The sequence below is a fragment of the Sesamum indicum genome, linkage group LG10 (genome assembly GCF_000512975.1).
Source record: "Sesamum indicum cultivar Zhongzhi No. 13 linkage group LG10, S_indicum_v1.0, whole genome shotgun sequence".
Classification (NCBI taxonomy): Eukaryota; Viridiplantae; Streptophyta; class Magnoliopsida; order Lamiales; family Pedaliaceae; genus Sesamum; species Sesamum indicum.
In genome coordinates this window covers 5,919,748-5,991,628 of record NC_026154.1, presented here as the reverse complement: position 1 = coordinate 5,991,628, position 71,881 = coordinate 5,919,748, and the positions used below count along the sequence as shown (strand labels likewise).

The following is a 71,881-nucleotide window of genomic DNA, read 5'->3' as shown; positions in this document are numbered from 1 at the left end:
TAAAATGTTTTATAACTTATAAGCTCTAAAAATTTGTTTGACAATTTTTTTTTTTAAAAAGCTTATAAGATCTCAAAATAAAATATTTTGGATCAGACGGGATGCTAGTGTAGGGCAAGTTGGAGTAAAAGCATGACTAAGAGGGTGTTTGGCTACGCCTGTGTCCAAGATTAATCCAGTTTTTTCTCCACCAGATTTGCTACGACGACTACTGCAACTATGATCTCTTTATTCTCAGCGAGATGGATTTGTGGGGTGGCTTGAAATGCTGGTTTATCGTTTTTTTTTTTCTTTGGTAGCACTGATATGCCTTATGTCCTAGCTTTCCACAGTAGTAGTAACCTTGTTTAGCCGTTGGGTTTGCCATTGATTTATTTGAATAACTTCTGTTGACCGCCTTTCTAGAACGTCTTCGCTTTATTTTGAAACCTATCTTTAGAATTAGTAGACTTCACCAAATTAGCTTTAACAGAAAGTGAAGAGATAGAGTGAGCTTATCCTTTCTCAGTTTGCTTCCTCGATTCTCATGTGGCAGGCATTTGAAGTGTCAGATCCCTCTTCTTTTGTTTCAGATGGTTTCTGTGTTCGCTATAGGAAGGGCGAAATTTCTCTAATGGTACATTTTCTTGCGAGACCTCATAGATTTGCATACCTTTGCCTAACACGTCAGTCACTTGATTCTCGTACTTGTGAACTTGGTCCATTATTAATTTGACATTGGCCATTTGGAACTAGATCATTTGCCAACCACATATTCTTTTGTGCCTGCATCACAGGCTCGATACCTGGTTTCCAATGTATCCCAGATTGATTTAGCATTATTTTTTATCATTGACAAATAAGTAAAACAAAGAGTTCGTCATGTGGTTGAGGGTATCGCCCCGGACAGTCTTGTTATCCTTTTTGGATTTTGCCTTGGCTTCTACATTAGCCTTTTCTTCCATGTTTGTTGATGTAGATACTTCTGGGGCTTGAGATGGAGTTTAAGGTGAATCTGTGACAAGAACATAGTCCATCTCACATTGTTCGCAAAAGATGAGGAGCTTTTGAGACCATGGATTGAATTTGGTCCTGTCAAGTAGTTCCAATTCTGAAAGATTTGCTAGAGCTTTGGACATAAAAACAACCATAAGAAAGTAGCACGGGTTATCGTTTTGAGAGGGGCTTTTGCTTTCAAATTGTAAGAAAATATGAAAGGACAAAGTTGTGTCGTGGAAAAACTTCTATTTTAAAAGCAAAATTTTGGTACGACATGATGCAATCGTTTCAACCAATTGCTCCTCAAGATTAACATAATATTTTCCAATACGTGCACTCGTGGCAGAGAGTTGGAACAAGCAGGCTGTAACACTCATAATAGTAGCAAGGGGAAGAGAAGAAGAGTTGAGAGCTTCAAAATCTCGGTGTTTCTGAAATAAAAATCAAGGTAGGGAAGACCCTCAATTGTTGAGAGATCACGCAGGATCAAATCAGATAAAAACAGTTACGTGAAACGGATTTTTTCAACAAAAAAGAGACTCAGTCAGCTCAAAAAAGAAAAATGCAGGATTTTTCTAGGATTCCCTCTAAAAAACATTTAAGACTCTGTCAGCTCCAACATTTCATGTCCTTTGCAAAATTACGGGTAATCCTTCGATGTATCCAGTAAAGTTCTATCATTTCTTAATCAATTAGTAACGACTCCTTCAATTGAACCAAGTCAATAACATTATTTAATTTTCAACAAGGGTCAATTTTGCACTTAGTGAAAATTTGAACAGATAATTTTTTTTTTTTTATCAATAGGAAACACATCAAATATTTTTAATAAGTGAATTTAATAAAATATTAATATGATATTGTTACTGGAAACACGTAAAATTACTTCATTCATTTTAAGCTCATCTCCAACTTTTCATCTCTTGCTTTTTCAAAATTTTCAAAACGTTTTGCGTTTCTTTTTCTCATAGAAAGTTTAAAAAAGTAAAATTTCTCAAAATAGAAATGATTAAACATATCTTTTGTGATTTTTTTATTTTATTTTGATTTTGCTAACATTGAGTTTTTTTATTTCTCTTGCAAATTCATTTTCCGTATATCGGATATTTGTGCAGAACCGCACCTTTAATTTTATTTTTGAAAGTGACAAATTGATAATTTTTTTGACAAAATCGTCGATGCCAATTCAAATTAAAAATAATTTAAAAAAAATCGAAACTGCACCATAACCACTCCTAATTGACTTTATTGCACATAAATTGCAATAGAGTTTATAAGTGTCGAGGAAAACTCCCACATTTTAAAAACATATATATAGTACATTAATGTAGACAGAGAAACAGGGGCTAATAATTGTAGGGGGAAAGTATTATTTTAGTTTGCTAAGTATGTCTAATTTTAATTTTAGTCCGCTAAGTATGCCTAATTTTAATTTTAATTCGATAACTATGTCCATATTTGTTTAGATCCAGTAACTTATGAAATTGCTTACTTTTAGTCTTCTGGCAGATTTTCGGACAATTTTACCCCTATAAGTGCATATGGACTAAAACTGCCTTTCAAAAGTTGCATAGGGGTAAAATTATTCGAAAATCTGCCAGAGGGCTAAAAGTAAGCAATTTCGTAAGTTACTGAACCTAAACAAAAATGGACATAGTTATCGGATTAAAATTAAAATTAAGCATACCTAACGAACTAAAATAATACTTTTCCCTTAATTGTATTTGAAATAATTCGGTTCTACAGTTACATAATTAATTATGAAATTTTTTATTAATATGGAATGACTGATATTAGAAGAAATGATTTTAACGATGATTTTCACGATTTCACAATTGATTAGTTATAAACATGCAGTCGTCGCTAAATTTCAAAACTAATCTCGTTCTTAAGGTAATGAAGGACTGAAAAATTACTTTATAAGCATAATGAGATTCAAAGCTACAAATTATAGCCTTTTATCAATACGTAGCTTTGATGGAATTTAACTCAAAAAGTGCTTATTGAGAAAGGGGTCCAACTGCACAAAACAAGGTATTCATATTCGAACCGTAGGTTTAACTCGCTCAATCACATGATTAAACAGACATTTTATATCACTCTATTTATATTTAATTTGTAAAGCAATTGTGTAATAAAAAAATTTATCGAATTTAATTTTTTCATTTTAATGAATTGATTAAATGTTGATAGGACTAAGCCAACTTCCTGGCTTCGTCACCTAATAGAAAGTCCACTTGGTCATTTTGCGACTCTTTATACATCCTAAAACAAAGAAGATGATCACCAGGCCCCTATGAAAATATTAACAATCGAAAGAATTCCTCTAAAAGAAACGAAAAATCACTACGAGTTGATTTACAAATACTAAATTTAATTCAGTTCTTGACATTTGATTTTAACTTCAAAATATTTGGTATTTTTTCAAATCACTTCAGATTAGTCCCTCTATCGAGTGACTTTTCCGTATTACACTTTCAAATTTATTTTTTTGTTAATGGAAAATCATTTTAATTCTTCACTCCACATTTTAAATAGCAATTTGGTCGCCCGCACATAAATTTAAAAAAATATAACCATTTTAATCAGATAATTTTATCGTTGCGCAATTATTCAAATAATAACTGTATGAGAATGATAAGGGTAATATGGAAAAATCACCCAATTGCACGGACTAATTTAAAATGAGTTAAAAACACAGAGAGTATGTTTAAGTTTTGAAATCAGATGTGGGAACTCAACTTTACCCGTTTGAAAAATAATGCACCAAGAGACAAGGGAGAGAAAACTCAGATGAAAACTCTCAACGAATAGCATCAGCTAATAATACATATCAACGAAGCACAACAGGAGTTGCAGCCATATCAGTCAGCTATTACAAGCACGGGAGCAATCTCATTTACCTGCTATATAAGTTCACTAGCCAGTTGAGTGGTGATTTGCTTACAAGTACGAACGTGTTCATTACATACTATGATCTTCAACCAAGATCGGGAACTGTGAAGTATTCCTCATCATCATCATCATCATCGGGAACTTCAATTCTAGGCTTCTTGTGGGCTGTGTAAAACTTTGCAGGTCTGTAAGATGTCATGTTACTAGGTGGAGACACCGGTAGCTGAGGTACTTCGGCTGCAGCTAAAGCCTCCTGGGGTACTTGTTCTCCGAAGAGATTAATGTCTGTCAGCCACTCGAGCTCATTAAACTCTAGCTGCTCTTTCTGCGCAGATTGAAATGTATAATCAGTACGAAGTGAAATAAATGATGAGGCTAATGCCATGATATGTTATCTAACATGTCTAGTGACCAAAAAGAGAATAGCATCATATGAACAGAATGTGGTAAACTCATATTGCCCTGTCAGATTTGGGACGGCAGATGTTGATTGAGAATTAGGCTCAAAACATATCAAACTTCTCGACACTTGATTTGAGATTGATTGTCAAAGCTCATATAATCTTAGTTTGTTAAACATAACAAACCAAACTTGAGAATAATTTTTCGTCTGGAAACTCTTGAACAAGGCTTGAGTTTGGCCCGACTGGTGAAACAATGATCAATATGTGTGGAATAATCGAACTACCTGAACTTGACTTTTGTTAGAATAGGTTATAGCTCTTTTGAGCTCAATTTGATAATAATCAACCCAAGCTCACAAATTATTGAAACTAAATAAAAGTTCATACAAGTCTTGATGGTAATATGTTCAGCTAGAATCGACAGGCCACACAGATACAAACAAACGCCACAGCCTATCGAACTGGTTTCTACTCCATTTGCAGTAGTCCTTACCATTCAACTGAGATTTTAAATCATTCAATAACATACCTGTTTATGGAAGGAAAACTGTGCCACTTATATTATAATCGAACAGTTTTCTTTGCATAAATGATGTTATTAGTCATTGAAATTTCATTCTGCACAGTATACTACTGCTGTTGCTAGTTATCTTACTATTCCTCTCTTGAAGGTCTTTATCAAAGATCTTCCCAAAATCCCAATTTAACCTGTCTGACAATTTTTAAAGTCAAGAGACAATTATAATTGCACATAACATTCTTACCTTGTCGGAGGATTCATACTCAGAAAATTGTAGCAAATCATCAACAGCCCAAGATGGTGATGTGATACCAGAAACATGCTGTGAGGGTGTCTTCAAACCAATCTGTTGTGAACTCAGTTTTGGGGGCTTTGGCTCTGGATGGCTTTTAACACTGTCCTTATTGCAACTTGTACTTAGAGCTACTCTTATTCCGGTAGCTAAAAAACGCTGGTGGTTTGCAGCACGGCTGTTGGCTGAATGAATAGGCTCATCACAGTCCTTGCAAAAGAGTGCTCTGTCTTCAACACAGAAAATGAACGCTGTCCGTTCCTACACACGAGCACCAGACAGAAAGCTAATCACCAGTAAGAAAACAAATGGCTTCTTCAGATTGTTACAAAGGTGATGGTCTTCTTTCGCTTGTATTTTAATAGATTGACAAAATTTAAGTAAAAAGGGAAAAAAGTAATTAGAAGTGATTTAATTGCAGATGTATACCAATTTACAAGAGACGTGTTATTTTCTTATGTTATTTTTTTCTGTCTACATAGCATTCAAGTTTGTGAAGGAGGCCATATCTAATAATAGATTATCGTTAATACATTCTTACTGTAATAGAAGTGTTAATGCAATTACAAGTTGATACCCAAAATGATTGGGACTCAAACACAATGAATCCAATCCAGGTCGAATCAGTACACCATCTGTATCTTTTTTCAGCAGATTAAGGTTACTCATTTGATTAAAGCACAGGCCAAAAGACTTGATGATAGCCAAGCAGTGAGGATCATCTTGTATTCCAAATGAAACCCAAGCAGTGAGGATTATCTTGAATTCCGGATGAAAAGGCAGCGGTTCTAACGACAAAACAATATCTTATTGATCTCCATTAGGTAACAGACAACAGCATTCATGAAAGAATCAAGTGCTACACCTAAGAATTGAAAACTGAAATTTTCCAGGGAATTCAAAAACGAAAAGTTTAGATCTAATTCAAGATGAATTTCATCTCAAGCTGGACTTTCTACATAGGCCATCTTCAAAGATTTCTTCTTTACTTTCATATTATAATATATTAGACATGCAAAACCACAAAACAAGCTATATAATCAAGTAGCAGAGATAAGATCCAACTCTAATAAGTAAACCCTGCTCGCAAATTTTTAAACAGATGAAACAGAATTATTTCATTGGTTTGCAGCATGTATATGCGACTTCCTGCGATTAAAAAGCAGAGAACACTGCCTTAAACAAAGCATAAAAAGAAGGGGTGAAAATCCACATACTTGGCAAATATCACAGGGAGGAAGCTTATTGGAGAGGCACTGAAGAAGCAGCCTCTGGTGTTTGCTGGCAAGCTTGTTCGCAGCATGAACTTCCACGTCGCATTCCGCGCACAATGCAGCCTCATCTGCGCAGCAAATCACCGTTGCTGGAGCCTTCTCGCACACATCGCACTGTATCTTCATCTTCTGTCGCGAGAATCAAATCTTGAACCACCACCCCTTTTCTACAAACACCAGCTACCAACAAAATCCCATACGCCAAACCACCCAACTTCAATCTTTTTCAAGATTCCAACAAAAGCCCACAAAACCAGACTTCCAATCCAATAAAGGGAACTTGTCAAATGGGCTTTGTTCAACAAATATGATTGGAGATGGGACTGACGAACACACGTACCTGAACTATGTTTCTTGAATGAAAAGATTAGGAAGCTAAGTGTGAACCCGTGTAAGCACAAGACCAACAACAACAACAACAAGGGTCTTTGGTGGAAGACAAAAGCGAGTGATTGGAGGAGGTTTTAGCGAGATAAGATCTGGATTTTGCGTATCAAATGCAAGAACATGGTTGATGCAGCGGGGCAATATGTGGGGGAAAATCAAAATTTTCGTTGTGTGGCTGTGGGCTGAGGAGCTGTTATTAGTGGCCATCAATTATTTTCGAGCTATTTTAAGAGGTAAGGGTGGCATTTGCTGACTTGTGCTCTCAGTTAATGGTTTGCACCTAACTACATGCAATTATTTATTGAAGGTGTCGACTTGGTTCATTCTTGATTCTACGATTGCAAGTAGAGATTCTATTGAATCTGGAGTGTTGGATTGTGGGAGGGGTTGAGGGGCGTGTTTGGCATCATCATAGATCTTTTCATGTGTTGTCACATTTGCCCCTGTCAATAGTTTATGGTATCTTATTTTGTTATCATCCCTGTGTACGTACATCACAAGTTTTGGATTGATACATTTGTCCATACAAAGGAAAAAATAGTTATGATGTGCATCGACAATAATATTTTATAAATTTTTTTTTTAATTTTTTTTACAATATTAGCAATTATTTTTTCACTAACGTGAGAGCGCCTCAAAAAGTGAAGTCGAAGAATATTGCCAACGGCATTTCAATTGAAGAAGATGTCCGTCACAATATTTAAAGCGGAATTCCGATGGCTGGAACATAAACCCTCGAAAACTCTACAATACTTGCCATTTTGTGATTTTTTTTTCGAGGGATATTGTAGTAATTTTTTGTCTATTATTTTTAAATAACGTGGTTTTCGAACAATAATGGCCTCAAAAACCACATCAGAGAATTTAGGGGACTTTCATTGGTATGTCGTCTCAAAAAGTACGAAAGGTAATATTCGCTTTTGGACGACGTGTGTTGAAATATCTATCCCTAAGATAGTTTTAAATTTTTGACTGCCCGGCATTGCGAAAATCCCTCCCAAATAATTAATCTGGTATCTTAAATTGGGACAACTTTTTCCGATAGTCGCTAAATTTATATATATTTTTTAAAAATATTTTTATTTTTTAATATTCTATTAAATTTAAAATTGGAGTTATCTTGAAAAAAAAAGTTTATTAATTAATTAAAAATATATAAACAAAAGTACATTTTACAAATCCAAATTATCTACAAAAAAATACAAAAGAAATCCTAAACTAACTCGACATCATGCTTGTCGACGGGAACAGGCTCGATAGTATCCTCAGCCAGCTGTGTCTCCAGTCTCTTAATTAGGGTGTCATTGGCCAAGGCTGGAGGCATCGACTACATGTTTGGGAAAAAGGAAGGAAAATCCATCCGCATACACATAAAGCTCAAGCATTACTTGATTTGCTCGAGCTCTGTTGAGATGTTAGGTCCATAGGCGGGTTGGCAATGGACATTTACAGGGAGGGTCATGCATTTGTGGTCCATGGGCAGGCGACGTCTCAGGTGTATGCCTTAGAGTCCATTCTAAAAACTTAGCTGCTCTTCCTCTTCCTATAGCCTTGGTTCACAGCTGGTCCTCTTGCAGCTATTGGGCACTAGTAGTCAATGAGGCAGTATCCTCTAATGACGGTTGTGTGGCATGCTCCTCCAGTAGTTTCTCATAGGCCTCTTAAAAATAAATTAGGTAAGTGATAGTATTTAATTAAAATATAAAAATGTAAGAAAAGTAAACACTTATCGCCACTTCCTCAATATTAGAGCCACTTTAGGTGCCGCCCGCCTTCTTCTTGTACCAGTTAGCGAACACCCCTATTCCCTGAAGCGACCAATTGAGCTGAGCCTCCAACAAAGATATAAAATATGAAAAAATATTAGAAATTATAAACAATTATTATTAAAAAGAAATAAACTTGTAATATGGACTTCGATTGCTCACAGGCTTTTCACCGTATTCTCTGGCAGCACATTCTGGACCTGGTGAATTTTCCACCATTCTTCTTGTTCCTCCTTGGTTAGAGGTTCGAGGTCTTGCTTTGTAGCCTTCTTTAATGGCTTCTTTGGAACAGTCATGTAGTCGTTCCAAAATGCACGACTTTTATTATGTATTTGTAACGGATTGGATATGATAACGTCATGCAACAAACTATAACAATTTAAGTTTTTTGTGACGGCCAAAGCCATTTAAGAAACCGTTACAATTTTATTGTATCCGTAAAGCCGTTACAAAATTACAGTTGTTACAACTTGTAATGGTTTTTGCAACTATTTTTAAATTTATGGATGACCAACTTTTCGCATTATGCTAGCTGTTACAAAACACATTATATATATTTGGCCGTTACTATTTTTCTATAATTTTTTTAATGGTGTGTAATATTTGTAACGGATTGGGAAAAATATGAGAAGCGTTACAATCACTATGGAAAAAATCGTGATAAACTGTATAATAAAAAGGTGTTACAAAAACCGCGTGACTAGAAACAACATTTTCTACTAGATAGTATTACAAAATCCGTTTCAAACATGAAAATGGCTAGTTTTCAACAGCTATATTAATTGTTCCAAGAGCGGGTGTGAAATAGCTTATATATAATTGTGTTGCTAGTTGTTTTCATTTTATTTCATTTGTTGTAGAATTTTTTATACCACACACACTCTCAATATTCTGAGTTTTGTGCATATACACTAGATCAGGTAGATTATGACTTAATTTTTGGTCCATCAACTGCAATCATCTCTTAAGTTGGTTGACCAGGTAACAACGACTAATTTGATCTTTCTGTGTTAATGAAATAAATTATAGTTTATTTATTTTAGTTTCATGATTTATCTTAATGTATTCTTAATTAGTGTAATGTAATATTTATAAATTTATAGATTGTCAATTTATATAATTATATATATACGTATGAATATGCAATGATATATATATCATCATGTTACGAGAACTGAGGAGATGGAATATAGAACCTCCTGGAGAGGGCAGGTCTTATACTGGAGTTTGTGGATGAGGTTAAGACTTTCATAGAATGAGTTAAGTGTCAGCATGGACATATGGATGGAGAAAAAATTAGGTGTCCTTGCCAGAAGTGCAAAAACACAAAGTTCAGAACGCCTGACGATGTCAGTATCACTTGTATATGCAAGGGTGTATGGTAAAATATTATAATTGGACTTCTCATGATAAGGAAAGGGTGCAGGAGTACTTTGATGTTGTGACTGCCCCTCCAGTGCTGGAGGAGCAACCCCAACTGCTCATGAGAAGGGTAATTATTCATACTAGGGTCATGAATAATAGATGGATTGGGCGCAGAGGATGATTTTTTATGCAGCTGGGCCGAGTTATTTTTTTTTCTTCTCATGATGGTGTGCCTGATGATAGTACGAGGTCCTACCTTATTGATGTCGGTCCTAGTTCATATTATAATAGCGATGGCCCCTATGATTATGTGTCAGGATTGGTAGACCATTTTTACAATATAGTGCATGTTGCTGACCAACCATTATGGAACGATTGCACCTAATCTCAATTGGCATCTATTGCTGAGTTGGTGATATTAAGGCGGACGACCATATTTTTGAGTGATCATATAATAGAATATCCGAGTGGGCTAATAAAATATTGCCCCCCCCCCCATTAAAACCTGCCGAGAGATACTACAGTACGAAGAAGTTGATAAAGGATTTGGGTTTACCCGTTGAGAAGATTGATGCGTGTAAAAATGACTGCACATTGTATTGGAATGACGATATCGATTTGTAATACTACAAGTTTTATGGAGACGCTAGGTACAAGTCGACCTGAGAACGAGACCCCGCTACAAGAAGTCCCCGTATGCTGTCTTTAGCTACCCGCATATAGGATGGCGTTTGGGTGGAGTACCGTCGATGTAATGGGATGCTCAGTTTGTATGAATGAAATATGGGCATTTCATCTGCAACACGGTAGGAATGCGTGCTACTTTGATTGCCACAAACAGTTTCTCTTTGAGCACCATCCCTACCGAAGGAACAAGAAATCCTTTACGAAGAATAGTGTGGATTATAAGGTTGCACGTTCGAGGCTGACAGGAGGCCAAATCTACGATTGGATTGCAGACATCAGTCCTATAGTTGAAATGCCGTTGACACTCCCTTCCGGCTATGGTAGCGACCACAAAGGACGAAGAAAAACATGTTTTGGTATCTTCCTTACTAGGCAATACATCTGATCCGACACAACCTTAATATCATGAACATCAAGAAAAATATATTTGACAATTCAACAGTTGACGGACATAAAGGAAAAGATGAAGGATAATTAGAATGCACGGAAGGATTTGAAGATCATCTCTAATCGCCCAGAGCTTGAGTTGGATGAACATAGACCGAACTTTATGTTTAAGCTGTCCATATCCCGACGAAGGACCAGAAGAGGAGGATATGTGAATGGATTCATGATCTTAAGTTTCCCGATGGCTACGCGTCTCACATTGCCCGTTCTGTCCACATGACGGAGTTGAGGATGCACGGCATGAAGAGCCACGAATATCACGTATTCATGCAGAAATTGATCTCGGTTGCCTTTCGTGAGATGCTTCCCGAGCATGTATGAGTGGTTTAACGGAGGTGAGTCTTTTATTCCAACGCATATGCTCGACCACGATTGATGTCGCCAAGCTACATGAGTTGGAAAACGGTGTTGCCGTTATCATTTGCAACGTTGAGCATATATTTTCTCTAACTTTTTTCGATTAAATGGAACACCTAATTGTTCACCTGCGATATGAATCTCGCATAAGAGGCCAGTGCAATACAAGTAGATGTAGCCCTTTGAAAGGTTCCTAAGTGACTTGAAGAAAAAGGTGAAGAACAAAGCACATGTCGAGTCATATATTGTCGAAGAAATCAGTTTATTTTCGTCACAGTACTTTGAGTCGGATGTTCTATCCAAATGAAGCATGCCCCACAGAAACGATGATCTCACGAGCAAAGAAGATGGAGTCCAACGGTCTCTTTTCAACTACTTTGGCCGAGCTAGTGGTGCCTCAAAGAAGAGATATGTCAGTGGATCAAAATACCACATAATCGAGGCGTACATATTTACCAACTGTGAAGTGGTCATACCATATTATGAGTAAGTTGTTATATCCCAACTTTGCAATTTTAATATACATTTTAAGTTAATATACATACATATATATATATATATTTATAATTTCACTGAAAACACAGATCATTGTTGAATGAATTGTACCAGCACTACCATTCAGATGACCTAATTATTAATCGACTTGTATCGACTGATTTCAAGAATTGGTTCAAACGACGTGTAAGTTTATGCATTTTTTTATTGATTTGAAACTATATGTTGTGCTACATATAAAATTGTAACATATATGTACGTGTAGGTCTATCCCAAGTTGAATTACACGGACAACGAGCTCCTAAAGTGTCATTATTGGGGTCCTAGTGCAGAGGTGACGTGCTACATATAAAATTGTAACATATATGTACGTGTAGGTCTATCCCAAGTTGAATTACACGGACAACGAGCTCCTAAAGTGTCATTATTGGGGTCTTAGTGTAGAGGTGACGACGTTCCCTTGCTACTTTGTGAATGGTTATAATTTTCATATGGAATGTCACAACATCAGTAAGTCAACCATGAATTATGGAATGTATTTGAAAAGTTCATCGTATACAGACAAAGACATATAATAATTAAGGATAATTTTAGATATTTTTTTTTGTTTTTTATATTTTGAATTTTAAAATAACTAAAAAATTATATTAATTATATAAAAATAATTCGTTGAAATATTTTTAAATATAATTAAAGAAAGGTTTTAAACTTCAGTTTTAATAATTATAAAAGTTATTTAAATTTAAATATATTTTATTTAAATATTTTTAACTAAATAATAATTAAATTATTAATATTGTATAATATTTATAATTAGTTATGATATTTTGAATTTAAAAATAAATTTATTATAGTAATTTTTTATTATTATTTTGATCTAATATTTCAATTTAAAATATAAAACTTCAAAATATTATGCAGTTTTTTTATATTTTTAAGTAAATATATTTAAAAAATATTTTATTTTTTATATAGATAAAAATACAAAAAAAAAATACTCAAAATAAGTAAAAAATATATATGTAAAAATATATAAGCACTATGAGGGTATTTTTGTCAAAAAGATCCAAAAATAAGATAAAAATTAAGAACACCCCCAAACGCAAAAGGGAGTTTTACAAAACACAGGGGGTTTTTAGCCTATTTCGAAAATAGTTTATCTATTTTGAAAACACAGAGGGTTTTTAACTATTTCAACAAAATACAAGGGATAAAATGCGTTTTAGCCCAACTTTTGATTTAATTTGAAACTAAAATATGTATTGATAATTAATATATTAAAAGAACTTATAATATGTGAGGTAAGGTAATGACAAATTTTAATATAAAGGAATAAATTATAAACCTCAATAAAATAAAAGCATTACTAAAAATTTATGCATGCAGGTATTTTGTGGTACTGTATCTAGTAGTTCTTTAATTAAAGTGTGCAATCTACATGCATGGTTTCTTTTGGGAATCAATGGATGCATTTCACATCAGGAAGAAAGCATCTGAAAACAAGCACACCGCCACTCCAAGGGCACCCCACCATGAACCTGTAAAGCCTTACACCAACCCTAGCTCGAACTGCGGGGCTGACGTTGCCCCACAACCCTCTCAACGAGCTCTTCATCTTCTGCCTCAAACTCATGTGGCCATCATTCAGGTGGTAGCTGTTGAGAACTGCTCTCCTTGCTTGCAGGTATTTGTCGTTCCGACGGTCGATGCTCATCAGGCCATTGCTCAGTAGCATAATCTCATTATTCCTTTTATTGGAAAAGGGTTTTGGGCCAACTCTGTTCTTCCTCATCATCTTCATCATCAATATTTTGATGTTGGGAAGTTTTGTGTAGAGGGGCATAATTACAGACTTTAAGATTCTTGGCTTTGCATTTGCCTTTGCCATTGATGCAGAAAATGAATTTTGTGTATATGTAGCTCGTAGCTGGTAAACATATATATATATATATATATATATATTGTGTGTGTGAGAGAGAGTGAGTGAGTGAGAGAGAGAGAGAGAGAGATTAATTTGATATGGGCTTCAAGAATGTGATTAAGGGGGGGTGGTTGAAAAATGCTAGAAATGTTTTTGTGTACATTAATTAAGACAAAGGTTGGTATCTTTGGTTGCAACAATTTAGAGTTTATACACTCAATCACTTCAACAGGTCCTTAATTAATTACTATGCTCATCCAAGATTTGTGGGCTTAATTAATCTTATATTAGTGTGGCAAACCAAAAGTTATTTTTCGTTGATGGTACTATGGCCCTCAACATCAAGAACAAGGTATTTTTCCTTGATGGTACTATCAAAAGGCCATCGGAAAATTCCATCATCGAACTCCAACAATGGAAACGTTGCAATGATCTCGTAAGGGCATGGATTTTTTATTCAATATCGCAGGATATCAGAGCAAGTATAATCTATAATGATAATGCTCATGAAATTTGGTCAGGCTTAAAGGAACAATTTTCTTGTACTAACTGTGTTCATCTTTTCCATATTGAAGAAGCTATACATAATTGTGATCCGGGTCGAAATCTACACGACCTCCTTGGACTGATCTCCCAAGCTGTTCGAGGTCGCTCATCTCCCATACTAGTGATTGGGCCCTGAGAAAAGAAGCAGATCGTTAGGCTTGCTGGGATGGCCCCCAACTAAGACCCTTTAATACTTAAAGAATCCATTAACTTGTTCAACATTGACACAAATAGTTGTTCAAACTAAATCAAGATCCTAAATACTTCTTGTGTTCTTTCACTCTCAGATGAGTTACTATTTATACTCTCAAACGACTTACTCGTTTACTCGTCCTAGTAACTCATCCTAGAGTGGGGGAGGGGGGGCTATATGATGCATATGTACATGGGTAAAATAATTTTTTACATGCAAGCCACACAATAAACACACACATCCTAGCACATTCTAAAAGTCCCAATACAACTATGAGTAACCCATATATTATTTTTTAAAGGAGGTTACTATTCATTTGATTTGACTACTCATTACATTCCCTCCTCCAAAAATTCTTTCTCTAAACTTAATTTTACTTGATGAATTGTCGTGTCGAGGGTAAAATTTCCATTTCATCTTTTCATCAAAATCACAACCACATCAAAATTTAAGCATTGATTGAAATAAATATGGCTTATTAATTCTTACATATTTTGATACATCTTGAAATATTATATTTTTATATCAAAATTAGATTATTGCATTTAGAATATGTAAAACTTCTTTATCCCTTAAATATAAAAAGTTAACAAAATTTACATAACCTCTTTTTGTTTTTTATAAAATAAATACAACCTTATATTATTATAAATGACTATATTTTTATATCAAATTTAGATTATTACATTTACAATATGTAAAACTTCTTTTATCCCTTAAATATAAAAAGTTAACAAAATTTACATAACCTCTTTTTGTTTTTTTATAAAATAATACAACCTTATATTATTATAAATGACTTTTTAAAGAAAACAAATTAGCATAATGTCTTACTTCATTTCAAAAAATTAAGGATTTACAAAATTTGGAACTATTCTTAATTATGTATTTATGATTATTTTTATAAGATAGAAGTTAAGATGCACTTCATAACTTGTTTTAAGGGAAACAATATTTATTGTCCCGTAATTTTAGATTTTTGTACTTTTGGTCCCATTAGTTACAAAATTCTTATTTTTAGTCCATACTTTTAAAATATATTACATTTTTAGTCTCATAACACCTTTCTGTCAGATATTTTACAGGAAAAAACACATAATCATTAAGTGCATGGAACCAAAAGTGAAACTCTTCTAGCCAATGTGACAAAAAGTATAAAGGGCATAATGGCCAAGTGCTTATGACATTAAGTTTCCACTAAAATACCTAATGAAAAGGTATTGATACTTTTTAGAAATTATTGAACAAAAAATGATAATCCCGTAACTAATAGAACTAAAAGTAAAAAATTCTTAGATTATCGGATAAAAATTTTATTTCCCCTAACTTTTATATATTAGTTAGTGGTATTCTAGTTTTAATCAAAATTTTGAATTTCTTTTTATCAAAAACTATAATGGGAAGTTTTAGCCATGAATTGAAGTTTTAGTTGAGGTTGAGAAAATGATCCAACTACTAAATCAAAAAAAAAAAAAAAAGAGTTGATCCAACTATTTGATATTCGACTTGAGATTGATACAAACTCGTTTGAATTCTATTTGTTAACATAAAAACACAAACTTCGAAGTTAATTTTTTGTTTGATGAATTCTCAAGTTCAGTTTGAGCTCAATTCAATTGCAAAAAGATAATAATAATTACAATAAATACACTAAAAACATCAATTACTCAATTGGATTCGCCTTCGATTTGACTAAAGCAAATTTGATCTCGATTTGATTACTAATCCATTCAAACTCAACTGCAAATTTTTAATTTCTATAATAGTTCAAAAAAATTTGAATAATAATGTGTTCGATTTATTTACAACTCCAATCTTCGCGGATATGGTTGCCAAAAACCAAATCCTGAGGGGAGGTGAATGTAAATAATCCAAAACATCAGTGATGCGAAAAGGTGTAATTAATATATTTGTTAATAATTTTATGATTTTTAGTTGGACGACCCCGCTCCCTCCCTCAAAAAAAATAAAAACAAAAATAATATTATAATTTAAATAAATTATAATGAATTCTTTTGAAATTTATCACAATTATAAATATATTTTTATTTTTTATATTATAAATATTATAATAAAATAAAAAATCATCTAATAAATACTTCTCATAATAAATCATCATGATAGACTATTTAATATACAAACCTTAATTTCAATATTTATAATTTTTAAAAAATAATAATAAATACATGTAATTATGACAAACTGGAGCCCGTTGCAATTCACTCTTCGGACACATTACGCAGTCTCTCTAACCCACTGGATTCTTCCATCACCGACTCTTAACAAACGAGGCAAAAGCTTTTGCTTCTGAATCTGTAAGTAACCTCCCTCCGAATCCAAGTCTTTGATACTAATCTGAATCTTTAGCATTTCATCGATTGCAGAATTATGGGTTTATGCTTTGATTTCTGAAGAAGCAAATCTTAGTTGGTTATTGAATGGTATTATTACGAAGTTGAACTCATGATGTGTGATTGAATCTGCTGATATATGTGATTTCTTGTGTTGGGTTGCTGGATTCCTCCCAATCACTTTAGCAAGCACTTGGGCCTCCACGTTTGTGTTTTGAGTATAAATGCATTTGATGCCGTAGGGCTTTTTATTCAGTGTTCAGCTCAATTGGACTGGATGGGGAAACCTTTGTTTTATGAGATTTGGGAAAAGCCAGCTACAAGTTGTATAATAGGGATTTGCAGTGCAATTTGGTTCTACATTCAGAAGAATAATATTGGGTATTCGCATGTGGGTTTGAGCTATGAGACTGCAGTAGAAGGTCATCACTGGAGGATAATTACATCTGCGTTTTCGCATATTAGCATCCTTCATCTTGTTTTCAATATGAGTGCACTTTGGAGCTTGGGAATTATTGAGCAGTTACGACATATAGGTCTTGGAGTGGAGTATTATCTCCATTACACGATATTATTGGTTGTTTTGTCGGGGTTGCTAGTCCTAGGAATGTACCACCTCTTGATCCAGAAATTCAAAATCGACTATTTTCGGAGAGTGACTGCTGTTGGGTACTCTTGTGTTGTTTTTGGGTGGATGACCATTTTGTCTACTAAGCAGCCGTCATCCAAGTTGGAGCTTTTCGGATTTCTGTCACTTCCTATCAGTTTTGCACCATTTGAATCACTAATCTTTACCTCTATCATCGTCCCTCAAGCTAGTTTCATTGGTCATTTGTCCGGAATTATTGTTGGATATGCTATTGCTTGGGGAGTGATACATGGGATGAACAATTATTGGGCGGTATCTATGTTGGCATGGATTGTTCTCATATTCATATTTAGCTTGAAGAAGTCTGGTACATATGATTTTGGATTTCTTGAGATTGAATCTGTGGCAGATTCTTCTTTGCCATCTGTGGGGTTTCCGTCTTCTAGAAATGGTAGAACCTTGCAGACGAATACATCACCTGATATGGGTGCCAATCTTGTGTAGTTTCTTTTCTATGTTTTGCCATGTAGTGCATTTGTGCTGAAATTGCTGATCACTGTGCAGCTATGATAAGTGTAGTGTTTTCTATGCTTCCTAGGATATCACAAGAGGGAAATAATTCTACGTTAGATCTAGCTGTTTAGGTTTTCGGCAATCAGCAAACGATTCTTTGGGAAAATTTGTTGCTATATTTAATTATCATTCAGTGATGACCAATGAAGAAGAGGATAATATGGCTTAACTTTTATATTGATCTTTTTCTTTTTTTGGTGTGAACCGTTATTGTTGTATGCAGTATACTGTTCTTGAATGAAGCCAAGTTCAAGAAAATAAATTAAATGAGAGGAACCAGAAAAAGGTGGAACTCGTTTGCAATTTAGATTTTGTCCTGAATTGAAGTGTACTGGTGATAGTTCTGCTTTCCTTGAACTACTGGGCCTTGAGTTTTTTCTTTTTCCACCACCACCTTCTGAAACGATAGTATACATTTAGATATTTGAACACTTTATGCATGCTTGCAAGATGTCCGCAAAGATCCACATTAAAGAAGGCGCAAAGGTAAACAGACTTCTAGCAATATGCATACAGGTGTAGACTTGTATTGTATGTCTTGATGTACAAATGGAATGACAATAGTTACTCAAAGCATCTCTACATTTTTCACAATTATGGCGGAGAGAAATCTGAATTGTGATAACATAATTTTCTTAAATTATAAAATTTTGATTGAAATTTGCCCAGTTAATTTTTATCAAATATGATTAGTCCAATTAAACTGTGACTTCTGTCCTGATTATATCTTTCCCAGAATGTTGTTTTGTGGTAAATACATTGCTCCTATATATGCAAAGACTTGACTGATCTTCCTGGAGGAAAATAATGAGTTAGTTATTAAAAGTAGACGTAATCCTTGGGTCGACGTTGTTTAATGTGATTCAGGCCTTCTATTCAGGTAATCTGCTTTCAGCATAAAATGTAGCAGGGCACAGACTCTGGATTTGTCAATTTCAGAGCAAGTCTTTTCACGAGCATTTCCATATTACCTACATGTACATGCTTTATGCTGCTCATATTATGTGTAGAGTTGTGTTAAATCATAGTTTTTCAACCAGTACCAGCTTTTGAAGGTTGCTCGTCTAGTAGCTTACTGGGAATTCCTTTAACCAATCATGTTCTAGTTATCAGTATGCTATTAGATGCTTCCATTCAGGATCAGGCGTATTTATTATCTGAAAGTTACAACTGAAGTATTTGAATAACACAAGATCTGTGAGGAGCACATTCTTGTTTTCCTTCAAACTGGTATGAGCACTTGCACTTCCTATCTTTCACTTCTTAAGATTATAACAAAGTTTAATTTCTGTTATCCCAGTTCTTCTCATTGTCTATATGCATTTCTTAATCATCTCATCCATATTCTATGAGATATCAAGTGTGGATTGATGCCAAGGATGAGTTTCTTGTGCTATAGTTTTGGTAGCTTAAATAAATGCCTGCATGCCCAATTCTGTGGGGCTTGGTTATTAATTCACTTAGTACTTGAAGAATACAGAGATTTTTCTTCCATATTCTCTTTGCTCCTGTAGTACGAAGTTTGGTACTCATTTATTTGACATAGACTTGTATTTTTTTACCTTATGAAATCATCATGATACGGGATACTTCAACAAGTTGTAGACAATATTATCTCAGTTGGGTAAATAACATTGAGCTGTCACGAGGGTTGATACAATTATAAATAGTTCATTGTTGTTTGAGAAAGGGTAAAATATACTTTGTTCTTCTGAATCATCTTGATGTAATGTTTACCCCTCCTAAATTAACTAATGTAACATTTACCTCCTTCCTTCGAAAAATGCCCCTTATACCTTGAACAATTATGTTGTTCTCAGTATATTTTAGTATTTTGTGTATTCTCATCACCAAATTATTTTTTAAATTTATTTTTTTAATAAATGAAGAATTTAATTAAAAGTGGAGTATAAACTTATGTATATAGTAGATACGCAACAAATATAATATAACAAACAACTCATATATGCTTTTTAGAAGAAATTGGCGTTGCTTAACCAAAAGTTAAATATTTTTAGAAAAAAACAAATAAATATATTTTTATCATATTTTTTAAAGAAAACATATTCCAAACTTGATATGTAATTACTAATTTTGATCTAAGAAACAAATAGTTAATAATTTTATTTTATTACCAAATTAATAAAAAAAATTTGTGAAAATTTTGTGTATTTATTGTACTACTTCATTAATTAACTTTGTGTCTATAAAATGTAATAAAATTTGAACTATTTACTCAGTAATTATATTTTATTTTATTATAGATAAAAAAATATTTTTTCAATTAAGAAAATTTTAATTAATCTTAAAATGCAAATTGTTAAAAAAAAAGAAATTCTTTGAATTAAATATGTATATATATATATAATATAATATAAGGGTAACATTGATAAAAAAATTAATTGTAGGGGGTAAGTGATATATTTTTTAGTTTAGGGGAGTAAATGTTACTTTAAAAATAGTTTTGGGGGCAAGTGTATTATATCCTTTGAGAAATTACTAATACTCCTGATCTTGGATATAATTATGTAACCTTTGGATGGTAAGGTGAAAAAGTCAATTTTATTTGAAAAAAATAATGAAATATATATAAAAAAAAGTTATTCTTGGCTAGACGTTAGTATAAATATATATAAGTAAAATTATAATTTAGGGTTCAAAAGGGCAATTCAATATAAAATTTGGATAGAAATCTTAACAAAAGCTAAGGGAATGGCTTAGTTATTGGACGAATATTATTATCAGGGGTATAAATAATTTTTCAAATAGCGAAAAAATATTTCTAATAATATCAAACTTAGGAAAGCTAGACGTAATTTTCTCTATCTGTGTGAGTTCATATGAAAATTTTCATCTCAGTTATGTTGTGATAATTGGATGATAAAATAATAAGTTAATTTTTTGACACTCGAATTATGACTTTACATTTTGATATCTAAATTTTTTTTTGTGTCAACTTACCATCTCAAGTTATAAAATTTTGCACTTTGTCATTTATAATTTTTTTTCAATCAAGTTTTTCGTTGAAAAAAACATCAGATGCAGTGTAAATTTAATATTTAAGAGTTATGTGATGCGGTACTTTTCACATATGCACAACTGTTTTTTCGGCAAAAAATTCAATAAAAAATAGTCATATATGGCAAAATACAAATTTTGCGAAGTTGAGATGATAAAATTTGCTTAAATTAAGTTGATTACCAAAGCCAATCTTAAAACGTAAACATGCTCTTATAGTCTGATTGTTGTAAAACCAATACAAAAAATGTTATTGCTAACCCTTTCTCAAATACAATCTTAGCCCGTTTTTGTACTTTTGATTTTTGTTTTTTGTTTTTTGTTTTTCTTTCCCTTTTTTTTTTTTTTTCCCTTTTGGTGTGTGTGTGAAGCAATAGATTTAACATTAATTGCGTCGGGTATGAGTCGGTATCAAACGTTAAGCGTGTGGAGAGTATTCAATATTTATTACAGGGCTCGTTTGATGCACTGTCTAAGTTGGTGTAGAAATTGACACACCACAATTTTTTTATATTCTTAAGTTTATTATTACAAGATTTGCTAATAATGCTGCAGTTTAATTTTTTGTGGTGTTAGGAAAATTTGAATGTCTATTTAAATATCTTTTATTTTTTATGTCTAATTTGTTATCAAATTCTAATATGTACAAACATGTGTATTTTGATGTTGAAATTTAAATTATTCACCAATACTTATAATTAAGACATTTTAATTTAAAGTATTTTTCCATCACACCCACAATTTTAAAAATCCGAAACATGAATTTGGTTATAAGAAATAGCCAAAAATGAAAACCACACCAGAGCGTATAAGATGTTCGAGCGATTTGTATTATAAACAATTTATATTGTAATAATGCCTAAAAAAATCATATAAATAGATAATTTTGCTTTGGAGGGGGGGGGGGGATCATTGGCATTATGAATAAATTTTGTTCAAATTTGTTTATGTAACTAGGTTATTTTATGATCACACTAAACTATTATCTAAATTTTAACCATTAATATACAAACTAAATCCAGCCATTATCTTTACAAGCAGAAAAAGATAAAGCCATAATAGATAAAATCTTTAAACATAGAAAATCAACACATATCATAGTTAGGGTTCCCCAACTCGATGAGATGGCTAGGTTGCAAGGACATCGCCAGAAATCTTTGAATGTTCACTATCTTCTCTTGATTTATTGTTTTTTTTTTTTTTTCAAATTGAACCAGCATACTCGAGCGATTGGGAGAAATTGACTTATGAAATTATTAGGGTTCATAGGGGCGAAAATGCGCAGTCGCTTGATTTGAGGCTAGATTTCACTAACTACTCAAGTGAGGTGCACGAATATAACTTTTTCCTCTAATGGTAACAACCACTTAACAGATTATCCATTCTTCCTTTTTAAACTTGACGGTGAATGGGGTTTGGGACTAAATTGAAAATTTTTCTTAAAGAATGAGACCAAAGCGGAAATCAAGCAAATCGTGAGAGTAAAAGGAAAAAGTCCCTTTTTACGGGACCAAAAAGATAATTTAGCCTAAAAATTATCTTACTAATATGTTCAAAATTGAATTATTTTTTTCTTTTTGGGTAAACAATTCTTTAGAAAGTGCACTAGAATTTTACTTAACAAAAATATGCTCCTTTTTACTATATTTTAAATGGTTGACTTAATTTTGTTTTAAGTACAATTTTAATATTATAATAATATTTTCACTTAGATCTCCTCTAGAAATGCAAAACTATACTTTTTCCAAAGAAGTTTTAAATTACACGTACACCCCTTTCAAAAATTCACTGCCTACACTTTACCCCTTTTGATAGAATTTAGACGAAAAATGCTAATATTAGGAAGCAAAAAATGCATTAGTTTCAAATTTTACCCTTCATTTAATGTTTCTATGTAATAATTTTTTACTTATGAAGGAAGAAGTGTTATAATACTAACCTCATTCCATATATATCATACATTTATTCCTTTATAAGTATAAGAAAAAAATTATTTTTTTAGTTTATTAAGTATGTTTAATATTAATTTTAGTCCGTTAGCTACGCCCACTGTTTTTTAAATCTAGTAACTTACAACATTCATTAAATTAAGTCCGATTTAAAATTTTCTACTAATTTTTCTATCCATGTTAAGTCAGAAGATGCCCATATGACAAGTAATTATTTAATTTTTCGGCCAATTGTACAAGTGTAACGCCAGTAATAGATTAAAATTAATATTGGGAGTATATACTTAACATACTAAAAAATTATTATTTTTAAGTAAATACAATACATTGGAATGTTAAATGATAAACAGATTAAAAGTTTATAATTTTTCGTCCAAATCCTAACAAAAAGCGTTTTGACAACGGCGAATCAATGCTGGAACTGAGGTGGAGGTGCAATTTTGAGCACGTTGAAAACGTCAATGAAAATACAATTCAATCAAAATAATCATCTTGACGAGGGGAGTCGAACGGTGCAGATATCGGCCGGTGAGCTCTCGAAAAGGTGCAAGTGGCGGCCTTTCCGCTGGGCAAGGACTTCGTCGTGCGGCGCAAGGAAAAGTGAGTATGAGGGGAGGTGGGCTTTAGGTCCTATTTTGGTGTAGGCTCTTTCAAGACAAATGACTAACAAAACAAAGTAAAAAATCTGTAAAACAAAACGTAACTGTGCAAAAACAACCTAAAAAACACAAACATGGCCAAACCGAACCCAACCAAACATACACCCTAATCGGGCTAAAAACGAAACCAAACACAGTGAATGAAAGTATCTCGGGGCTATTTTCTTATAATCTTTTTTGCAACTTTTTTTTTTATAATTTATACTAATTTATATTAATCTATACTAATATAAAAAAAGATCATCCATACTTACAGACGGTGGTTATTTTTTTGTGAACTTTGAAAAGTATTTCAACTGATAAAATAATTAATTTATTCAACTTTTTCAAATTTTACATTAACTGAGAAATTATTTTTTACTTTCTTTTTTTGTTGTCAATATAATATATTGGTTTATATATTTTATCTTATAATAAATTTTAAAGCCTGAAAAATTATTTATTCTATGCACGCAGAAACAAAGTACCATAACTGCTAGTGTAGAAAAACAAAAGAAAGCTTCACACACATTCACAAATGGCAGTTAATGATACCGCTGCACCAATTTTGTATTACATTAAAAATATTTTTCAACTAATAGATAACTATAAGTACTTATTCAACTTTCCAAATTTTATAATAAAATTAGTTTTCTTTTTCTTTTTAAAATTTTAATATTATTTATTATATGCATGCAAAAATGACGTTTCAAAATAATTAGTATTTATATAAATAAGCATGATTGATAAGCTCTACGAGGTCAAGCTCCATATATAATGAAATTGGTGTTTCTCTTGTACTGATTCGTGGTTGAGTTCCGTGTGCCCGTAATATTCTTGGTATTTTAATGTGAGAAAGCCATGAATTGCAGAAAAGAGAAATACATGCTGAAAATCAAGAATGAATGCCTGTCTTCATTCATCTGACAAACTGAAATGGTTATAGTTGTTGAGCTATATATACAAACTGAAACAACAAAGAGGAAGAAGATAATTGTTCCTAACTAACAAGTCCACGTGTGTGCCAGTTGGATGCTGACTGATAAAGAAAGAAAGTGCCTATCTACTTATAAAAACGTAAAACAGAGAACCATGATTTTATAAATAGGCAAAGGACAGCTTCGTCTCCAGGTGAGTTGCTGTTGTTGAAGATGAAGTCTGAAGCTGCAGAATGGAGGTTGATATTGCTACAACCCCCCCTCAAGGTGGAGCCGAGGATGAGAGCCCCAGCTTGGACAGGAGGTGAGAGAAAACGGCAGTGGGCAAGGATTTAGTGAAGACATCAGCAACTTGGTCAGAACCTAGAATGTGCGAAGGGGAAATAAACCCAAGTTTGTACTGGCAGTTGATGTCGAGGTGTTTAGTGCCCTCATGGAAGACGGGGTTGGCAGTGATATGCAAGGCAGCTTTATTGTCACACCAAAAAGGAATGGGCGAGTTAACAGGAATTACCAAGTCACGCATCACAAAGAAAGCTAAAGCAACTCGCAAACAGTGGAGGCCATCGCCCTGTATTCCGCCTCAGCTGAAGAACGAGAAACGGTTGCCTGCTTTTTTGTTTTTCAAGAGATCAAAGAGGAGCCCAAGAAGATACAATAACTAGTGATAGACCGACGAGAATCAAAGCATGATGCCCAAGAAGCATCCAAGAAAGCACTAAGCTGAACAGGACTGGAGGAAGAGAAGAATAAGCCAGTGGACGAAGTACCTTTCAAGTAGCGAAGGTTATGGAGGGCTGCGTCCCAATGAGAAGTGCGAGGAGCCTGGAGAAATTGACTCAATTGCTGCACAACAAAGGAGATGTCGGGGCGTGTAAAGCCCAAGTACAAAAGGCGGCTAACGAGGCGCCGGTAGCGACCAGGATCAGATAATAAAGCACCATCATCGGGCACCAATTTTAGACCAGAAGGGAGGGAGTAGGAGCAGGGGTTGCATTGAGCATGGAACAGTCTGCCAAGATGTCCAAGAGATATTTGTGTTGAGAGACATGAAGGCCATGAGACGAACGTGCAATCTCAAGGCCGAGCAAGTATTTCGCAGCCCCAAGGTCCTTTATAGTGAATAGGCGATGTAGATGATCTTTGACAAATTGAAGAGCATGCTCAGATGAACCAGTTAAGATGATATATTTGCGGTCCATTGCATTCACCATAGCGTTGTTCAAGGTCTTACCACTGATTTCTCGAAGATTTTGCGTACATAAATGCTTCTACTACATCTTTGGATATCGGATTTAAAATCCAGGTGGTAACCATAGTATCCACTCTAATCCATTATTCAAAATGGGGATCATTTGCGTTTGGTTTCACAGATGTTCCATCGATGAAACCGAGTGTCATCTTTGCACGCAATGCACGTTTAACTCCGAAGCTCCAATTGAGGTAATTATTTCCATTGAGGGGCGTGCTTACCAGCGCCATTCTTGGGTGATCAGACCAATGGAGCTGCAGCCTCTCAGGTAGTGTCGAGGTAGTAGACATTTCTGCCATTTTCGCCCAAATTTGCAGAGAAATTGTATCAAGTATCTGTATTGAATTTAGATATCCAGAGACCTTCAACCGAAGGCTCTGATACCATGTGAGAAAGCATGAATTGCAGAAAAGAGAAAATACATGCTGAAAATCAAGAATGAATGCCTGTCTTCATTCATCTGAAAAACTGAAATTGTTACAAAGTTGTTGAGCTATATATACAGACTGAAACAAAGAAGAGGAAGAAGATAACTGTTCCTAACTAACAAGTCCACGTGTGTGCCAGTTGGATGTCGACTGATAAAGAAATAAACTGCCTATCTACTTATAAAAAACGTAAAACAGAGAAACACGATTTTACAAATAGGCAAAAGACAGCTTCATCTCCAGGTGAGTTGCTGCTGTTAAAGATGAAGTCTGAAGCTGCAGATTGGAGGTTGATATTGCTACACACCCATTCACGTAAGTTACTCCAAGCTTGTTTTTGAGCTTATGAAGCAAAAAATGATTGATTACTTCTGTTTACCTCGAGGATTTTTGCTAAAAGTTCTACTTCTATCCATTTGGTGAAGTAATCAATGACCACTGTAAAAACTTCATCGATCATCGTGATGGTGGGAAAAGTCCCACCAAATCTATTCCCTAATGGTTGAAGGGTTACGCAAGAGCATTGTACTTGACCTTCGCTCCATGGTTGTGTGTGTGTGTGTTACATTGGCGAATTTATGACAATTCTCATTTCTCATTTTCTTACCAATTGTACGGCATTCTTCTTTAGAGTAGGCCAACTAAATGTCTTCTAAGCTGATTTTTACAACTTTTGCAAAAATCAATGAATTACTAATATTTTGATACATTATATAGCCAAATCATGTGAATATATATGTATATATAATATCATAATTACGCGCGTTCATTGAAATATGTGATACCAAACTCATGTAAATTGTTTAATAAATTACAAATATATATAAATGGACACGTTTTGCTTGTTTGGGTGGATAAAGAAAGAGGTAGAGAAAATAATCAAAACGATGATTTTTACCAAAAAAAAACTCTCTTATTTAAATATTTTTCCTTACATCAGGAAAAGCTCGATCTAACAAAGAATGCTCATCCAATAAAAGAAGTATTTGAGATTTTCTTCAAATTGAATTATAATATTAAACAGTTTTACTGAAAAATGTTTTATTTAATTTTATGTAATGCAAATCCTGCTCCTTGAGTTTAAACTCAGAAAATCCTTAGGGAGTGGCAGGACTTCAAATCTCGAAATGATCATCATTTAGTTTTATATGGGGATTGATCTCACATATGTAAAACAAATTATATTTCAAAATCTTGAAATTTTGATATTGACCAAAAGAAAATGAAATAATATATATTCTAAACGAGGTGATGTCATTATAATGTCACTTATTTATTTGCATCAGGTTATATATTTCATTTTGTGGTCATTGCAATAACATTCTTTTATACATGGTCTTGTGGTCTTTTTAATTTTTTTGTTTTATTTTGTTTCATTCAAATAAGATGATAATGTGTTAGGGCTTAATGCAATTTATCCCCTATGATATATACCTTCTTCCTTGGGATTTTCTCCCTCTTATGCTAATTGCACCCACGTCCCCCTGACATGCTTTTTCACGTCCTCATGTCTACTCTCCCCATTACGCAAATGGTGCTAAGTGTCCGAGGTTATAGGCATTAATTATGCCATAAATACGTAACCCTCAAGGGGTTGACTCTTGGTCAAATACCTTCAAGGCGTGAAGTCCTTTTTACCCTTCTTTAGGAGGATATATTGGTCTTTTCCGGAATTACCCTCATCATTACTCCCCCACTTTTCGAATGACATCACTCCAGAAGTCGAAAAGTCTCATCCGACTGTTGGGCTGGTGATCTCGGAGTGTTTTCGAGCTTACACGTGTCACTCATCGTCCCCTTTCTGCGATTTATACCTTTTCGCAGTACAGATGTCGCTTGTTGATTGGACAACGGACAAATTTGAAACCGCCTTCCTCGTGATATATATACGAATTCATTTCAAATTGTCCTTCTCCTCCCACATATACTCCTCGAAGCCGCTGCATTGAAGAGTTTAATCTCCAGTTGCTTCTTCGTCAACTTTCGATCCTCACCTCCATTGACAGGTACCATGTCTTCTCCTAATACTTCTGACATAGGGTCTAATTCCACTGCTGTTTCTCCCTCCATCCCATCCAATATACTTCTTAGAGATTTAGTGCCTTCTAGACATAGATTCCGCCCCCCTACTCCCTCGAATAGGTCTAATTCTAACGAAGACCCTGCACCTGAGTATTCTCAATCTACGTTGCAGCGAAACCCTTGGATGGGGATATCTAGTACTGTAAGGTTACAAATTCAAAATATAAGGGACAAGTTTTTTATCCCCTCTAACTATGAAATAATTATTCCTCGACCTACCGATCGTATGCACCAGCCTCCTCCCGGCTTCTGTTCTTTTTCCTTGCAACATTTTGAAGCAGGATTGCGTTTTCCCTTGGCTCCTTGTGTAGCCCATATTTTGCACCGCCTAAATTTATGCCCTATGCAATTGTCTCCCAATTCTATTCGGCATATTATCCTTTTCGTCATTATCATGCGAGTACATAGGTTTGAACCAAGTTTTGAAAACTTTTGGTCACTATACTCCTTTACGACTTCCGCACGATCCGGGGATGCCGGTTTTTTCTATCTAACATCTCGCAAAGAGTGTAGGTTTCTTGATCCCCTTGCTTCCAATGTTGGTCCTTGGAAGACAAAATTCATTTTTGTCAAAACTCCTCCGGGTCGTGAGTGGCCCTTTTATCTTGATTGGAAGGTAGATAAACCTACCCCTGTGATCGAAGGTGAGGGCTTATATGGGGACCAAATAAGCAGCATTACTACCTATCGGTATAATCCGAAGAAGATTTTAGTAGAAGAGATTCTCTGGCTTGCTCACTTAACTCCTGCTCCCCTCTAGGTGGAGGGTTCTTTAGGTGATACGATTTCTCACATCTTATTTCATCTGGTATAGTAACTTTTTAACTGAATCCTTCTCTATTTGCAGTGAGCATGGTGAGTCAAGCTCGCATTAATCGGCGTCTTCGAGCCCAATTCGAAGCTCGTGCTCGTGCTACTGCACCCCTGCCTCCTCTCTTCAGCCTACCCCCGTGGCCTCCTCAACACCCGACGCTGACATTCCCCAAGTCCCCGAGCCCACTCCTATCGAAGTTGGTAACGAAGAGACCCAATCAAGGGGCTTTCGTAAACCTCAATCCGCGATCCCTTCAATTAGTGCGAGGTCGCAAGATCGCCCCCTGAATGAAGAAGATCTTGCTGAAACTTCGAGAGAGCGGAAATCTCGTGGTAAGTCCCCCCTTCGACCCAACTCGATTAGAACACGATCTCAATCTGGCGAGGAGGGATTACCCTCTGAGGAGACTAGGCTAGAGGAAGAGAGGGATATGAACATGCTGCGGAGTATCACGGAGTGTTGGAGGACCGCGCGGTTAGACCTACGTGGTCCAGATCATCCTATAGCTCAATTGGAAGGTGAGAAATGGGTTCCGGACTGGCAGATCTCTCCTCGAAGTTCTGTCTTTAGAACCCGATCGGGTCAAGATTCTTGGGAGCTGTACGATGCAAGCTGCCTCCCTTGCGACCAAGCTGCTCTTTTACATACCCCCTTCAACAGAATGGAAGAGCACTGTGCTCCTAATTCAGGTATCTCTTCTTTTGTTTTCTTCTCTATACTTTACCCTTTTCTGACGCTCACTTTTTCTTGCTAGACGGCTAACTTCATTCGAGGCTTAACTCTAAAATGTGCTGGTTTTCGCCAAAACCATCTCTTAGCTGATCGCACAAATCGAGAGTTGAGAGCCCAAATTACTGCCTTCAATGCTAAAGAAGAAGAATGGTTGAGGTCGAGGTCGTTGATGGAAGCCCGCATCAAAGAGCTAGAGACTCAGATGGCTTCTGAGGCAGAAAAAGCGGCTGCAATTGGGGAGAAGAGAGGTTTTGAGGCTGGCCATGCAGCGAGAAAAATTGCAGGGGCCATTGAAGGTCGCGAATCCTTTCTTAAATCCGAAGAGTTCGCACAGCAGGTTCGTGAAACTCGCCTTAACGGTGTCCGGGACTTTCTGAAAACCTCCACTTTTGACACAGCCGTTGAAATTAAGGCAGCCGACTACCTGATGCAAGGATTTGATCGATGTAAGTCCCAAGCTACTCTTCTCCATGGCTTTGCTCCTGGTTTTGATGTTTCTCGTCTCAATCCTTGCCTCGATGCTAACCTCCAACCTCTGCCCGATGAAGATGACTCCCCCGCTGCTGACAATGATGAATTTTTTGTTCTTTTAGGCGAAATAGAAGATATGTAACTCAGTCCTTGGAGTCTTTGTTATTTTGTTTAACTTTTCTTCTTCTGAACTTTTCGCTTGTGATCATGATAATTGATCTTTCACAGATTCAATCTACATCTTTCATATAATTTACTCGTATAAATCATAGAAGAACTATTTCTTGAAATTCTTAGAACTTAATTAATCTTTCACAGATAAAGAAAAGAAATTTATTTGCCTTTCCCAGGCCATATTCTAACCTTTCACATGTTACAACATATGTCAGTCTTCTACAGACTATACGTTCATAATCTTTCACAGATTATTCTATCCCGTAGCTGATACCCTTTAATTAACTAGCCTTTCTCAGGCACTCATCTAAGGATATTCTAAACATAGAATCTTTTAAGATTCTGTATGTTCCACGGTCGTGGTACTTCATTACCTTGAGTATCTTGTAACTTATATGTCCCTTTTCCCATGATCTCAATGACTTTGAAAGGTCCTTCGCAATTGGGATCGAGCTTCCCAACATGCTTTGAAACCTCCACCTTTCTTAATACCAAGTCTCCCACCTGCAACGATCTGGGTTTTAAATTCTTGCTATGACCTCTCAGCATCAGACTTTTGTGGTGCAGCATCTCTTTTCTCTTCCACTATATCCAGGTCGAATGCTCGTTGTCCTCTGTTCCTCTCGAGGTCGAAGCTTACAAGCCTCTGCGATTCTTCACCTATTTCTGCAGGAATTACAGCTTCAGAACCATAAACTAAAGAAAAGGGAGTTTCACCTGTTGAAGTTCGAGGAGTCGTTCTGTAAGCCCATAGTACTCCCGGGAGCTCATCACTCCATTCTTTCTTTGAACTCAACCTGGCCTTCAAATGCTGCAATATAGTTCTGTTCGTTACCTCTGTTTGACCATTTGATTGGGGATGTCCTACCGTAGTAAAGTTTTGTTGTATCTTCAATTCCTGGAGCCACGCAGTTATCTTTCTACCTTGGAACTGTGTCCCGTTATCGGATATCAACACCCTGGGTATTCCAAACCTGCACACTATGTTTTTCCATATAAAACTTATAGCTTCTCTTTCGGTGATTTTTGAGACAGCTTCCGCCTCCACCCATTTAGAAAAGTACTCCACTGCTACTATGACAAACTTCTTTTGAGCTCGAGAGAAAGGTCCCAGTATGTCTATACCCCATTGGTTGAATGGGCACGTAACTGAAACAGGGGTCATTGGTACTGCATGTGTGTGAATCTGTGAGGCAAATTTCTGGCATTTCTCACACCTTCGTACGAAGTCCTTGCAATCCTTCATCAATGTCGGCCAAAAATACCCCTGCCGGGTTACTTTCTGGGCCAACGATCTGGCCCCCGAATGGTTCCCACAGCTACCTTCATGAATTTCTCGCAGAACGTACCTAGCCTGTGGATCATCCAAACATTTGAGAAGAGGTCCTTCTATTGTTCTTTTATATAACTGAGTCCCTACTAACGCAAATCTCGGAGCTTTAAACTTTACGCGTCGAGCATGCCCAAGGTCAGCAGGTAAGACCCCCTCTTTAAGGTACGCTGTGATATCTTCTATCCATGGGCATTTTGAAGTTACCACGTTAGTTTCCATCCCTTCTAAGATCGCTGATCGTTCCTTTATCATCACTGTGATTTTTCTGTCCTTTATCCTTTCTAGTGTAGCCCCTAGCTTTGATAAGGCATCAGAGTCGAACAGCAGAAAAAGCCCAGATTTTAGCTGACTTTGTGATAGAAATATCCGGTGCCCCAGAGGATCCAAGAACATGGATGTTGCACGTGGATGGATCCTCTAATGCTAGAAAATAAAAGAGTCGATGCCTTATCAAAGCTAGGGGCTACACTAGCAAGGATAAAGGACAGAAAAATCACAGTGATGATAAAGGAACGATCAGCGATCTTAGAAGGGATGGAAACTAAAAATCACAGTGATGATAAAGGAACGATCAGCGATCTTAGAAGGGATGGAAACTAACGTGGTAACTTCAAATGCCCATGGATAGAAGATATCACAGCGTACCTTAAAGAGGGGGTCTTACCTGCTGACCTTGGGCATGCTCGACGCGTAAAGTTTAAAGCTCTGAGATTTGCGTTAGTAGGGACTCAGTTATATAAAAGAACAATAGAAGGACCTCTTCTCAAATGTTTGGATGATCCACAGGATAGGTACAGTTCTGCGAGAAATTCATGAAGGTAGCTGTGGGAACCATTCGGGGGCCAGATCGTTGGCCCAGAAGGTAACCCGGCAGGGGTATTTTTGGCCGACATTGATGAAGGATTGCAAGGACTTCGTACGAAGGTGTGAGAAATGCCAGAAATTTACCTCATAGATTCACACACATGCAGTACCAATGACCCCTGTTTCAGTTACGTGCCCATTCGACCAATGGGGTATAGACATACTGGGACCTTTCCCTCCAGCTCGAGCTCAAAAGAAGTTTCTCATAGTAGCAGTGGAGTACTTTTCTAAATGGGTGGAGGCGGAAGCTGTCTCAAAAATCACCGAAAGAGAAGCTATAAATTTTATATGGAAAAACATAGTGTGCAGGTTTGGAATACCCAGGGTGTTGATATCTGATAACGGGACACAGTTCCAAGGTAGAAAGATAACTGCATGGCTCCAGGAATTGAAGATACAGCAAAACTTTACTGCGGTAGGACATCCCCAATCGAATGGTCAAACAGAGGTAACGAACAGAACTATATTGCAGCATTTGAAGGCTAGGTTGAGTTCAAAGAAAGAATGGAGTGACGATCTCCCGGGAGTACTATGGGCTTACAGAACGACTCCTCGAACTTCAACAGGTGAAACTCCCTTTTCTTTAGTTTATGGTTCTGAAGCTGTAATTCCTGCAGAAATAGGTGAAGAATCGAGAGGCTTGTAAGCTTCGACCTCGAGAGGAACAGAGGACAACGAGCATTCGACATGGATATAGTGGAAGAGAAAAGAGATGCAGCGCGAGTAAAGATGCTGCACCACAAAAGTCTGATGCTGAGAGGTCATAGCAAGAATTTAAAACCCAGATCGTTGCAGGTGGGAGACTTGGTATTAAGAAAGGTGGAGGTTTCAAAGCATGTTGGGAAGCTCGATCCCAATTGCGAAGGACCTTTCAAAGTCATTGAGATCATGGGAAAAGGGACATATAAGTTACAAGATACTCAAGGTAATGAAGTACCACGACCGTGGAACATACAGAATCTTAAAAGATTCTATGTTTAGAATATCCTTAGATGAGTGCCTGAGAAAGACTAGTTAATTAAAGGGTATCAGCTACGGGATAGAATAATCTGTGAAAGATTATGAACGTATAGTCTGTAGAAGACTGACATATGTTGTAACATGTGAAAGGTTAGAATATGGCCTGGAAAAGGCAAATAAAGTTCTTTTCTTTATCTGTGAAAGATTAATTAAGTTCTAAGAATTTCAAGAAATAGTTCTTCTATGATTTATACGAGTAAATTATATGAAAGATATAGATTGAATCTGTGAAAGATCAATTATCATGATCACAAGCGAAAAGTTCAGAAGAAGAAAAGTTAAACAAAATAACAAAGACTCCAAGGACTGAGTTACATATCTTCTATTTCGCCTAAAAGAACAAAAAATTCATCATTGTCAGCAGCGGGGGAGTCATCTTCATCGGGTAGAGGTTGGAGGTTAGCATCGAGGCAAGGATTGAGGCGATAAACATCAAAACCAGGAGCAAAGCCATGGAGAAGAGTAGCTTGGGACTTACATCGATCAAATCCTTGCATCAGGTAGTCGGCTGCCTTAATTTCAACGGCTGTGTCAAAAGTGGAGGTTTTCAGAAAGTCCCGGACACTGTTAAGGCTAGTTTCACGAACCTGCTATGCGAACTCTTCGGATTTAAGAAAGGATTCGCGACTTTCAATGGCCCCTGCAATTTTTCCCGCTGCATGGCCAGCCTCAAAACCTCTCTTCTCCCCAATTGCAGCCGCTTTTTCTGCCTCAGAAGCCATCTGAGTCTCTAGCTCTTTGATGCGGGCTTCCATCAACGACCTCGACCTCAACCATTCTTCGTCTTTAGCATTGAAGGCAGTAATTTGGGCTCTCAACTCTCGATTTGTGCGATCAGCTAAGAGATGGTTTTGACGAAAACCAGCACATTTTAGAGTTAAGCCTCGAATGAAGTTAGCCGTCTAGCAAGAAAAAGTGAGCGTCAAAAAAGGGTAAAGTATAGAGAAGAAAACAAAAGAAGAGATACCTGAATTAGGGAATGAGCACAGTGTTCTTCCATTCTGGTGAAGGGGGTATGTAAAAGAGCAGCTTGGTCGCAAGGGAGGCAGCTTGCATCGTACAGCTCCCAAGAATCTTGACCCGATCGGGTTCTAAAGGCAGAACTTCGAGAGATCTGCCAGTCCAGAACCCATTTCTCACCTTCCAATTGAGCTATAGGATGATCTGGACCACGTAGGTCTAACCGAGTGGTCCTCCAACACTCCGTGATACTCCGCAGCATGTTCATATCTCTCTCTTCCTCTAGCCTAGTCTCCTCAGAGGGTAATCCCACCTCGCCAGATTGAGATCGTGTTCTAATCGAGTTGGGTCGAAGGGGGGACTTACCACGAGATTTCCGCTTTCTCGAAGTTTCAGCAAGATCTTCTTCATTCAGGGGGCGATCTTGCGACCTCGCACTAATTGAAGGGATTGCGGATTGAGGTTGACGAAAGCCCCTTGATTGGGTCTCTTCGTTACCAACTTCGATAGGAGTGGGCTCGGGGACTTGGGGAATGTCAGCGTCGGGTGTTGAGGAGGCCCCGGGGGTAGGCTGAAGAGAGGAGGCAGGGGGTGCAGTAGCACGAGCACGAGCTTCGAATTGGGCTCGAAGACGCCGATTAATGCGAGCTTGACTCACCATGCTCACTGCAAATAGAGAAGGATTCAGTTAAAAAGTTACTATACCAGACGAAATAAGATGTGAGAAATCGTATCACCTAAGGAACCCTCCACCTGGAGGGGAGCAGGAGTTAAGTGAGCAAGCCAGAGAATCTCTTCTACTAAAATCTTCTTCGGATTATACCGATAGGTGGTAATGCTGCTTATTTGGTCCCCATATAAGCCCTCACCTTCGATCACAGGGGTAGGTTTATCTACCTTTCAATCAAGAGAAAAGGGCCACTCACGACTCGGAGGAGTTTTGACAAAGATGAATTTTGTCTTCCAAGGACCAACATTGGAAGCAAGGGGATCAAGAAACCTACACTCTTTGCGAGATGTTAGATAGAAAAAACCGGCATCCCCGGATCGTGCAGAAGTCGTAAAGGAGTACAGTGACCAAAAGTTTTCAAAACTTGGTTCAAACCTATGTACTCGCATGATAATGACGAAAAGGATAAAATGCCGAATAGAATTGGGAGACAATTGCATAGGGCATAAATTTAGGTGGTGCAAAATATGGGCTACACAAGGAGCCAAGGGAAAACGCAATCCTGCTTCAAAATGTTGCAAGGAAAAAGAACAGAAGCCGGGAGGAGGCTGGTGCATACGATCGGTAGGTCGAGGAATAATTATTTCATAGTTAGAGGGGATAAAAAACTTGTCCCTTATATTTTGAATTTGTAACTTTACAGTACTAGATATCCCCATCCAAGGGTTTCGCTGCAACGTAGATTGAGAATACTCAGGTGCAGGGTCTTCGTTAGAATTAGACCTATTCGAGGGAGTAGGGGGGCGGAATCTATGTCTAGAAGGCACTAAATCTCTAAGAAGTATATTGGATGGAGTGGAGGAAGAAACAGCAGTGGAATTAGACCCTATGTCAGAAGTATTAGGAGAAGACATGGTACCTGTCAATGGAGGTGAGGATCGAAAGTTGACGAAGAAGGTTGACGAAGAAGCAACTGGAGAGAACAATTGGAGATTAAACTCTTCAATGCAGCAGCGTCGAGGAGTATATGTGGGAGGAGAAGGACAATTTGAAATGAATTCGTATATATATCACGAGGAAGGCGGTTTCAAATTTGTCCGTTGTCCAATCAACAAGCGACATCTGTACTGCGAAAAGGTATAAATCGCAGAAAGGGGACGATGAGTGACACGTGTAAGCTCGAAAACACTCCGAGATCACCAGCCCAACAGTCGGATGAGACTTTTCGACTTCTGGAGTGATGTCATTCGAAAAGTGGGGGAGTAATGATGAGGGTAATTCCGGAAAAGACCAATATATCCTCCTGAAGAAGGGTAAAAAGGACTTCACGCCTTGAAGGTATTTGACCAAGAGTCAACCCCTTGAGTGTTACGTATTTATGGCATAATTAATGCCTATAACCTCGGACACTTAACACCATTTGCGTAATGGGGAGAGTAGACATGAGGACATGAAAAAGCATGTCAGGGGGACGTGGGTGCAATTAGCATAAGAGGGAGAAAATCCCAAGGAAGAAGGTAATTTTTCTTCTTTTTTCATTTTGGATAATTGAGAGGAGGACTGCGAAAGAGAGAGGATTTTCTTGAGGGTTTTTTCTGTGAAGATTAATTTTTATCTTGATGAAAACTGACTTAAGCGTCGGAGTGTATTCGCCGGGACTCTTCCCAGCTAAGTAACGTTTGTTTCTCATTCTCAGAATATCGGTGGACGGGAACAGAAGGTAGATAACAAGCTTGGAGAGTGAGCTGCGATTTCGAGCCGGATCAGATATTGCAGATGAACATATTATCTCTCACGAAAAAAAAAAAATAATTTCTCCCTGTATTAATTAAAGTGAAGCAATTTACCCTCTAAACATGGGAGGGTAAATTGTAATTTTTTTTATTCCAAAGGGGGATAATTTGCTCATTTGCAATATCACGGGAGTTGTTTGTATTTTTTCCTAATGTGTTATAATGATATTATATAAAGGACTAATATAACAATTTTATAATTTTTTCAATTTTACCCCCTTTTAGTAGAATATTGCATCCACTGTAATTTAAATTCTGTTAAGGTGTATTTGGATTGATGCATCCACTGTAGTTCAAAATTAAAATGGAAGAATTTAAAATCCTTTACATCTAAAATTATCCAAACATATCTAGAGAATTTGTTATGATGGATTTAAAATTTTTCGATCCAAATGCAACCTAAAATTTATTTGTCGAGAACTCTAATAAGAGATATTAGGAGCCGGGGGACTAATACGATGTATTTGAAAGATTAAGGACTAAAATGGGATAAAAAAAAGAGATGAGGGACTAATGCTAAGATTTCGCCAAACAATGACCACTAAGAATGACATACAAATAGACAAGGGAAAAAAATATATTATAATGGGGAAAAATAAGGTAATTGCAAAACCAAGACTGAGTGGATGGACTAATACACAGAAAACCAATTACAATAGCCCTTTTTCAAGTGAAAAATGTACTTCATATATAATATCTGCATGAACAAAGGGGAAAACTAAAGAGTTCATTCTCAAAAATAAATAAATAAATAAATAAAAACACAGACACACTGAAAGTTCATTCTTGTGTAGGGATATATAACTTCGAAATTGAAAATGAACATATGCATTATCTGAAATAAATAAACACAAAGGCGTGTGTGCAAACAGACAGATATGAAAAACATTTATATAGTTTTGCCTGCAATCAATCGGGTCCGGATAGACGGAGGCCGAGTTTGTTAGATAATGATATCAATGATGAGTCCTCAAAGAAATAATGATAATATTATATCAACAAATGAAAAATAATGAACACAAGAATCGTATAATTACACGGCCATGTCGATTCTTCCCATTACACAGCAAGGAATAGATAAAACGAAAAGTATGACCAGATAGCAGATGGATGCATAAAGCACTGGATAAAACACTTTTACCTAATTGGAGAGTATTTCAGCGATATTTAATCAGTAAAATCCGCTGTTAACGTAGCAGTTAGGAGATCTGCAAATGTTTAAAATGATTAGGCTTTGTTTTTAAACAAGAAACCAAAATTTCAAGCGAATATAACTGAGATTAGTTGAAAGAATAGTGGATCAGCAAAAGGTGCACGCTGCAGTATAAAAACGATGTAAAATGCATGATATCTCCATGAATGGCATTTACATAACAGAAAAACATGTTTGCACATAATATTATCTAAGTGAAAAGCATATACAAGAGACCCTAATAGAATGTTCAATAGAACTATACTAAGATGACCTTCAAGAAAGAATATTTTCAAGTGCATGAGAAATAAACTACGATTTTTCTATTACCTACCACAATTGAGAACCATTACTAAGGTAATAACATGTTCTACTTTAGTTAATTATGGATTGCTGGAACAACAATGGCCAGATGGATTGATAGATGTCCACAGCCTTTCTAGGGCTTGTTACCTTCCATCTAAAAGCTATGGTTTTTATGATTTCTCCAGCTAGGGGTCCAGATGGCTAGCAAGTGCATGATTCTTTTAGGCAGAAAGCAAGACAACATCTACAAGTACAGGCTGGAACACAGTGCATCTGAGCTAAGGCCAAGATGGGTTAAGGTCTGGTTTGGTTGAAAATGGAGAAAGTGAGGAGCATAAGATTTTGAGGAATCTAAATGTAAATGAGCTTCCTCATATGAAAACCTTTGGCTTAAAAGAATGAAATTTTACACTTGAGGAACATTTGAAACTAAGATTTTGGAGCTTTGGAAATGAATGTAAAAAGTAGGAGAAATAAATATTGATAGACTATGGGAATATAATAATATTGAAAAAATGCAAGCAAAAGCGGAAAAGGTACATAACAGAAGTTGAGGAAGGGAGAAGGTGAAAACATGTCCATTGAAAAACTATATCATATGCATATGTTGTATAAGTGGTCATCAGTGACATCCCAGCTACTTCCAGTGAGTGATATCACCGTTTAAGACACCAAAGTCATGATTTCTTTCATGGCAGAGGAAATTTTACGACTTTAATCGCCTAGGTCAGAAGTATTCAACCTGAGATTCTAATTTAAGTCAGTGTTGTAAAAAGTAATACCTATTGCCTGTTAACATCTCCACTACTCCTGTTATCATCAACAGCCCTGTTCACATATGAAGCACTTAAGTTCGAACCACTATCTCGAGCACTTGGAAGGACAATAGAGATTCCCTGCCCAATAGACTTCCAAAATCTTGTAGGCAGAGATGAGGGCACACTCCCCATGCTATCTTCATATGTCAGTTCAATATGCCTTGCTGAAGCAACATCAAGCTCAGAGAATCTTATAGCTCCTAAGATTTTTTCTGGCAGCTCAGACTCACTTTGACCCTCTATAAGAAAAGCTAGATCAACAGTAAGTGTTGTCAAGTAACCAAATGCTAGGTGAACAACAGCAGTTGCAACCATTGAAGATCCAATATCTATATCAACTTCTATGAAGTTTTCTCCTATACAATACTTGCTAGAAAGTGATCGGCCAATAATGCAGATAGCCTGCTCGCCAACTGCTTTTCTCACAATCCAAGGGCCTTTTGCAATGTTGGCTATCATTTTTAATCTTGAAGTCATAAATCCTTCATCACCTTTCAGGAATCGACTAATCAATGAATCCTCCTGGCTAGGTTCCGTAGCCACAAAGTAGGCAACAGCACTATAATTATCTTTACTTGGGACTTGTAAATTGAAAGCCCAAACAAAAGGTTTATGACCTTTTGAACATTCCTCCTCAAGAGCTCTCCTGACACGGTTTTTTGGATTATTCAGCAGCTCTGAAATCCTTGTTGGTCCTTTAATCCAGTCAAAACCTAGTGGCTTCAGTAGATAATCTCCACCAGGGATCTTGACCTTTGTTTTCAGGTATTCCGGTCCTCTAACAAAGAAAACGTTTCCCGGAGGAGAAGTCCAACCATATGAACAGTTACCGGGCTGAAGATGTGGAACTGGACCTTCTGATCTCACTCTCTCAACCCACTCATGCTCCTTCTTTGCCACAAGCTTTGCCATACTAAGACAAAATCACCTGTCCGTCCAGAAATTCATAGAGCCATAAGGAAACAGGTAGTGATGGAATAACCACTGCAGACATTTGCAGCAAAAGGTAAGCTATAAAGGAAACTTTATTCAGGTTGTCAGAAGGTGAAAGTGATTTAACAGTTACATTATGAAGCAATGAGGAGAGAAAGAATATTAACTATAAGCAAGAACGTCGGAGCGACACAACAAAGACTAGTAAACTAACCAAAATACCACTAACAGAAACAACCAGAAAGCAATGAAATGATTATCAAAACAAGAACAATCAAGGCTGAAAACTGACACAGCAAACCAAACTATAAAACTTTTCATCTCAATTCATTGTTAACACCACACTGAGAGAAAGTAAGAGGACTGTGTGTAGATGCTCAATTTTCTTTCAGTTACATGCATCCGGAACTTCCCCCTAGGCCACTCAATCATAGAATTCGCCCCGATAACATGAAATTTTACTTATCATAAGGAAATATTACAGGATACAGAATATCACGTTTTCTGATAATTACATTACACTTCGCTAACCAAATATCAATGCTTACAACATTCTTAAACTTCTTTTCTGCCACAACAAACAAAAGAAGAACTATGATTCTGTTCCTCGGTAAATTCATCACCTGCTCAATAGTAAAATGGGTAGAAAAATGAAAAATCAAGGGTACAGGATCATCTGAAGATGCATGCTCAAAGCAAGGTGTGATCAAGATAAATTTATTCATAGAGAAAATTCAGTTCAATCCAAAAAAAAAAAACAAGAACAGCGCAGAGCCCACAATGTAACAACATTACGCCATCATAGAAACACAAAGAAACTCCCCATTGCCATCACGGAAAAAATAAAAATTCACAGCAACATAATACAAGTTAACCAAAAAAATTTGAATCAATCAGATAAAGAACACGTCGGAGAGAAGGAAGAATTTGAAGCCTACCCACCAGCTGGAGAAACGGAGTTTGAGGATTAGGGTTTTGTTCAGTGAATGATGATGGCTTTGATTGTTGCAAAATTGCAAAAGCTGGCGAAAATAGAGTTACGAATTGGTTTTTTGCAAAAACTGCTGCTTTATTGGACGCAAATTAAGCTGATCACGTAAAGCACCCACTCGACTCCTCTGCGCTTGCACATTGTGCACCAAACCAATGTGGAGTTGCCATCTGTCGAAGTTTTTTTTTTCAATTTTCTTATATTGATAGTGTGAATCTCTATTTTCAATTACGGATTACACTCCCATCTTTTGAAATTTGGTGTAATTACAAGTAAACCGTCTATGATTTAAAAAATTATTTTTAATACTCTTGAAGTTTGCTTTCATCTAATATATAAGTCCATCCGTTTGTTAAAATTCACTGAATTTATTGGCAAAAATTTTAAAAAGTAATTTTTATTTTTAAATTGTATTTTGATTAAAAATTAAAATATTAAAAGTAAAAGAAAATAAGAAAGTTATAAGAAGTTGATAAGCTTAGATTAGAGTTTATTCTCCCTGTATGGGAGTCTCGTTCTCTCTTCATGAGTGTCCTAGTTCAACTTAACTTCCTTTAATTGTCCGTTTTACTCCAGTAATTTGTTTCTGGCATCTCCTTTCCCTTGTGTCTGTGAGCGTTTGGGCACCATTCTTTAACGGTTCGAGGCATTTCTGGCATCGAGGTTCTAGTAGCAAGACACGGGATTACACTTTACTTTCATGACGACAGGTTATGATTGTTGGATTTTGTTCTTTCTTTATCTTGGTTCAATTTGGATTCCTTGTAAGGGTTCATAAATTTGGTTGCTTCTTTGGATTCTATTTTCTTCTTGTTGGTTGCATTAGGATTAGCTTTCCTTTTCCTTGTTGACCTTTAACACTCTGGTTTGATTCTTGTTTTCTTATTCTGCTATTTTTACTTGATCTCTTCTGTAGTGCACGGGAACAGCTCAGGTTTCTGCTTCTTTCACCAACGGGTGCCTAGCGTGATTTTCTCTATCTATCACTTCTTCTATGGGTGAGATGGATAGAGAACTAGAGAGATTTAAAAAGAACCTTCAGCTTATGGAAGAGGAGGGATGGAGTGGTGATTGCCGATGGACTCTGGAATAACGATTTGGAGACTCATGCCCTCTGTTTCGTTGGTCGGGTGCTGACATCCAGGGCTTACAAATTCGAAGCACTCTTCACTTCTTTGAAGGGTATGCTAAATCTGGTTAGAGGTATGGACTATCTACAATTGACGGATGGGTGTTTTTTGCTTTGCTTTCATCACGTTATTGATAGAGATCGCGCTTTGGGAGGGTGCTTGTGGAGTTTTGCATGCAATACTGTGATCTTAAGTAGGATACAAGCTCAGGAGAATCCGCTGCAAGTAGACCTGAATTGGTGTGACTTTCATGTCCTTGTCCATGATTTCTCGCTAGAGTAAGATGAATTTGGGCATAGCTACGTACATAGGGAATAGGTTGAGCAAGTTTTGGGAGATGGATATGGATGGTTCTGACTGTGCTTGGGCCGCTGTCCTTTGCATGAGGGTGTCTTTAGATGTTAATCTCCCTCTGAAAGGAGCGTTAAAAATTCGTACGACCTTAGGAGATGCACATATGGTAACCTTTTCATATGAATGCCTCATGAATTTTTGTTACTTTTATGGTCGCCTGGGTCATATCTCTGAGTATTGTGAACTACAGTTTATAGAAGGATTCATCGATCTAGGGACAGAAACTCTATGGTCCTTGGCCTCAAGCTCCCCTGCCAACTCACAGCAATACGACATCTACTAAAACGACCAGTGGCTTGAAAGGGATAGCTTCCCCAGCGGATGGTAAGCGTAGGGGCTCTATTTTTGGCTGCTTTGGGGCTTCTAGTTGGACCAAGGAGCCAGCAGCTACAGGGCGAATTCGAGAGGAATGGGAAGAGGATTTATGCTTGAGGTTGGATCAGAATGGGAGGGGGTTAAAGTGGAAAGCCAATAATCCCATGGATAGTGATGACGCAGTCGTAGAAGGGCCACCAACAATGGTTGCAGAGTGGCAGTTCATGATGGGCAAAAAGGGTATTTGTAATATGATACCGAATGACATAGACCAGTCTGAAGTTGTGCCGTTCACATTCCAGGAGCAGGTTCAGGATCAGGAGTTGCAAGTGGCCCACTCGGGTGTCCAAAATCAAGTCGATTTAGAGTCGGACCTAATCCAGGTGCCTTTGCTTTTTGCCGCTCGAGGACTTATGGAGCACCGTAGGCGTAAGCGGGCGTGGTAGGCGTGGCAAGCGTGCTATGTTGGGGTCCGGGATAGTGGGTGGGTGTAACAGATGTCATGGCATTAGCATCATTGAGCTTGGTAGCGATGGAGCGCAACCAGTAAGCTTAGGTTTGTCTTAACTGACGAAACTTCCTCACACTCTTCCGTAGTCCTATCGGCAGTTATGAAAATCTTAGCTTGGAACTATCAAGGTTGGGGGCCCCTTGGACAGTTCAGAAACTCCGCGAGCGCATTCGGCTCCATGACCCTGGCTTGGTCTTCCTCTCCGAGACCAAGTGTAATAGTAGGAGAGGGGAAGTGGTAAAAGAAAGAGTAAACTACTATGGGGGGTTGCTGCTGCTGTAGCGTAAGGATGTGGATCTAGTCTTATTCAAATCACCATATTGATGCAACAGTGCGGTTAGTGGTTGATTCAGTAAGATGGCGATTCACAAATTTTAATGGGCACCCTGAAGTAGCAAAGCAGAAGTTGTCTTGGTCTCTTTTACATCAGCTAAGTACTTAGTCGAAAAGGCAAGGCTTTGCATGGGGGATTTTAATGAAATTCTCAACCGACATGAGAAACAAGGCACCACTGCAAGAGCCCCATGGCAGATCCAGGCCTTTGGTGAGTGTTTATCAGATTGTAATATTCATGATTTAGGGTGTTGCGGCTCCTTGTTCACTTGGTGTAATCGTCGGGAGCCTCCAAGAATGGTACGCGAACGCTTGGATCGCGCATGCAACAACACCGAGTGGTCGTCTTTGTTTCCAGCTGTAGAAGTTTGTCACATCCATGAGCCTTGTTCGGATCATGCCGCTGTTCTATTGAACTCGAAAGGGGCTGCTAGGAGGGAGATTATACCAAAACGTCATCGCTTTCGTTTTGAGGCGACTTGGCTACGTTGATAGGATTGCAAAGGGGTGATTGAGAATGCATGGAAAAGAATGGCTACCGCTATCTAATTGAAGGTCTGTCTAGTAAAATCCATAGCTGCAGTCGTGATCTTATGAGTTGGGACCGCATGAGTTTTGGCAATATCACTCAACGTATAAATGAGCTGGAGAAAAGGCTTAAGGTAGAGGTGAACATGGAGATTACTAGTGCAGGTAAGAGGCGTGTGGTTGACTTACGGGCGGAGCTAGAGGAACTGTTAGAGAAGGAGGAAACACTATGGAAACAAATAGGGGAATCTCTATGGTAAGGAAGGGGACCCTAAACGTCTTTATTTCATACTAGAGCTTCCGAAAGACGTCAACGTAAGGAGATAAAACGATTGAAAACGACTATGGGAGAAGTCACTGTTGATCCTAGGGATATACAAAGAGTGATTCTTGAATATTTTTCTAGCATCTTCACTTCATCTTGGCCTCATGAAGAAGTGATAGAGCAGATAACTAATCGCTTGGAACCCAAAGTGACCGAGGAGATGCACTCGAAGTTGTTGCGACCGTTCACCTCGGAGGAGGTTAAGCGAGCACTTGACGAGATGTACCCTCTCAAATCTCCGAACCCTGATGGCATGTCCCCCTCTTTTTTTCAAAATTTTTGGTCTATTGTGGGCTTTGATATCTGTTCTTGTATTTTTCATATCCTTTATCAACACTTGTTCCATCCTGATTTATATCATACACATACAGTACTCCTCCCTAAATGCATTCATCCCGAAGCTATTATTGAGTTTCGTCCTATCTCCTTATGCAATGTAGTCTATAGATTAGCCTCTAAGGCGATTGCGAATCGTATCAAACCGATCATGGACACCCTTATATCACAATTACAATCGGCTTTTGTTCCAGACCGTTTAATTCTTGATAATGTCCTTGTAGCTTATGAGGTCAATTATCATCGGCTCACAAGTATAAAGCTAATGTCGGTCATATGTCCTTGAAACTTGATCTCAGCAAAACCTACGACTGCGTGGACTAGCTTTTTCTTGAGAAAGTGCTTATTAGACTAGGGTTTGACTCACACTTTGTGGCTTTAATTATGTTGTGCGTTACCTCCGTTTCCTTTTCCTTCTTACTCATGGTACACCATTTTGTTATCTGCGATCGGGAAGGGGTCTCCGTCAAGGGGATCTTTTATCCCCGTATTTGTTTCTTTTTTGCGTAGAGGCTTTCAATGGATTGGTGCGACTAGCTGAGGAGGAAGGATCCATACGTGGAGTTCGTATGTGTTGCCACAGTCTGAGGGTGACTTACTTACTCTTTGATGATAATATTCTGTGATGCAAATCCAGAGACTATTACTTTTATCCGTGAGCTGCTAGTCAGATTCGAGAAAGGCTTGGGACTACAAGTGAACTATCACAAATCGGCCTAGTGTTCAGTAGGAATGTTTCTGTACACGTGCAGGAGCAGCTTTACTTAGGGTAGTGAGGGTTGTTAAACATGAGAAGTGTCTTTGTTTACTGTCCATTGTAGGAAGATCCAAAAGACAAGTGTTCACAGGACTTAAAGAGAGGGTATGACAGCGATTTCAAAAATGGATGTCGAAGCGGCTATCCCAAGCGGGAAGAGCAGTGCTGATGCAGTTAGTTATCCAGGCAATTCCAACCCTTGTTATGAGTTGCTTCTTAATTCCAGAATCCATTTTGGCATAACTAAAATCCATGGCTACGAATTTCTTTTGGGACCAGGATTGCAACCGTAAAATCATTAGATTTCTTGGCCCGAACTTTGCAGAAGTAAAGAGGATATAGGTCTTGGTTTCAAGAGACTTCGCTACCGAAAGTTAGCCTTGTTATCGAAACAAGCCAGGCGTTTGGTAACTAGGCCGCAGGGCCTAGTGGATTTGGTGCTTCGCACTAAATATTTCCTTAATGGTGACTTCTTTATGGCACAGGTAGGACCAAATCCATCATTCATTTGGCGCTTAGTTCTCGCTGCGAGGTCTCTATTGACGGAAGGTATTCGGTGGGAGGTCAGTGATGGAAATTTGATCAAAATGGTGAGCAATCCATGGTTGCTGCGTTCCCCAACTTTTAGGCTGATCTCCAATCTGAAATCTCTGCCTGTGAATGCATCTGTGTCTCTGTTACTCAAGGCGGATCGTAATTGGAATAAGGAATTGATCAATGGGGAATTTGACCTATTGATGCCGAGTGTATTTTGCAAATTGTGCCCAAAATTTCACAAATTCGGATGAGCAGATATGGCATTTTGGCTCAAAAGGAATTTCTCTATCCGTAGTGCTTATGGCTTAATTCAGAACAAAGTTGTGGGGGCTAGTTTGTTATCAGCGGGGATGGGTTCTAGTTGCAAAGGGTACTGGTATTTTATATGGGGTGACAAGCTGCCACCAAAGGTACTTGCTGACATAATTCTACTAATAGAGTTATTAAATTAAGGAAAAAGTATTATTTTAGTCCACTAAGTATGCCAAATTTTAATTTTAATCCGATAATTATGTTCATTTTTGTTTAAGTCCAGTAACTTATGAAATTGCTTACTTTTAGTCCTCTGTCAGATTTTCGGATAATTTTACCCCTATGAGTACATATAGATTAAAAATGCATTTCAAAAGTTGCATAGGGGTAAAATTGTCCGAAAAGCTGACAGAGGACTAAAAGTAAGCAATTTCATAAGTTACTGAACCTAAATAAAAATAGACATAGTTATCAGACTAAAATTAAAATTAGGCATACTTAGAGGACTAAAATAATACTTTTCCCTTAAATTAATTATTGACTATGGTATGTTCAATCGATTTATTATAAAGTTCATTACAATTAAGCTCCCTTAAAAAATATAAAATTATATTTTCTTTTATAAAATTTTTAAACCTTCATGCACCACGTCCAAGAATTCCCCATTATTCTTATATACGAGCAATCAATTGTAAGGAATGTAATTATGAGTAATTTGTTAGATTACGAGAAATTATAAATAAGCAAATACTAGAACAAACAGATAAGAATAATACCATTAAAAAAATGAACAAAAGGCATAAATAAAAGCGAAAGAACGTCTGGATCCCCATAGAACTCAGAGGTTGGAGTTTGAATCCCTTCCTGGGTTTCTTCCACTGACACTCATAACATCACTTTCCTGCTATTGTAAGTGAAACTATTATTGTCTGCTTAGATTAGCAAGTAAATTTTCAACTCCCAAAGCGACTGTAAAGCTATACAAATTATTAAAAATATGGCGCATGACCAATGGTAGGTCTAAACCCATCGGTCCCTAAACTCTCAACCTCACCTGGATGGCTCAAGCCCACTCATGACCTTGGCCTATTTGGCTGGCTCAGCCCACTCCTGCTGGCCCATTACCCCGACCCGCCTTTGACCCGGCTGATAAGTACTTAACCCTAAAATCATAACCATATTCTCATTCTATCTTTTCATTTCTCCTTCTTCCGCCTTCCTTCCCTAGCTCTTCTCTCTTCATTCTCTTTGTCCCTAATTTCCATAGTTTTGAAACTTACTTTGCACCGTCTCTTTTCACCCTTCTCTTCAATGCAGAACCACTATAAATCTAAGTGTGGTTTTCTGGTTGTTCATAAGAAAGAAATTTGCCATCTTCCTCCATTCTTCTGCCCGATTAAGTGTTTTGTGTGACCCTAAGTTTTGTGAGGAAAACTTTGTGGTTTCAAATAAAGGGGTCTGTGTGGCCAAGATTTTCACGATTGGTTTGAGCAACGGTGAGTTTGATTGCCGGTCTTTGTGATCGTGGGTTGTCCCTCTACAGATCTGGCTCTTTAGGCCTTTATACGTTTATTCTTTGTTGTTTTTAATTCTTGTATAATATGATCTCCAATTAGTATATATATTGTTGTAAATATGTTCTGTAAATTAGTCTGCAATTTAAAGGTTTGAAACCCATAGTTTGAATTAGGGTTTTGTGCTCATTAGTTCTGGCCTGTCAAAATCGTTATAGGGTGAAACTGTTTTAACTGCTGCTTTTGTTTTTTACCACCACCGAGAGTAGTAATTGCATCAAAAGACAAGGAAAAAACCAAAATTTACCACCATCGATGGATTAAATGTAGAGAACATGTTTTCTATATTCATGATTTATGGCTATGTGTTGTAAGTTTGTAACAAATTGCCATCTAGAAAATCAATACGAGCAACAGATTGCCATGTACTTTTAGTTAGAGTCGGACGAATATGAAGTTGAGCTTTGCCAAACACTCCTTGATGGAACTTTAGATTTGGATGCCCTCAATAATGGTTCACCATCACAAACAATAACTTGGGATTTAGCTAACCTTTCCTCTAGCTCCTCTGTATTGAACTCATCTGTCCCACCAAGCTCATCAAATCCAACCACACAATCCTCTACTTTAGCATTTTTCGCAAGGGCAAGAGTTGGAAGAACAACAATCCTGAGTTTCTCAGACAAATACATACTTTTCTCAGCATTGATTTTCACAAAACGCGTCTCTATATGTTGCTTTACCAATATATTCAAATGCTTGTCCATAACCTTGCAAAGCCAATTCTCATAGTAGAAATGGCAGATGATACGCTCGCTAGCCTTACCCACAGAGAAGAATTCCTTCTCGTAGGGAATCTTCGAATAGTCTCCATGGCCGAAGGCAATCTAAATCCAACCAATTCAACACCGCTATCTCATCGTCTATCTTCTCCTCCATCGCCTTCGCCACCGTCAGCACTTGCTTCTCTACTATAAATTCAAATGAGAGAGGAGATACTTTTGTCGCTTGGGTTTTAGTTTCAAATTCTCGTTGCAATGAATGCATCAACACCTCAGCAACGAGCTCCAAATAGTTTTAACTGCTGCTTTCTTATTAATAGATCTCCCTCTGTGCCTTTATTTGAAAAAATGCCTGAGTCTGTATGGACTGGTAAAAATGTTGATATTTCTTCCTTATGCCTTTTTGGATATTTTACCTTTGCTTTGCATGCTGATGATAAACTTGAACCACGTTCTAAAAATGTGTATTTATTGGTTACCCTGAAGGCATTAAGGGCTATAGACTATGGCTTAGGAGTAAACCTGGCTTTAAGGTTATAGTTAGTAAGGATGTAGTTTTTAATGAAAATGAAATGCCTTGTCTAAATAATACACCTAGACAAACTTGTGAAGTAGATATAGGATCCACCTTTATTAAGGTGGAGGTTCTGTCATAAGATAACCAACAAGGGGAAGGAATAAGGGAAGAAAATCAACTTGAAACTAATATTAATCATGAACCTGAACATAATGATAAAAATTTACAAAAACAATCAGCTTGCAAGAGATAGGGGAAGAAGAGAACATAAGTTTCTTTCAAAACTTAAAGATTTTCACCTTGCCTAACTGACTGAAAATATTGAACCTAGTACTTACAAAGAAGCCTTAGAATCTGCAGATTCAAAACTATGGCTGAAAGCCATGAATGAAGAAATAAAGTCTTTGCATGCTAGTAAAACTTGGGTGCTTGTTTCAAAGCCTAAAACCTGCTCTATTGTTGATTGTAAATAGGTGTTCAAGATAAAGCAAGAAAATAATACAACATGGTTTAAAGCCAGATTAGTTGCAAGAGGTTTTACACAAAAAGAAGGAATTGATTATACTGAAATTTTTTCCCATGTTGTTAAATATACTACTATAAGAATTATCCTTACTCTTGTTGCTCAGATTGATTGGGAATTAAAACAAATGGATGTTATAACTGCTTTCTTACATAAAGACTTAGAAGAACAAATTTTCATGCATCAGCCTAGTGGTTTTATTGATAAACAAAAACCTGATCATGTTTGTTTACTTAAGAAATCTCTTTACGATTTAAAACAATCTCCTAGAGAATGGAACAAAAAGTTTGATTTTTTTATGCTTTCTTTGAACTTTAAAAGAAACACCTATGATCTTTATCTGTATTTTAAATTTGACCACAATATCTTGTTTTTCTTGTACTTTATGTTGATGATATGTTGATTGTCAGTCCAAGTCTATAATTGATAAAGGAATTACAAAACAATTTTGTTTAAAAATTTTGAAATGAAAGACCTGGGATATGCTAAGAAAATTCTAGGTATGTCTATTGATAGAAACAGAACTAATTCCACAATTTTTCTAAACGAAAGCTCATATGTGAAATTCTGTTTAGAGAAATTCTCTATGTCTAAATCAAACCTACTTCTGTACCTTTGGCTGCACATTTTCAATTAAGAAAAGTTCAAAGTCTTGAAACAGAATCTTATGTTCTCTATTTTAATGTCATAGGTTCTGTAATGTATCTAATTATAAGTACTCGTCTTGATATTGCTTATGCAGTAAGCTGTTTAAGTAATTATATGTCAAATCCAGGCTCTCCCCATTGAGAGGTTTTTAAATGGCTTTTGAGATATCTAAATGGTTCATGTGATTTTGGAATTAAATATTCTAAGTGTTCTAAAGGAGTGAAATTAATTGGTTATGTAGACTCAAACTATACTAATGATATGGATAGTAGGAAATCTACCACCTTTTATATCTTTACTCTATGTGGTGCTTGTATTAGTTGGAAGTCTCAACTTCAACATATTGTTGTATTATCAACAACTGAAACTGAATATATTACAACTACTGAAGCTTTTAAGGAAGCAATATAGCTTGAAGGTTTGCTTAAAGAAATTGGGTTTCTAAAACAAAACGTAACAATTTTCTCTGATAGTCGATCTAGAATTCAATTACGTAAAAAATCAATTTTTCATGATAGAACGAAACATATGAATGCTAGATATCATTTTATTAGAGATATTGTAGGAAAAGAAATCATTAACTCAAAAAAGATAAAATTCTAAACTTATGTTGATCCCCATGATCTCACCAACCCATATACATGCAAGTTCTCCTTTTCTTTTGCAGGTTCTGGAAGTACGTATGGGCAATGATGATTTGCCAGATCCGACCCCTTGGGCCTTGCTTCCTCTTATGGGTCCTGTTCTAAGGTGGAGCATATTAAAAATATGGCCCATGACCCATGGTACGCCCAAGCCCATTGGTCTCTAAACTCTCAACCTCACCTGGATGGCTCAAGCCCACCATGACCTTGGCCCATTTAGTTAGCTCAGCCCACTCCTGTTGGCCCATTGTCTTGACCCACCTTTGACCCGGCTGATAAGTACTTAACCATAGGGCCCTAACCCTATTCTCATTCCGTCTTTTCATTTCTCCTTCTTCCGCCTTCCTTCGCTGGCTCTTCTCTCTCCATTCTCTCTGTTTCTAATTTCCATGGCTTTGGAACTTACCTTCCACCACCTCTTTCCACCCTTCTCTTTAATGCAGAACCACTATAAATCTAAGTGTGGTTTTCTATTTGTTCATAAGAAAGAAATTTGCTATCTTCCTCTTCCTCCATTCTTCTGCCCGATTAAGTGTTTTGTGTGAACCCTAAGTTTTATGCAGAAACCTTTGTGGTTTCAGATAAAGGGTTCTGCGTGGCCAAGGTTTTCATGATTGGTTTGAGCAACTGTGAGTTTGATTGCCAATCTTTGTGATCGTGGGCTGATCTGGCTCTCTGAGCCTTTATACGTTTATTTTTTTGTTGTTCTTAATTCTTGTATAGTTAGATCTGCATTTATTTGTAATTGTTGTAAATGTGTTCTGTAAATTAGTCTGTAATTTAAGGATTTCAAAACCCACTATTTTGCTATAATAGATTGAATTAGGGTTTTGTGCTAAAGGGTTTATACCCAACACAAATAATTATTACCATTCCAAAGTTTCAAAAGACAAACTTTGAAGAAAAAAGTATAAAGAAGGAACAGTGCGGCGGAAAGAGTACCTCTCAAAAGAGAGTGTTAGATGCACTTGTAATTCACCACTAAAAGTTGAGGGTAAAAAAGTATTTGTCCTCAAAAGAGGTGGTAATTGGACTTAAATCCGATTGTCTTGGGATCGGGTACAAAAAATTAAAAGCGAAGCGGATAGTGGGTTCTAAAAATTTAGGATCTAGAAGGGTCTCGGATTCTTAAGGACCCGTCGCGATATGATTATTTAATATATATATATATATACACATATATTATTTTATAAATTTTTTAACAATCGATGAAATGAAAAATTGTCCCACAATACTTAACGAAGAGGAAGATTAAGAAGTTGTTAGTAATGTATAATTGCTATAAATTGTTTGAATGATTTTGTTTATGAATAATCTCATTTAATTTGTACTTGAGACTTTGTTTTTGAACTTGAATATTTGAGTTAATCCATGAACAATTTTTTTTGTAATTGATATGTTAATTTTTTTTATATATGCATATATATATATAAAATAAAAATAACAGTGCCTATTAAGTTAGACCTGTTTCTACGGGTTTGTACCGGGATGGGGCATAGTGGGGCCCGGGTCCTTCCCAAAGTTGGTGGAACGGATCACAAGTCCGCCCAAACTCATTTCGTTGCCACCCCTACTCCTTAGCTTGAACCAATGAGGAATTATGGTCAAGATCTACTTCAATTCACCTTCAAAATAGACTTGTAAATTTGTAATTTTCGAATTCGACAGGCACGAACAATAAGCCGAAGAGAAGTGACTTATATATTGGTCTAGCTATGGACCGCACGAATAGCCCGGACCTTCCTACAATTTTAAAATTTGAATCATTTATCAATTACTCATTTGTTTATGTATTATAAAATTTGAATCATTTACAATTATTTATTTATTGATTTTATAAAAATATAATTCCGAGCATCTTTGCATGGGGTACTAATTAGTAACAAAAGAAACCCGAATCACATAAACATCACAATTTGTTAATAAGATCTTACCTTACATGACTACAGAACATGCAACTAGTACATTCAGTTGTTGGTCACCATCAAGCTTGTGCTATCATAAATATATATATATATATATATATATTCATGAGACAAAGATAGGAAAAGCTAGCCAGCCTCTTCAAGACAACATCCGAACGGGAAATTTTAATTAGAATTTGGCTTGGTCGCATCTGAATCAATAATATGGCAATTGCAATATACTTATCGTGTGATTGGTATACAATTTAGGAAAAGTGAGCAATCACATAACAAGTATGATACACAAGCTCTGTGATTGGTTTAATTTGACCAAACTTGATTTGGATAAGAATTTTTTCATGCAAACCGTCTCTTATTTTACTCGAACAACAAGAAAGAATACAAAAACCATGAAGATTTTTACTGATAGGAAACCTACTTACTTCCAACCCCACAAATCAAAAGCCCATGATCACAAGTCCCACATGATCAACTTCATCCATCAAACACCATCCTATAATAACATGCTACATTCCTACTTCATCAAGATTTCACCAGACTTCAATTCCCTCCTCAAGATTCAGACACACAATTCCAATTATGGAGAACAGGATGCTGCAAGTTAAGGATGTTATTCTTTATCAGCATCCATGCATTGTCATATTTGTGTTGGCATTGAGTTTCATAGTTATGGACCCTTTTGAGCTGAGTCCAGTGGGAGGGCATGACTTTAGGCCTGTGGAGAATGAGATTGCACCTTATCAGCAGGTGATGGAGAGTTGGCCGTGGGACAATGGGAGCCGTCTAGGGCTTGGGAATTTGGTGTTTAAGGACGAGATTTTCGGACCCGAGTCATTGGAGTTCGATGTGTTGGGCCGTGGCCCTTATGCCGGACTAGCCGATGGACGGGTCGTCAGGTGGATGGGGAAGGATGCGGGGTGGGAGACGTTTGCACTCGTAACGCATAATTGGTACGTACGTAAGGCTAGCTCTTTTATTTTATTTTATTTTTTATGTTTTTCTTGTATGATACTTGATGCTTATTTGAATATGATTAGTCCCTTGTGTGGAAAATGTATCGATGTTTTGATTGTTGTCGATTGCATCCTCAATCGAGTCAGGAAAATTGCATTTTATGTCTCGCAAGTGAGTTTATTTGTGATTTTAGTTACATTATTTTTTAATTTATCATATTACATATCATACCTACAAAATGTTTTGTAATTTAGTCCCAAACCTAAGTTCCATTCAACCTTTTACGAAAAGGGCATATGCCTGGCATACACTCCCTTAAGTTTTGAGGAAAATTAAGGTTGTTTTTGTAAAAAATTTAATAAAATTAAAATTTGGGACTAAAATTGTAATTTTTTTTAGAGTTACGGGATACAATATGGTAAGTTAAAAAATATGAAATTAAAATTACAAATAAACTAACTTATAAAACATAAAATACAATTTTTCCAACAAAAATCCCATTAAAAATAGGACAACCAACCCCTAATCTTTTTTATGTAATGTACAACAAGATCGTATAATAGTGAGCTTCTTTTTAAAGATTTGGGAGATTGATTGTGTTAATTGCTATTTTCTATTTTTTTCTTTTTAATTTTGGGAGGATTTTTGCTTATTAGTATTGAAATAAAATACAATTAACCTATCAAATTATAATCCTACTATTTCAAATGCATTAATCATGTCAAGTTAAAAGAACGAATACAATAAAACTATTCTTTTCCTCACTCTCTCGATCCATTTCTTACGACGTTTGTCCAATGAAGATACAAAGAATACGTTATAAGAAAATGACTCAATAATTATAAAAAAATTAATGTAAAAATCAGCTTTGAGCTTAGCAAGAAAAAAATATTCTTGTTAAATTCGTTGTTAATCTATATTATTTAATTGAAAAAAATGCAATTTACTCCATATGATATGATAAACGAACAAAAAAAACCTGTAAAAATTAAAATAACAAATTACCCTCGTGTTTTGGAAAATGAAGAAAGCTAAACCATTGATAGGGGCAAATTGCTTCATTTTTTGAAACACATAAGAGTAATTTGCTAATTCTTTTTTCATAAATAGTATTTGCTCATTTAACATATCACATGGGGTAAATTGTGTTTAACCCTTATTTAATTATACAAGAAAATTACTTGCAAATGAATTCAGTAACAAATTGTTTAAATATTTCGATGTTAAATTCATTTGTAAGTAAATTTCTTGTAAAATTGAATAATGTGAATTAGCAACAAATTTCATAAAAATTTTTCTTACTAATTAATTCGACCCTGATATTTTGTCAAAATATTGAGAGAGAAGGTTAAAATTAACGGAGTTGCTTGCATGTGTGAAACCATATATTCCAGGACTGAGAAGCTATGCGCACAAGGTGTCAACTCAACGACAACGAAGCAATGGAAAATCGAGGCCAAATGCGGACGCCCCCTCGGCCTACGGTTCGACCAGAAGACTGGGAACCTGTACATCGCAGACGCGTATTATGGGCTGATGGTGGTCGGGCCAGAAGGAGGCGTCGCAACTCCTTTGGCGACGCATGTTGATGGAAACCCTATTCTCTTTGCGAACGACCTGGACATTCACGACAACGGATCCATCTTCTTCACAGACACCAGCAGGAGATACAACAGAGTGTAAGTCCAAGAAAATTGAACTCTGTACATATGTATTGTAGAACACAGAGATGACGATGAAGGTGGAGAAATTCTTGCATGTAGGGATCATTTCTTCATTCTCTTGGAAGGGGAAGCGACGGGGCGACTACTTAGATATGATCCTCACACGAGAACAACACATGTTGTTATGGAAGGGCTGGCGTTCCCCAATGGAGTGCAGTTGTCTAAGGACCAATCTTTTCTTCTCTTCACCGAAACTACGAATTGCAGGTAGACATGCATGGGCAACTCTCTCTCTCTCTGTCTCTCTCTTTCCACGCTACGTATTTACTCATAGATCTTGAAAAAAATTGTAATTTTAGTCCTATTGCAGTCAGTTTGACAAACTATGGTCAAAATATATATACACGCATGTATGTGGATTTATTATAGTTGCCTTTATGTGATATCACAAATAAGCAAATTACCTCTTTATAAAAAATTAATAGATATAAATACAAGGGTATTTTTCACAGTAAAACAATTTACCTCTTTAAATATATATATGTGTATATATGTGTGTGTGTGTGTGTATGTACATGCATATATGTGGGTTATTGCATTTACCTTCCCGTGATATTGCAAATGACCAAATTACCCCCTATGAAAAAATAATAGCAACTTACTCTCCTTGTATATTTTTAAAATGAAACAGTTTACCTCCCTTTCTAAAGAGGTAAATTGCTTTATTTTAGAAAGTATAGATGGATTAATTGTTGCATTTTTTAAAAATATAAGGAAATAAATTATTATTATTTTTCTTAGGAGGATACTTAGTTTGTTCATTTATAATATCACAAATAATTACTTTCGTTTTTCTCCATATATGTGTGTACCATTCTATACAAGTTTATATTAATTTTTCATCCCCTACTTCCCACGCCAAATCATACTACTTCTTCTGTTCCAAGTATTAATATATACATATTATGTGTTAAATAAATGATATAATTTTTGTACATGCAACATGTATATATTTAATAAAATGAAAATAGCATATAATTTGAAACAGAATATCCAATCCAAAAAAAAAAGGTATATATCTCTAATTTATTTCAAATCCCGACCGGCCTAATTATCAAGACTCATGTCTCAATGCGTCAACCCTCTGTGTTCTACACCATATATAGGATCATGAAACACTTCTTGGAGGGCCCGAAAACGGGGAAGACAGAGGTGGTAGCAAACCTGCCGGGGTTTCCAGACAACGTGAGAATAAACGAGAAAGGCGAATTCTGGGTGGCAATAGACTGTTGCAGGACAGCAGCACAGGAGGTGTTGATCCACAACCCGTGGCTGAGGAGCGTCTACTTCCGGCTGCCGATCCCCATGAGGCATCTGGCGAGGATGGTGGGGATGAGAATGTACACTGTGATAGCACTGTTGAACGGTGAGGGGGAGATATTGGACGTTCTTGATGACAAGAGAGGTGATGTGATGAAGCTGGTGAGTGAAGTGAAGGAGGTAAATGGGAAGCTGTGGATTGGGACTGTGGCTCATAACCACATCGCCACTCTTCCTTACCCTCAACATACTCATTCATATGTTTGAAAATCTTTTGATCACTACCTACTTTTTTGTGTTTTAAGTTATGATCTTTGCTCAAGTAGATCAACTTTATGAGTTTAGCATGTAATTTGAAGGGGGAAATTAAGACTACTAATTATGTTGGGTGTAACAGTTAATGTGGATCGTTTGTTTTATGTTGTTGTATTGATTATGTCGAATATTGATGCTAGCTAGTACCTAACTTCATGTTGATGGGGTTAATTAATTGGGTTAAAATGGAGAGAATAGTTGACAATTGTTGAGCTTGCTTCGGGGGTTAAGTTGGGTATGCTCAAACATTGATTATTAGGGAAATTTCATTTTTAATATTATATGGAGCACTTTGGAAAAGAATAGATTAGCAATTTAAACAATTAATTGATAATTTTGGGGAAAATTTAAGGACCCTGTGATTTTATAAATGTTCAAAAAAAATTTTTGTGAAAATTAAAATATTAATTATACCCCTGTAATATAAAATAAAATTTAAAAAATTTTCTAAGGTCAGGGTTGGCAGTGCACGCGCGTTGACTGCGAAAATTGGTCTGAAAAGTACTTTTTTTTTAAAAAAAAAAAAAACAATTTTGCCCTTCTCTCCAGGGTTGCACTTCTCCTTTAACCCCAACCAATTTTTTCCCTTTTTCCCCTAACTTCCTGATTAGCCCAATCTACAATTTTTTTTTTCAAAACTAGCCATATGTCCTCACACTCAAGTCGACAGAAAAAAAAAAAAAAAGATATCGAGCATGCAAGGAATTGCTCGATTTGAGGTTTTCAGCTTCACTATTTTGTGGACGTAATGCAAAGGTGAAAATATGGTTGCGGAATCCTTAACAAAACCTTCCAAAGGTAAGTTGTATTATCGTTGTAGATTTCAAGTTTGTAACTTTTTTCATTGGGTACAATTTAAAAGAGCAACATGAACACTAAATGGGTTCCCGATGAACTTTGATTTTGGAGCACACAGAGGATCAAGAAAAGATGCATTTCAAACATACGAAGATGAACAAGATGGGTTTGATATAAATGAAGTGGTGTCGAAAGTGTCAAATTTTGAGAGATCAAATGTAACTGTTCAAGGCAACGGCAACAGAAAAATGGTTAGCAGTGCTAATTTTTGGAAGGAGTGAATGCGGTCTTATGTTTCTTGGTTTTTGTTCTGTTAATGAAGTAGATTTTAAGCCTTATTGTAATTGTTAAATATATGGCCCAAATATCTACAGGCCCAAATCACAAGGAGGCCCACCACCCGGATCCAACCCACTACCCGAACCCGACCCGGTTGTGACTACTACTTAACCCACCTTCTAAACCCTAATCGGTATGTCCCCTCACTCTCCCCCTCTCTCATCCGCCGCATCCTCTCCTTCTCTCTCTGTTCTTCTAATGGCCCTCTCACCGCCATACCGCTTCATATCTCCGGCGGTTTCCCAAGCCAATCCGATGGCCTTAGGGAAACCGCCTAACGGCCTAACCGCTTGACGGTTTGTGACTCCTATAAATGATGCCTCCTCCTCCTCTCTCAGGGACGACGGAAAAACTGAATCCTCTGTCTCCCTCCTTCTCCGATAAATTGTTCTCTGTGAACTAGAGCATTGTGAGTTACTGTTGACCGGTCAGTTTCTGAGATCTGTGTGATCTGTGGTGTTCTCGGTGAAGACGTGGTGGTGCAACCGTGATTTGTGGTTGAGGTGTTCGGGTCCGGTACTCTGTGTGACCGTGTCCCTAATCGATTGGATCTGGCTTATACCCTGAGCCATTTTCAAACAAGAGGTTTTTTGTTCTTTTCAGTTCTGTTATTTTCTTTACTTTCTGTTGTAATATTTCTGTATATCTTGGCCTGTAATTCATAAGGAGTTTCGTACTCCAAGTTTCACTGTAATAGTTGGTTAGGCCGATTATTGAAGTAATACCACTGAGGGGACTCTCCCTACAGTGGTATCAGAGCTTGCGTTCTGATACGTGCTGATCCTGGTGGCGGTAATCTCTGAAAAACCCCTCCTTCCTTTCCTTATCGCTTTATATTTTCTGTCTGTTAAATCTTACTGTCATATCCCCTTATCCCTGTTATTCCTGTTTGCCGTGGTAAACCCCCTAATATCCCCCTTGGCCGGACCCGTGAGGTCGTCGGGTATCTAGGCGGGACTTAGGCTGGTAAGCCCCGGTTTTGGCTACAACTGCTATATTTTGTGTTTTTCTGTTTCTGTTATCGGGTATATTTGTGTGTTCTGTTAATATTCTGTTATTGGCTATACCTGTTTATGCTTTCTTATTGCTTCTGTAAATCGACTATATTGATTACATCTCTTGTGACTCCCTGTTACACTCTGTTATCTGCATTCGTGTATATCTGTTGTCTCTCAGTTATACTCTGTAATACTCTGCTGTCCTCTTGGATTTATTTGTGTGAAAACTATCCTCAGTGCCTGCTTGCTTAACGTACTGGTTATTTTTCCTTACCTCCTTACTACAACTTTAAACACCAAGTGTTTTTTCCAAAAATTCTGTTTTTTTTTCTTCCACCTGTTTTATAAAAATCAAACTATTCCTTTTTTTTTTTTTATCTCTTTTAATGGCTGGTTATAGCCTTCAACCTTTTGATGGTAAAAGTGACTTTGCCATTTGGCAACAAAAAATGAAAGGTGTTCTCATTCAACAAAAAGTTTTCAAAGCCATTGATGGCAATTATGCTGAAAATATTTCGGAAGAAAAGAAACAAGAAAATGATGAATTTGCTTACTCCTCTATCATTTTAAACCTATCTGATACTGTTTTGAGAAAAGTTGGTAAACAAGAATCTTCAAAAGCTTTGTGGTATAAACTAGAGGAAATTTACACTGAAACTTCTTTACCTAATAAACTGTTTTTATTAGAAAAGTTTTTTAGATATAAACTCGATTTATCAAAAAATATTGATGAGAACCTTGATGACTTTACTAAACTGATCCAGGATATTAAACTTACTGGAGATAAAAATATTGATGAATATTCGCCAATTGTGCTTTTGAATGCCATTCCTGAATCTTATTCTGACGTAAAGGCTGCCATTAAATACGGTAGGGATAGTGTCAATATAGAAACGGTTGTTAATGGCCTAAAGAGTAAAGAATTAGATATTAAAACCAATAAACCTAGTCAGAACCAACATGAAGTCAACCTTGTTAGGGGTAGAATGAAGACTAGGAACTTTAATCCTAGGTACAACAGTAGGAGTAGAAGCAGAAATAAAAACAGTAGAAGTAAATCCAGGACTAGAGAAAATAATTTTAGAAATGATAAAATAAAAGATAGACGTTGTTACAATTGTGGGATAAGAGGACACTACATAAAGGACTGTAGAAAACCTAGACGAGAACATAGAGATAAAAACTATGATGAGAAAGAAATTGTTAACAATGTGTCTATTGAATCAAATGGTGAGGTCTTTGTTGTGTACGAAGTTAATTCTGTGAATTCTCTTGACATGCATGAATGGCTTATTGACTCTGGCTGTACTTTTCATATGAGTCCCTTTAAAGACATTTTTTCAAACTTAAAATATGAGCATGCTGGTTTTGTATCCATGGCAAATGAGAAAAGGTGTGACATTAAAGGTTTAGGTGACATTTCATTATGTTTTGAAGGAGGTCATAAAATGGTTTTGAAAAATGTTAGATACGTACCTGATTTAAGTCATAACCTAATATCATGCACTGCATTAGAGGAGGATGGGCTAGAAGGTAGATGGGGAAAAGGGATCATGAAGATTATGAAAGGATCTTTAGTTATTTTCAAAGCTGAACGAAAACGGAACCTTTATATTTGCACTGCTACTTATGAAAACACTGCTGCATCTGTTTTTGAAATCACTAAGACTACTCTTTGGCATAAACGACTTGGACACATTAGCATGAAAGGTCTTGAATTCTTAAAGAAAGATGGTATTTTAAATGATAAATTTGACAAATTAGACTTTTGTGATGAATGTGTTATGGGAAAGCATCATAGAGTCCATTTTCCTGCATCCCCCTCCCCAAACCCATCTATGTCCACATGCATCTTAGACTATGTTCATACTGATGTTTGGGGTCCTTCAAATGTTATTACTCATGGGGGCAATAGATATTTTCTGTCTATTATTGATAACTATTCTCGTAAAGTGTTTGTTTTTTTAATGAAGCATAAATCAGAAGTTTTTGACAAATTTGAAAAATGGAAAACTCTTGTTGAAAACCAAACCAGTAAGAAACTGAAATCCCTTAGAACTGATAATGGCCTAGAATTCTGTAACCAACAGTTTTCTGAAATGTGTGATAAGTTTGGTATTAGAAGGCATAAGACTAATCCTTATACTCCCCAACAAAACGGAGTAGCTGAACGCATGAATAGAACACTTCTTGATAAAGTGAGATGCTTACTGATTAGTTCTGGCTTGCCAAAAACGTTTTGGGGAGAAGCTGTTTTAACTGCTGCCCATTTAATCAATGTGTCTCCTTCTGTGCCATTATCTGGAAAAACCCCTGAATTTGTATGGAGTGGAAAACTGCCTGATTTATCCTACTTACGTGTGTTTGGATGTTCTGCTTTTGTTCATCAAAATATTGATAAATTAGAACCTAGATCTCTCAAATGTATTTTTATTGGTTATCCTGAAGGGGTGAAAGGGTATAGATTATGGGTTAGGAGTAAACCTGGCTTTAAAGTCTTAATTAGTAGAGACGTCACTTTTAACGAAAATGAGATGCCATGCTTAGAAAAGACTCAACCCATAGAAACAGAAACCACCTTCAATAAAGTTGACCTAGAGGATAACCAAGAAGGGGAGGAATTAGAGCACAATGTAGAACAAAATGCAGAAAATTTTGAACATCTAGGAAACACAAACCCGGTAACCAATTCTTTAGACAATTACCAACTTGCTAGAGATAGGGACAGAAGACAAATCAGGATACCTTCCAAACTTAGAGATTTTCAAACCAGTCTCAACACTGAATTAGGAGAACCCTCTAGTGCTGAAGAAGCGTTAAAATCTGATAACTGGCTTAGAGCTATGCAAGAAGAAATGAAGTCTCTAATAGATAACAAAACCTGGATCCTTGTTCCCAAACCTAGAGATGCCTCTATTGTTGACTGTAAATGGCTGTTTAAGATAAAACAAGAAAATCCCATAAAATACAAAGCTAGACTAGTCGCTAAGGGATTTACACAAAAAGAAGGCATAGATTATAATGAGATTTTTTCTCCAGTTGTGAAATATACTACAGTCCGCATTATACTTGCTCTTACTGCTCACCATAATTGGGAATTGAAACAAATGGATGTCAAAACTGCCTTCTTACATGGTGATTTAGATGAAAAAATTTATATGTCTCAACCCTTTGGTTTCTTGGATATGTCTAAACCTGATTATGTGTGCTTGCTGAAAAAATCTTTGTATGGACTGAAACAATCCCCCCGTCAATGGAACAAGAAATTTGATGAATTCATGTTATCTTTAAATTTCATTAGGAGTAACTATGATCATTGTCTTTACTTCAAATATATGGATGATACTCCTATCTTCTTAGTTTTATATGTGGATGACATGTTGATTAGTAGTCCTAGCTTACAACTCATTCATACTCTTCAAAAAGATTTATGTAAAGCCTTTGAAATGAAAGACCTAGGTAATGCAAAACAAATCCTTGGCATGAGCATTGTTAGGAACAGGAATTCGTCCGTCATTCTTCTAAATCAAAAACCATATCTTTTAAATGTTCTCAAAAAGTTTTCCATGGAAAATGCAAAACCTACTTCTGTTTCATTAGCCACCCACTTTCAGTTAAGTAAGAATCAATGCCCCAACACTGAAAGCGAAATACAAAAGATGAGTAAAATCCCTTATTCCAACGTGATTGGTTCTATTATGTTCTTAATGGTGTGCACTAGACCTGATGTTGCATATGCTATTAGTTGTTTAAGTAGGTATATGTCAAACCCAGGTTCCCCTCACTGGGAAGCCTTGAAATGGCTACTCCGATATTTACGTGGATCTGCAAATGTTGGTATCAAATTTTCAAAATACACTGCACACACACATCTTGTTGGATATGTAGATTCAAATTATGCTAATGATAGAGATAGTCGTAAATCCACTACTTCTTATATGTTTACTTTCTGCGGATCCTGTATTAGTTGGAAATCCCAGCTCCAACATATTGTCGCTTTATCCACTACTGAATCTGAATACATTGCCACTACTGAAGCATTTAAAGAAGCATTATGGCTTAGTGGCCTTTTAAAAGAAATTGGATTCTTAAAGGAAAAACCTGTGATATTTTCTGATAGTCAATCTTCCATTCAATTGTGTAAAAACCCAGTCTTTCATGATAGAACAAAACATATAGATGTTAGGTACCATTTTATTCGTGATATTGTGAGTAAGAATGAGATAACATTGGAAAAGATTAACTCTGATGATAATCCTGCAGATATGGGCACTAAGTGCCTGCCCTTAGAAAAATTTACTAAGTGTTTAAAAATACTCTTGTTAAATCCTGACTAATTTCAGCTGTGTTATTTCAGTGGTTTTTTCTGCAGGTACATCCATGGAGTATTTTATGGCAATGATGAAAATAAACCAGATCCTAAACCCCTGACCTACCCTATTGGGTATTTGGTCCAAGGTGGGGTATGTTAAATATATGGCCCAAATATCTACAGGCCCAAATCACAAGGAGGCCCACCACCCGGATCCAACCCACTACCCGAACCCGACCCGGTTGTGACTACTACTTAACCCACCTTCTAAACCCTAATCGGTATGTCCCCTCACTCTCCCTCTCTCTCTCATCCGCCGCTTCCTCACCCTCTCTCTCTCTGTTCTTCTAATGGTCCCCTCACCGCCATACCGCTTCATATCTCCGGCGGTTTCCCGGGCCAAACCAATGGCCTTAGGGAAACCGCCTAACGACCTAACCGCTTGACGGTTTGTGACCCCTATAAAGGAACCCTCCTCCTCCTCTCTCGGGTACGACTGAAAAACTGAATCCTCTGTCTCTCTCCTTCTCCGATAAACTGTTCTCTGTGAACTAGAGCGTTGTGAGTTACTGTTGACCGGTCAGTTTCTGAGATCTGTGTGATCTGTGGTGTTCTCGGTGAAGACGTGGTGGTGCAACCGTGATTTGTGGTTGAGGTGTTCGGGTCCGGTACTCTGTGTGACCGTGTCCCTAATCGATTGGATCTGGCTTATACCCTGAGCCATTTTCAAACAAGAGGTTTTTTGTTCTTTTCAGTTCTGTTATTTTCTTTACTTTCTGTTGTAATATTTCTGTATATCTTGGCCTGTAATTCATAAGGAGTTTCGTACTCCAAGTTTCACTGTAATAGTTGGTTAGGCCGATTATTGAAGTAATACCACTGAGGGGACTCTCCCTACAGTAATGTTATTTCAGTTTCCAAATTTTGCAAATAGTTTTGTTTTGGGATGCCATTAAATTAATGCTGGAATTTTCTTTTCTATACATTGTAAAAACACATAAAAGTTTCCACAAAATGGACCAAAAATTTAAAACTCCCTGTTAAAAAAAACTGTAAAAATAAGTAACTTGTGCAAAAAATAAATCACCTCAGTTCCTTCAGTTTTCAGGCTGTTGTGTGCTCAAAATACAATAATACCATAAAAATTACATACAATAGCATTACAATATGCATTATCGGCCAAAAAACAACAACAAATTTGTCAAAGAACATTCAAATACAACATCCAAAAAAACTGTTAATCCCAAGTTTTGATAGCCAACATACAAAACATTCAAATCCACCAAATTTTACATACTTTCATAGCCACCTGCATGTCTTTTCTTGGACCTCTCCTTGATTTTTTCTAAAATTTGGAAAATTAATGTCATTTTGTTTCTTCTGCTTATTTTCATGTCCTCATGGTTTTTCTCCAGCAGTGTTTCCCATCAAAGCAACATTTCTAGGTCCTTGATAATCAATTTTTTGCGGTAAATTTAAAAAAAAGAAAAAGAAAGAAATAAAGGAATTAGAAGTAGTTCCAGAAAAGAATAAAAATTAGGAATAACTATTAATAGAACTTATAGTAGATGGAGGTGTAGTTGTGGGGTTTGTGGCTGCAGATGATCCTTCTGTTGTTTGTTCATTCTGCGTTTCTATAGTCAAGCAAGGGGCATTCGTTAGAGCAACCCTCTGTCTCCGTGTCTCTTCTTGTTTTGTACAGAGGTTTTGAGCCATCTTGTACGCCAAGCAGAATCCATAGGGGTTATCCAAGGTGTCACAGTCTCTCGGCATGCACCTTGGGTCTCCCACCATCTTTTTGCTGACAATACATTGATTTTCTGCCGAACAACGAATCTAAATAACAGGGAAGTGCGGCTGGATGATAGCTATCCATTATGCAGCTGTTCTGTGGAAGACACAATGCACGCTCTTGCGAAGTGCCCATTTGCCAGGCTCTTGTGGGCGATCTCTAGGGTGTCGTGGAGACTAGTACAACCTACTGAACGGGATGCAGAGGCCTGGATCCAAGGAATTCATCTTCGTGTTGAAAGGAGAGAATTTGAGATGGTAGTGGCGGTCTGCTGGAGCTTGTGGTCTAATAGAAACTTGAAGACTTTTGAAGGAACTTCTATGCAAGCTGAGGAGGTGATAGAAATGGCTAGGCAGCAGTTTAGGTTTGGGAACAATGGGATGTTGGATGACCCAAGGTAATGTGTTACTGAGTTAGTGTTTAGCTCTTTTTTTTTTTTATCATCACTTCTTTATAAATATAATACTAATTTGTAATTTTGTATATACTTATTAAATAGTAAAAAAAATTATCAATAATTTTGAAGAATCACACATACATATAAACTATATATTAAAAATCATCCAAAAGTTGAAGTCATTAAAATAGGAGATAACACTTTTCTTTTCTTGTAATTTACAAACATATATGTATTTAGGGGTGGCAACTGGTGGGTTCTGGGTGGATTTGGATGGATTTAGGATCCGTCGCGACCAACTTTGGACGGATCCGAGACTTCCCCTGTCCCGATTTTTTTAAACCCCACCACGCCTCGCTTCGGTACAAAATTCGTCGGGACGGGTCTAACTCGATGAACCTAATTATATTTTTATTGTTTATTTGTTGTACAAATATAAAAGAAAAATTTGATATATCAGTTACAAATAAATTTGTCCCTCAAATATTCAAATCTAGAAATAAATTCTCAAATCAAAATGAATACAACATCATCATTCATCTTCTTCCTAGTCAAGAATTATTAGATAATTTTTTAATTTTTTCAACTATTGAACAAGTATCTAATAATAAACAAATAAAAAATATATTATTTTATTAATATTTATTCTATCACAATAAAGTAAAAGAAAAATATAATTAAAATTTTACTTACCATTTACCCGATCAAGTTCTACTAATTTTTAGAACCCGTTACCATCTTAGATAATATTTTTTGGATCTGAACCCGCCCTATTAAGATCGAGTTCGAAGCGAGTCATGTCGTGTACGGGTCTAATTGCCACCCTCAATGTATTCTTGCACATTTATGAGCTATAGCAAACAAGGAGGTAATGCTTTCTCCCGGACTCTATTCTCTATGAAAATCAACTGTAAATAAGCATCAAAACTCTCTCCAAATCATGCGCGGACTCATCTCTTCCTCTTCCAAGTCCAAATCATCAAAATCCTTACTATCTTATTCAATTGCGATTCAGTTTCCACCTCTTCACTCTCCATCTGATAGCTCTCAGTCGAGTGTAAAGAATCTATACTCTTCCTCGTGCTTCAGAAATTCAACAAGCACTGAACCTTTGAGCCGAAACAGAAATGGGTTTTTCTCATCTGGGTATTCAAGAAATCCTGCAAAAATTGCTGACTTTGGTGGGAACGGATGTGGGTTTTGGAGGGCTCAGGGTTTGGTTGCTGGAGCGAGGAGTTTCAGTGGCGAACCAGTGAGCAGAGAGTCTCTGAATTATGATGTGGTGATTGTTGGGGCGGGGCCTGCTGGGCTATCAGCAGCTATAAGGTTGAAGCAACTGTGCAGAGAAAAGGATGTTGATTTGTCAGTCTGTGTTGTCGAGAAGGGAGCTGAAGTAGGTAAGTTTTATGTTGCTCCTTTTTATTGCTGTTGATTATGCAAATGGAGCTGTATGGTTTGCTTGAATTGGCATTTGAAAATTTGAGTTAATGAATAATGATTAGTTGAGTGTGTTTTTGAGTTTTTCTTGTATTCTAACTTGATCAATGACATTATAGGATTCTGTTCAGCAATAACTTCTTCAATGTTTGCCAGTAAGGGTAGTTTTTTGGTCTTGTAGGTTTCTGTTGTGGATAATTTCATGGTTAGCTAAAAAATCAACTGAAATATATTTCCAGTTAAGAAAGTTTGCTTGTTTATGTTTTCATTTTCAGCTGAGCTTTTGAAACGACAGTTAAAGTGAAAACACGTCTGTTTATATTTATACGTATCCTTATTAGAAATAGATTAAGTTGACACCATAGTCCAATATAAAGCACGAACTCATTAACTAATCCAAACATATACTTATTTTACACGAAAACCTATACATAATTAATAGAAAATGAAAACATAAACATAAACAAATTGAAGTTGACCAACTTGGTGAATATGACTCAGTTCGGAAGTCATTCATAACTGTGCTATTCAAAACATAAATTCATTGTGAGATTTAGAGATTTTCAGTAATCGAGGCAAGTTATAGTAGGGCCTAGGCCTGGAAGATGAAAAATCCAGTATGGCTTACTCTATATACAGTAATTTATCTTCTTATAACCTCACATAATCTTGGTTTCTCAAAGCGAATTGGCATATTTCTGATAATTACGGATTCAGAAACAGATTCGTGGAAATCTATATCTTTGTCTGAGCAAGAACTTTGACGACATGTTAATTTGGTCAGAGTTATCACTATACCATACACACCAAACAATTCCGACATTCCTTTTATGTATAATTATCTTATCTTTGTGAGGCGGTATGTGCTTTTGATCTCTAAAGTCTGTCGAGATGTTTTGTCGAACTGAATAAAAGTATTTTACTAACATCCACAGTTACAAATGCAAAGAGAAAATTGATGAACAATGAATTGCTTGGATTTGGGATAGATTATCAAAATTGTCATGAGCAGTCAAGTAATCCTGTTAAAGGAATGCCTAAGGCTAGAAGATGAAGCTATATTTGTTTCTAAAACCCCTCAGGACTTGCTGCTTCTAATCTACTTCAGCATAGTACTTTATGCCTGTTCTTTGTTACTGCTTCCTTCTTATAGAATCCTAAGCCACAAACTACTGAAGCTTTGTTTGTGATTTCGTTTCTTAGGTGCTCATATACTATCAGGGAATGTCTTTGAGCCTCGAGCATTAAACGAACTTCTGCCAAATTGGAAACAGGAGGAGGTTTGTTTATGTAGTTCCTTTCTCCTCTTGCAAATTAAAAAGGTTGTTTTGGCATAATGCTTTCAGTGTCCATACAAAACTCTAGCTTGAATATGTATGCTCTGTTTTTGATAATGAATTTAATACTTCTCTTACGAGAAACCTGTTAAAGCTTGACAATTGTGCTATGTGATAATTTTTAACATATTGACCTTGTTGGTAGAGTTAGTTTTCAAGCATATGAGTCACTTAAAGAACTTTTGTGAAAACCTTGCAATGATTAGGATCAAGACCCCTGGCCCCATGAGAATTGTTACTTGAACTTGAAAAACACAAAATTAAAAGTCTGTGTCCATGGAGGCTAACACAACTAATTGTCATTGGTTTGTCTGTGGCTTTCATGTGTGAAGCATAAGATCGATGTCTTGAATACTCTTTCATTTCTTGTCAATTCATTTGGTTTATGTATGCTATAGGCATTGAATTCATTTATTGTTGTATCCCAAGAACATAAGTATGCTCATACTATGATGTTGTATAATAGACTATCCACATTAGCATTTCAATGAATATAACCGAACAGCCTCTTCCAGATGGTGAAGCATCATTTGAGAGGATGCACCAACATAACCCATGATAAATATTGTATCTTCTATACTAAATGTTGCTAATGACAAAAAGCTACGAAAAATTTGGTATTAGTGGAAGTGAAAAGTCATCTTATGATTTCTTAGACAATGTTCCTTTTACATTTTCACCTATGCTTAAAATTCTCTCCTTTCTTCTTTGTTGTCATGCTTTAGATTGATTTTTCTTTTATCAACAACATTTACAGGCACCCATCCACGTTCCTGTTTCTTCTGATAAGTTTTGGTTACTTTCGAAGACTCGTGCTTTCCCATGTCCATCTCCATTCAATAACAGAGGAAACTATGTCATAAGGTGATATATCTTCTATGCCTTTCTTAAACAAACAGCGGTTCAAGATCTTTTTTACCATAGTCATATTTTAATTGTGTTTGTGGTGATATGATACAATGGAAACCTGTACTATTCTGTATCAGAAGGGAGACCCATTTATAATGGTGCTAACTGCTAAAACTTTCTCTAGTTTTATTCAGCTGTATCTTGTTACTAGTTCTGATTCAAATGAAACCTGCGGTTCTGTGTCCTTCAATTTGTTCAACCGTGCTGCCTCAGGTGGATTAAATGTGATGGTTTTGGCTCAAAAGGATTTTCAAACACATGTTGTTGTTGCCCAATCCTCATCCCCACCCATATTTCTTCACGGAATTTCCTGAAGAAGTATTTGGCTTCTTTTGCTTGCCACTCTAGAATCACTCTAGAATGTCCTTCACTCGCCACTATTTAGAAATTCTTTCACTTAGAGCTGCATGATTGTGAATCATATGCCTTTCTGTTCACATCCAATATTAATGAAATACATGTAAGAACACACTTATGTTTAGAATTATGCACCACATGTGCATATTATATTAGGAAATGTGACTCTTCCTCACATTATAATTATGTAGATATACTTTTGCAGTTTGAGTCAGTTAGTGCGCTGGTTGGGTCTGAAGGCTGAAGAATTAGGAGTTGAGATATACCCAGGGTTTGCAGCTAGTGAGGTATTTTCAATTATACTAGTTCACTTGTGTAATTTTTATGAATAATTCTCTCTCATTTGTTGTTTACTTTCAGATACTATATGACACAACTGACAAGGTAATTGGCATTGCAACCAATGATATGGGAGTTGCTAAAGATGGCTCTAAAAAAGACAATTTTCAACCTGGAGTGGAATTGAAGGGCAAGTCTTACTCCATAACACAATCTTCGTGTTTGATTTCATATGGGTATTTGAGTAAAGGATGCATTCAACTGCAGATTTTCGAATTTTGGGGACCATGTACGGGTTATAATAATGGAAATATTGCTATTATAGTGCATCTGGCTAATCATTTTTCAATGGGCCTTTTCTATTTATTTGTAATTATCTCATCCACAATTTGCAGCCGAAATGACCAGTGTAACTACTTGTTCGGATCATCCTCTGTTACCTTTACTACAGTCTACATCTAGTGACTTTCGGTAGCCATATGTATCTTTATTCCTTATGACTTGACCATGGTTCTAAGAACCAGAGGCCTATCTGAAGAGAGGGATTTTTTCTTGTCTAGGGCAGGTTGGGGTTGGGGTGGGATAGAGCTGGCAGTAGAGTGTAAGAAAAAGAAAAATGATATCACCATTTGCCAAAGTGGTTTGAACTGAATGAATGGTTGTTTCTATTCATTAAGCACTATTTCATGGCTAATGCAGGACGTGTGACGCTGTTTGCAGAAGGCTGTCGAGGATCTCTATCTGAGGTTTTTAGAAATTGACCTATTGCATATTGCATCAATAAAGGTTCTTTGCAGACCAAGTTTGATTTAGAAACTATGGATTAATTTGAAATTCATGTGATTCTGCGAAGGAAGTAATCAGAAAATTCAACTTGCGGGAGCAAGGGCAGGGGCAACATCAGACATATGCTTTAGGAATTAAAGAGGTACACTTGAAGCATCTTATCTGAGGGAGCTTTTTTTCCTTGTACACTCTGCGCATTCCTGGTGTGTTGGTTTTTGGTTTCACAAGCTTCTCATTTATTTTTCTTACACTGCTTATCTTTCTGTTTATATATTAAATAAACATCCTTAGATGCACCCTCAGCTGGTTTCTAGTGTTGGAACAATTTATAGTTATAAAATCCTTTTGAACTTTTCTACATGTGAAAAAGAATGATGCCTCTTATGCGTAAGATCTTCTTATATGTTGTTCCTCTCTCCTTTTATTTTTCATTCTCTCAGCTGTTTTCTTTTCCATTTGGCAGAAAATAAAGGCGTAGTGTAGGCATATTAATCTAAATTAAAAGCTAAGAAGTGAATTAGTCATATCTTATTTGTATAT

The 71,881-nt window shown here is 36.5% G+C and overlaps 5 protein-coding genes and 1 pseudogene across 10 annotated transcripts in view; 3 read left to right on the top strand and 3 right to left on the bottom strand.

Annotated features, from left to right (window-relative positions):
- Window positions 3,760-6,954, bottom strand: LOC105172018 (B-box zinc finger protein 24). The gene is made up of 3 exons (XM_011093345.2): window positions 6,307-6,954; window positions 5,042-5,350; window positions 3,760-4,198 (listed from the first exon to the last, which is right to left on the bottom strand). The coding sequence occupies exons 1-3, from the start codon at window positions 6,487-6,489 to the stop codon at window positions 3,959-3,961; spliced, it is 732 nt and encodes a 243-aa protein (XP_011091647.1). The 5' UTR covers window positions 6,490-6,954; the 3' UTR covers window positions 3,760-3,958.
- LOC105172017 (RHOMBOID-like protein 13) lies at window positions 16,736-19,707 on the top strand. Of its 2 annotated transcripts, none has more exons than XR_002287957.1 (2): window positions 16,736-16,842; window positions 18,921-19,707. XR_002287957.1 is itself a non-coding variant. In XM_020697510.1 (2 exons), the coding sequence occupies exon 2, from the start codon at window positions 17,156-17,158 to the stop codon at window positions 17,969-17,971; it is 816 nt and encodes a 271-aa protein (XP_020553169.1). In that variant the 5' UTR covers window positions 16,736-16,842; window positions 17,121-17,155; the 3' UTR covers window positions 17,972-18,282. The 2 variants fall into 2 exon arrangements, 1 of the variants encoding a protein (XP_020553169.1); XM_020697510.1 differs by lacking the exon at window positions 18,921-19,707 and adding an exon at window positions 17,121-18,282.
- Window positions 38,152-41,494, bottom strand: LOC105172016 (protein ENHANCED DISEASE RESISTANCE 2-like). Of its 4 annotated transcripts, none has more exons than XM_020697203.1 (3): window positions 41,364-41,494; window positions 39,457-40,476; window positions 38,152-38,384 (listed from the first exon to the last, which is right to left on the bottom strand). In XM_020697203.1, exon 2 carries the CDS (start codon window positions 40,402-40,404, stop codon window positions 39,457-39,459), a length of 948 nt encoding a protein of 315 aa, XP_020552862.1. In that variant the 5' UTR covers window positions 40,405-40,476; window positions 41,364-41,494; the 3' UTR covers window positions 38,152-38,384. The 4 variants fall into 4 exon arrangements, with proteins under 4 accessions (XP_020552862.1, XP_011091644.1, XP_020552861.1 ...); XM_011093342.1 differs by having other exon boundaries at window positions 39,457-40,420; XM_020697202.1 differs by having other exon boundaries at window positions 41,368-41,494.
- LOC105172110 lies at window positions 48,740-49,355 on the bottom strand (annotated as a pseudogene).
- Window positions 53,811-57,728, top strand: LOC105172015 (protein STRICTOSIDINE SYNTHASE-LIKE 13). Its single transcript, XM_011093340.2, has 4 exons — window positions 53,811-54,297; window positions 55,696-55,980; window positions 56,065-56,232; window positions 57,132-57,728. The coding sequence occupies exons 1-4, from the start codon at window positions 53,927-53,929 to the stop codon at window positions 57,550-57,552; spliced, it is 1,245 nt and encodes a 414-aa protein (XP_011091642.1). The 5' UTR covers window positions 53,811-53,926; the 3' UTR covers window positions 57,553-57,728.
- LOC105172014 (electron transfer flavoprotein-ubiquinone oxidoreductase, mitochondrial) overlaps window positions 67,037-71,881 on the top strand; it is a 13,331-nt gene continuing 8,486 nt past the window's right edge. The window contains exons 1-7 of one of the 2 annotated variants that reach the window (XM_020697452.1): window positions 67,037-67,633; window positions 68,877-68,953; window positions 69,768-69,874; window positions 70,482-70,563; window positions 70,637-70,745; window positions 71,255-71,301; window positions 71,409-71,483. In XM_020697452.1, the coding sequence (XP_020553111.1) occupies window positions 67,177-67,633; window positions 68,877-68,953; window positions 69,768-69,874; window positions 70,482-70,563; window positions 70,637-70,745; window positions 71,255-71,301; window positions 71,409-71,483 (954 nt within the window). In that variant the 5' untranslated portion in view covers window positions 67,037-67,176. The remainder of the gene's footprint in view (window positions 67,634-68,876; window positions 68,954-69,767; window positions 69,875-70,481; window positions 70,564-70,636; window positions 70,746-71,254; window positions 71,302-71,408; window positions 71,484-71,881) is intronic. The other variant, XM_011093339.2, reaches the window with a different exon arrangement.

What these genes read in the sequence shown, in the direction of transcription:
- LOC105172018 (XM_011093345.2), bottom strand. Translation starts at nt 6,489, where the DNA reads ATGAAGATACAGTGCGATGTGTGCGAGAAGGCTCCAGCAACGGTGATT. An exon ending in CTCCCTGTGATATTTGCCAA is followed by an intron (nt 5,351 to 6,306) that starts GTATGTGGATTT and finishes GCTCGTGTGTAG; the next exon opens with GAACGGACAGCGTTCATTTT. An exon ending in AGTATGAATCCTCCGACAAG is followed by an intron (nt 4,199 to 5,041) that starts GTAAGAATGTTA and finishes CAATCTGCGCAG; the next exon opens with AAAGAGCAGCTAGAGTTTAA.
- LOC105172015 (XM_011093340.2), top strand. Translation starts at nt 53,927, where the DNA reads ATGGAGAACAGGATGCTGCAAGTTAAGGATGTTATTCTTTATCAGCAT. An exon ending in GCACTCGTAACGCATAATTG is followed by an intron (nt 54,298 to 55,695) that starts GTACGTACGTAA and finishes CATATATTCCAG; the next exon opens with GACTGAGAAGCTATGCGCAC. An exon ending in AGCAGGAGATACAACAGAGT is followed by an intron (nt 55,981 to 56,064) that starts GTAAGTCCAAGA and finishes TCTTGCATGTAG; the next exon opens with GGATCATTTCTTCATTCTCT.
- LOC105172017 (XM_020697510.1), top strand. Translation starts at nt 17,156, where the DNA reads ATGGGGAAACCTTTGTTTTATGAGATTTGGGAAAAGCCAGCTACAAGT.
- LOC105172016 (XM_020697203.1), bottom strand. Translation starts at nt 40,404, where the DNA reads ATGGCAAAGCTTGTGGCAAAGAAGGAGCATGAGTGGGTTGAGAGAGTG.